The sequence below is a fragment of the Cydia pomonella genome, chromosome 1 (genome assembly GCF_033807575.1).
Source record: "Cydia pomonella isolate Wapato2018A chromosome 1, ilCydPomo1, whole genome shotgun sequence".
Lineage (NCBI taxonomy): Eukaryota > Metazoa > Arthropoda > Insecta > Lepidoptera > Tortricidae > Cydia > Cydia pomonella.
This window is the reverse complement of record NC_084703.1, coordinates 42,848,542-42,920,630: the sequence shown is the minus strand read 5'-3', so window position 1 is coordinate 42,920,630 and position 72,089 is coordinate 42,848,542. Positions and strand designations below refer to the sequence as shown.

Sequence of the window (72,089 nt, the reverse complement as noted above, 5' to 3'; positions counted from 1 at the left end):
TCAATATTGAAGATTTTCCTTCTAAACAAACCTAAATTTAATCAATTCTTTTTTTCAGCGCAAGAATTCAAATGTCCCGAGAAGAGCGGCTTCTACCCCGACCCGTACCAATGTGACCTCTATTACAAGTGCAGCAAAGGTCAGTACCGTGATTGAAAAGGTTAACTTGTGTCGGTATGTGAAAGTACTTGATGTTATTAATAGGTTATTCCAATGCGGTACAGTCGACCTCGGATACCGTGTACACTTTAAAATCCCCCATTTAAGGCCACCCCACATAGCGTCATGTGTCGTTTGAGCGTCGGTGTCTGGACTGTAACAGCGAAAATCGAAGTTCGTCAATTACGAGCATTTTTCTCTGTCTCTCTTATTACGTCTTAGAGAGAGTAAAAGAGAAAGATCCCCGCAATTTGCGAATTTCGGTTTTCGCGGTAGGCCCTCTGGTCATCGCTATGGAAAATGACGTCACTTCGCAGTTGCAGCCATAGAGTTGACTCGATGCCGACGCTCAGAAGTCGCTAGTGTGGGGTGGATCTTAGTGATTTATAGTTTAGAGATAAACCATTTTTAAACTGCTTGCCCTTCCACAAAGTACCTACTTCAGTAATCTTATAGACGCAAAAGTAACGACTTAGGCTGTATTTGTGTGGTGTATCTCTATAATACTTATGTATGCTTTGGTAATGAACAAGTTTTATTTTGTAATGTTACTCGATTCTTCGTCTTTGAACACGGTATTTATAATTATCGTTAAGTAAAAACTGTTGCTAAACAAAGTCATTCGATAATCGCTGTAATTCATAGTTACGTAGAACTTTTTTCTGCAAAATCATTATTTCACCAAATGCAAACATATTATAGGCGCACTTATGTCGATAGCGTCAAGATAAAGCATGAGCGCCTTACTTTTTGACATCGTGCGATAGTATGTAGGTAAGGGACGAGTACTATAATTCAATGAGCGAAGGAAAATATGCATATATTAATTTATTGGACACATATCATTAAAAAATATCCCTTCTGGAAAAATATAAATGTAGGCTATATTTGCTTTGAATATTATCAAAATCAGTAATTCTAACGAAGATTCTATTTTAATAAAAAATATCTTCAAATTATTTAAAAAAAAAGCAATATAAGATATCTTATGACACTAAACCGATTAGGAAAAATAATACAGGAATAAAGATGTTTTATCACTGTAAAACTATTTAACTGTACAGCGAATACAAAAAATCTAAACAAATTTCGGTTATAAGTGAAGTTAAAGTGACGTCACTTTGACGTCACAAAGTTTGTGACTCCCCCCTTCCCATATTTTCTTGACCCCTCCCTCTAAACGTGTGACGTAATTAGTGGATGACCCCTAGTCAGCTTTCTATATTCTAAGTCGTTTATCTCAATGCCTTCAGATCATCAGTCCATCTCGTGCGAAATGTATCCACACAGGTTTTCCCATTAGCTGTTCGCCAACTTTTTTTGCATGTAAAATATTCAATGTTCGTAGTGTCAAAACTTGCGGTCTCGCCATTTAGCTATGTGCTTACTACCACAAATAGAGTGTGAAAACTTAGTTTCTACACAGTGCAACGCAATCACTTCCCGACTACACGACTGTTTGACTCATAAACTAGTGTGTCTATGGACTCTAGGTCACGTACAAAGTATACTTGATCGGGGATCACGCGTATAATGGAAACAGTTGCATTGAACGAAATAACGTTATTAAAACGTTACGACAACGTTGAAGAAGCCAAATAGCCCTATGTCACTTGATTGTATGTAGAAATTGGAGCTACGTAAATGGCTAAGGAATTTTTACAAGTGGTTTATTGAGCATAACGAATTGCACTTGGCATTGGAATTATTTGAAATTGATATTAAGTATAATTCGTTTACGCAATTTTTGCGCGTAACTGTACTTTTTAACATTGGGACTTGGGTGTTTATTAATATATATATATAATTAATTAATTATAAATCTCAAAATTAGGTAATAGTATTTCAATAGCACACTAGATGTCGCTTATCCTTCTTAGAGCCTTTGCTGGAACGCGCTTACAAGATTTTTCCCGTGACATACAAGAAGGCTTGGCACCGTTAAAGGGGCAGGTACTGTAAAAGGGGACGCCTATAAGCATTACTGTTGCGGGATATTTTTGTAGTGCCCTTATTAATGCCAGTAAGCATGCACTTTCATATACACCGTGGGCTCGAGTAACCCGATAGGTTTTTAAGGCGTATTCTTGACCGCAATTTGAAACTAAAATGTCATACAAACTGTTCCGAAATTCGTCTTGTTTTAGAGATAATGACAATTTTTGTAAAAAAATGTTTGTTTAATAACGTTGTTGTGTTTGTGAAAAACGCCATTTTAGCTGCGACGCGACCACTACGTAACTTGGTTTAGACATACCTACCGACAGACATTAAAGTTTTAAAGGAAACTCGCAATTTTTTTCTGTAAAAAAAGTCTTTACTTATTCGTTGTAATGTTTTGTTACCCCAAGATCTTAAAATAACGTGTCGTGTGCAAAACACACACACACACACACAATATTTTTATGCAGAATTTGACCTAAAGTGAAAAATAAAAATGTATTAATATAGTTCAAGAGCAATAGGCGAGAAGTTCGCTAAATGTCAGTGGAAGTAGAACCATATGCTGATTTAAAAAGACCTATCATTTGTCCCAACTAAGGTAACCGTAAGCGATCGACGAGTTTCTTACATTGTTAAATGTCGTTGGTGTTCAATCGGATAACAAATCTCTTCAGTCAAGACAAGGCCTAACATTCCTTACCCATTCTGACCTTCTTTACACAGGCAAGTCGGAGGCGAAGCTGTGTCCCGATGGCCTGGTGTTCATGGACGAGAACCCCAACAAGGAGCGATGCGACATCCCTTCCAACGTGGACTGTGGGGACAGGAAAGAGCTGCGTAAGTATTTGTACAAATTCACTAAGTATAAACTTTTAACTCTTTCAAGTCTTCCCACTCGACCTCTTAACGTAGTGATTATATGCTCTTTGCTCTTAACGGCAACTGCTGGCGACATCTATTGGGGAGAGGAAAAAATATTAAAATCGGTTTTAGAGTGATTACAACGGGCAACAAGAACAATCGCTGTTCAGTTGAAAATGAGTATAAAACGATAACACCTGAGCAGCGGCCTGTGGGTATATGCAGCCTATCGGTCGTGTAAAAATGGTTTTTCAAAGACGAATCCAGCAACATCCCACAACATAGGGTTGAAGTAAAGGGGATTTATATCTTCACAAATTACAAATATATAATTTCAGACATCAACTACATTATTTCATTTAAGTATGTTATATTAATGTTATTCTTTTAAATTTCAGAGGAGCCCCAGCCTACTAAGGACTGTCCCCGCCAGAATGGTTACTTCAAACATCCTGATCCACAGGTATTTATCCCAAAACATTGCAAATGAGAAGGTTAAAGGAAACACATGTGTGGTTTTATATAAATTGTAGCGGCACTAGCGACATCTTGTGGCGAATAGCAAAAGCTAATCTAAAAACGCGTGTAAAATTTTGATTTTTTGCAACTAATTAAAATATAATAGTCCCATTTCACTTCGACTGGCATTCACGGCCAACTCTTTTATAAGATTTTTAGAGCTACAGAGTGGAAAAATGCAGTAATAAAGATTGTTTCTTCTGTCATTGTCAAGCCCCGCTATTGTGAGGCATACTTTAAAAACGTGCATCTTCAGTCATAACTATCTCAGACAGTTCACACAGATCGTTATAATGATGCGGGAGTCAAAGCGCTTATATTGAAGTGTGATCCCATGATCAGGGACGTCTAAAGGAAAATATACTTACTTAAAAAACCCTAAGCATTGATCACAATGTTGACCATTCGTCTTTAGTTGTGAACTTATGAATGTTGAGTACTTATTTACTTAAATCTGTTAAATTTTTCATTCCCTCAGGCCTGCGACAAGTTTGTCTACTGCTCAGACGGCGTCCCCAACGAGCACCCCTGCCCACCCGGCTTGATCTTCGACGAGGAGAGCTCCAACTGCGACTGGAAGGAGGCCGTCAACCGCCAGTGCGACCACCCCACTAAGGGTACGTATTCTAGACAATGATCCACTGCCAGCGACGAGTACTTACATCTGATGCTAAAATTACATTTTCAATGTGCACCCGTACCCGCCTGGGCTGATCTTTGACCAAGAGAAAACTGTGACTGGAGCAAGTCCGTAAATATAACCAATGCGATCACCGGGTACGTTATTCTAGATCTTACATTCTATATTATAACTAAGTTACTTCAAAAGGTTATGCACAGGGAATACATTTAAATCCTCATTATTTTTGAAATCATTAGATATGAGACAGCCTTGTCCTCCTCATAAGGCACCATGGATGCATGATAATTTAATATCCCTAGACTCAAGTGATGCTCGATCGTATAAAGACCGAAGTGCACTTCAGTCATCCAACAGTTTTTAATCAAATTTTGTATGTGTTCGCAGATGTCCTAGATGACGGCTTCACCTGCCCCGACGGCGACGTGATGGGCCCCAACGGCCGCGCGCTCCCGCACCCCACCTTCCCCCATCCCGAAGACTGCCAGAAATTCTACATCTGCCGGAACGGAGTCCAGCCGCAGAAGGGCAGCTGCCCCCTCGGCAAGGTGTACAACGAGGACACGTTCATGTGTGATGAGCCTGAGAAGGTCCAAGGATGGTGAGTATCAAATAGTTTCATCTTTGCCGAACACACTCTCATCTCATGTTTCGTTGTTCGTCGTGTAGATCACCGATGTATTACAGACCAAAAATACGTTGATAAACATTTAACACTGGGATATTGTAGGTAATTTTAACAAAAGATTCCGTTTGGGTATTAAAGCTAAAGGAAAACATTTTGTATATAAACATCTTGTTTGTCTTAAATGATTGTAGTTTTAATTAAATTAATAAATAATTAATTTAATTTTTGTATATAAGAAAAATATTCCAATAAAATATTTTTCCACATTTTTTGGGCCAGTCTGTAGTGATTGTAGTTAAGTATATAGTGCAACAGGAAGGTGGTAAAATCGCTCATTCGCCCATCTCAATGTGTATAGTCTGGCGAGTTAACTGACGAATTCTGTTAAGCTTCGGAGTTTAGGTTACTTCAGACCCTTTGCATACATTTATTACTTAACAGTAAATATTAAAATGTTATTAATTTTGTTCCAGCGAAAACTTTTACGAAGGAGCCCAGCTTGACAAGAACAAAGTACTCAAGAAAGCGTAAAGTCCCGTAGTTATTATTAGTTTAAGAATTGTACTTTAAATAAATTTAAATTTATAATTTGTGTATTTTTTTTTCTTGAAAAATGTTCATACCTTATAACCAGTAAACGGACATGTTGTGGCAATCGAAACATAGAGGAAAACGGAGTTAAAATTATCATTTTATATGATATTTATAACTCTCGAAAAAATAAGTGGTACTTTTAACCAAAAAGTTTGGAAATATAGAAAAGCGATACAGAGGCAAGTAAACGAAAAATCGATTTTGATTTTCACGTTTGGCCCTCTGAGTTGAAATCACGGACACCAGTATTGTAAGTATTGCAAGGTTTCGAAATTATTGCTCTTTCATTCACTTGAACTCCCTTCTTGACATTTATACGTACTTTAACCGGCTACCGGTTTTAAAGCTTTTGTGTAAATAAAACGGAAGATATATGTACATTTGTATAGGTAGGTACTTTTTTGAGGACAAAGCTATGTTTGTAGTTAGTAGGTAACTATGCCAGAGATGGGAGACTACTGCAAGGTTAAGTTTGTATCTTAATCATAGCTACTTCTCGTATTCGTAAAATTCATAAAGTGCTATTCGTATTTGTATTAGTATAAGTATTATTCGTTGCATCACTAAAGTTGACTGTGCCTACTGAAATTTCATCTTCAATTACGAGACTACTAGCGCCATCTAGTATCAACAGGAGTACGACCGATGGTCCCGATAGGACGATTGAAGTTCGTTCGAAGATACTATCCCAAGTATTTTAAATACTTAATAAATAAAGTCCCGTTCATATTTCTAATAGCATTAACAATGATGCAGGCAGTTTGTGTATTTAAACGTGAATAACTTATTTACTTACTCGTTTGGTGTAGCGACCCAAAGTGTGTCTTGGCCTCCAACACGACTGCTCGCCACTGATCCTGGTCCTATACAGTTTCTCGCCAGTCTTCAACCTGGAGCTCGCACAGATCCGTGACCACTATATCCGCCTTAGCAATATCCTGAAATATTTATCAGGGCACCTTTTATATAATCTGCTTTTTACTGATTCCCCATACAAACCTCAACTCCTTCCCCCCCTCACGCCCTTTTTCACCTCCTTTTTATCCTTACGGGGTGATTTTGGGGTGGAAAACAATTCTGAATTCTTCCCTATAACAAAATCTGTGGATGATGTTCCGCTCCCATACAAGTTAGGCCCAACACTCGCTAAGCATGGATGGTATATTTTTAGATTCCAAACATGAAATGAAAGTCCCGACAGTTATTAGAAATTCACGGACACTTCACAGAATATTATAAAAGAAGAATTTCTCTACGATTTTGAGGTTAGAAGTTCTGCCTTAATACCAAGTTTTATTAGGCTACCTATTATACTTTAGATTTTAAAGATACCTTAATTTTCACTGCCATATGAAATCTGTGTCATAGAAAAGATCGATTACGTCCTGAAGTCTTAAAGGCTGAAATTTGGCATGTAGAGTTGTGTCTGTATGCTAACAAATGTGGTCACTAGAAATCTGAAACTTTCACTCTGCAACTCCTTAAAATGGGGGTACCTAAAAATATCTACAAACCTGAAAACATTGGTTCCTGAAGTCAACCATCAAAAGTATATGATATTATAGATAGGGTAACCTTAAATATAGGGAAGATCGCTTACAACTGGAAATTGGATACGGGAGTATCTTTCTGCGCGATAAAAATGAAAACATATAAAATTAGAACATTCCGTACCCCTAGTGTAAATAAATTCGATTTTGAAACGTGACGTACGCGTTTGCGTTTAGTCTCATTTTGTATTGGATTTAGAAAGAGCGCGCCAAGCGGGACGTTTTGGAAACTCAAAATCCTATACAAAATGAGACTTAACGCAAACGCGTTCGTCATGTTATGATGTCGATAAAATTTACACTAGGGGTACAGTTCCATAATAAGAGATAAGTGTGACAGGTACACAACAACAAGCGAAAAGTAACATCTGACGGATATGTTATTTTCAATTAAATTACTTATACAATGGCTGTGAATTCGAACATTCATTTATTGTATTTGAAAATTTATCATGTGGTCTTTTAGTCCAAGATTTTTTTGGTAAGCATAAAGCCAATATTGATTTTGATTCAAACACTTTACAATTTCTATCACGTGGCGGACAGTAGCTAAGATAGGTTAAAACCTGTAAAAGCAGCTCATCAGCACCGGTAAATAGTTACTTAACTGTACCCGCTCGTAGTGAAATTAAACATTACATAGATAAGTATTACGGAGGATATTTGTATTAGTAAGAAATTATGCGAAGGAATATAAGTTGCAAGTGCTATAGTTAAATTAGTTCAGGGTAAAATACCGATTAAAATATTCCACCCCCCTTTTCACCCCCTTAGCAACTAAATTTTAAGTATTTGATTGTTTTTGTTTGTGTATACTATCTTACATCCAAATTACAGCTTCCTAGAACTTCAGGAAGTATGCTAAGAGTTTTGATGATAATCAATGAGTGAGTGATTTAGTCAGTGACGAAATCGGGTTTTTTTTTAGATATGAATAAAATATAAAGTATAAGAGCCATGAAATAGAAATTTTTTATGCTTAATATTTCTGGTATTGCCATCATATCCCGAGAATTTTATTAATGTGGTATAATCCAAACCCAAGTTATGAGGGTTCAAAAAACGACGAAGCGCTTCGAGAAAAGGTAGTTACTAACGTGGATATACATAGTTGTTTGTTGCAAAGATATCGCGATCTGAATTTACACATTAAGGTGACCTATTATATTGCTTTAAATCAGTGATAAATAAATAGATGAAGAGTTTTAACCTCCATACAACGCCGTGTACTTTTGATGTAGATGGCGTTAAGTATTTATTATTACTGCATTTTCTTAAACTACCATTAGCTATCACTAGATGGCGGTTTCTTTGTTATGCTTTTCTTTGTAGTTCCTTTTTACTGATATGAAACGGTTAGCTAGATCCAATTTTTGGAATTGTAGCTATAGAGGATTCTTAATTTACATATTACGGATTTTAGGGATGTTTTCCTTAATATTTCTCGCATACAATAAGAACCTCACGATCACTTGTCTACACCAGAACAGAAAATAAATACTAAATAACATCTTATTCAGCACACGACCTAATTATCATTCACGAAAACCTTCTAACAATCAAAACTTTATCACACACCATTCGGCCTAAAACCGGTAAGCTTGAAACCACTTAGTCCAGTTTAAAAGTGGTTTCGATCGGGGCCCGGTCACTCCTGCCAGTTGCGCAAGCGCCGAGGTAAGAATACGAGAAACGAGAACGGGTCTGACAGACGAATACGTCAGTCGATTGTCAATTTTTTAAGCCTCGGAGCTACGAAAGTTATTTACTGATTTCAAGGAGGATACAGTAGGCGCTCGGTAATCCGGTACCTGATTTTTTTCGCCTATGTTGTTGGAATTCCCGGATTATTGTAGGTAAATATTGTAAGATATATGTATGGAACATAAACGCATTATATAGAAAAATTAAATCTACATACCTATTACATGCAACCGTTTTGTATGTAATGAGGCATTTTTTGTTCACGCAGGGGTAAATATATTTATGTATCTCACCCCCGGGCCAGGGAAGCCCTTAGGGGCCCATAGTCAGAGAGAAGAGAGCAGAATACCCACTAACATCCCCTGCGGCGATTTTCCGCACTGCCGTTTATGGGGGTCGCCATGGGGTCGCAAACGTTCTACCACGACGCCCCCCGGCTGCTCTGGTTTGAGCCAGAGCTCGCGCGTCAAGGAGGCAAGGATTAGAATACGCTACAATCCCTCCCCTCATCTCAGTCATGGATGTTTTCTATGTATTTAAGTATTTGTATATTATATATATCGTTGTCTGAGTATCCACAGCACAAGCCTTCTTGGCACAATGTGGGACTGAGTCAATTTGTGTAAGAATGTCCCTATAATATGTATTTCTTTATTTGTCCGTCAATGAGAAAATGATATTAATTTGTTGCACGTTGGAGAAAACGTAATTTACTTGTCAGGGTACATAGCCAAAGTGCCAATCGTTTAAGCTCCGTAACGAACGAAACGCAACTGTCATTGTAGCGGAGTGACGTTTGTGAACGCACTCCTTAAATATGTTATCTGGACTTTTGACAGAAGCGCCGTGTGAGTCTGTTCACTTTTAGGTTATATTCCTTTATAAATAACAAATTCATCCTTTTTTTATTAACTTGGTTGTGGTTTATTTATATAAATTAGGTTAAATATACATTTGCTCTGATATAAAGCTAGGGTAAGGCCTTTTTGGCCCTTAGGCCAATGGACGGGAATGAGAAGGAAAAGCCCCCTGACGAAGCCGATGGTAACTCTAATGTTGGCATGGACATTGACAATAATACTAGAAAAAGAAACCTGCAAACATTAGGCTTATCACCGGTAGGTAGCCCACAAGAACCAGCTCCTAAAAAAATTACAATCCACGTTCACAAAGAGATCTCGGACCAGGTAGCGACAGTATGTGAGAATGTCGTCATCCCCCACGTAGATAAACAACCCGATGAGAATGCTGCGAACCCACTTTTGTATAAACACCCTGATCTTAGCACAGAAGCCCGCGGATACAATGCTGACGACGATGGCCCATTTGTGGTTCACATCTCAAAGGAATCCTCTGCTGACTCCAAGTCATCACTAAAAGCTATCTACGTAGGTATGCTCTTAACACAGGCAAATGTCACAAATATTAAGAAGGACGGGATAAAATCTGTAGGTCGTAATAGAGTTTCAGTAACTTTTGATAAAGCTGCTGATGCCAACTCCATTCTAAAAAACCCTATGCTAGACAAATACAAACTATCGGCAAACATACCAACATACAACATATCTCGTATGGGGCTAGTTCGAGGAGTTCCAACAGATTGGTCCATGACAGATTTTGTAAAAGGTACGAATTTAGAAGAAGGTAAAGGTAGGATTCTGAAAGCGCGCCGTCTACAGAGAAAGGTGACCAAAGAAGATGGCTCCCCATCCTGGGTACCAACCCAGACAGTGGTAGTCACTTTTGAAGGCCAATCTTTGCCATCTAGAATATTTGCTTATTATACCTCTCTAGTGGTGGAGGTATACCAACTGCCAACAATTCAATGCCGGAAATGCCTCAGATTTGGACACATTCAGACCCAATGTCGCTCAGATGCCCGCTGCTACAAGTGTGCCCAGAAGCATCCGGGTGATGGTTGTAATGTAGCTCCCGAACACATCTCTTGTATTTTCTGCACTGCCCGACACTATGCCACTGATAGAAACTGCCCAGAACATCACCGCCAAAAGTCCATAAAATTGATAATGTCTGAAAGAAATATTTCATATGCTGAAGCAGCCGCACAAGTGCCAGTTGTAAATCGTAGGCCCTATGCGGATGTTGCAAATATAATGTTCGGCCCCACAAGGGAATCACCCCCCCCATCACAATCTCCCTTTGACCCAACTGATTTACCTTCTACCCCTCCTAGAACCTCTCACCGCAAGACAGTCTTTTTGTCACCTAGGCCAAGGCCTTCCCTGTCCCCAGGTTACGACAGACAGGCCCATAATAATATTGTCCGACCCCCTCCATCTGAAATTCCCAACGGACAGGCCCTTAATAATCCTTACACTAGAGTAACTCCGAATGAGGACCTCATGGAGCTCCTCCTTAAACTCTTAACTAATATCATCGCCAAATGGAGTGATTGCTTACCGAACGACGTTGCACCTTTAATGTTGACCCTTGTCGAGAAATTGTCTTTCCCTAACGGCCCCCCAGGTCACCTTTCTACAATGGAATAGCCGCAGTCTAATCCCAAAAAAAACAGAACTCACCCAGCTGATCAATGACCATGCTGTGTCTGTCGCGGCCATCTCGGAGACGTGGCTGAGACCCGGATCTCGGTTTCGGCTCCCGGGCTTCTCATGCCTCCGGGAGGACCGCGTTGACGGACGTGCAGGATGTGCTTTATTGATTAAGCAATCTTACCCCTTTTCCCAAATTCCTCTCCCTCCTCATGGAAATGAAATTAATGTCGTAGCCGCTAAGGTTATGGGCATTAATTTCATTTCAATATATATTCCTCATCCTGACCTTGACCTTATTCCTGAAATATCTTCTATCCTAACCTCTGTCCCACCTCCCCTTATAGTTTTAGGTGATTTTAATTCACATAACATTTCTTGGGGATCATACCATTCGGACAGGTTTTCATCACTCTTGTTGGAAATCTTCGATGAGATTGACGTTTGCGTTATAAACGATGGAACGCCCACACATCGAGTCTATCCAGGACAAAACCCACAATCCGTTCCTGACTTATCAGCTTGCTCCCCCAATTTGGCCTCATTATTATCTTGGACCGTACTTCGTCAGTCCTTTGGCAGCGATCACTTCCCCATTATTATTTCCAAGCCCTCCTCCGTTCTTCCATCTCCGGCTCCTGAACCGCTTCTGAAATACAGATTGCAATCAGCTGACTGGTCGAAATTTTCTCTTTATGTCGAAACAAAAATTAAAGAATGGGACACGAACTTAAATGACCATAGGGAAAACTACTCAAAATTCAAAAATTTACTTTTAGAAGCAGCTGATAAGTATTTCCCCCGGAAAAAACACAAAAAGGATAAAATCTCTTCGCCACCATGGTGGAACGCCGACTGCACAGCTGCCGTAAAAGAAAGAGATGAAGCAGAACAAAGATTTAATGAATCAGGTGCTATGGAGGACTTTATCAATTTTAGGAAAACCTCGGCCCGCACAAAACGCCTATTGTCCAAAACCAAGAAAAAGGGATGGAAGGGGTTCTGTGAGAGCCTGTCCCCTAGAACACCTCCATCAATTATTTGGAAAAACATAAAGCGGTTTAGAGGCTCCTTTAATCCAGATATCTTGTGTTCTGTTGACAAATCGGCTTGGCTCTTGGACTTTGCTGACAGACTGGCACCCCCAACTGCCCCAGAATTATCCTGTGTAGTATTACCACCACTCCCTCGTCCGTCAACCACCCTTGACGAACCATTCTCGTTTGCGGAGCTCAAAATAGCTTTGGATGGACTACGCAACACTTCACCGGGGGAAGATGGTATTCCTTATTGTTTTATAGCAAACCTTAGCTTCTTCTCACAAGAATATTTCCTTGGCATTTTGAATCGCGTGTTTGACACAGGAGAGGTCCCAGAAGATTGGAAAACCCAAATTGTCATCCCAATCTTGAAACCGGCTAAAAATCCAGAAGAGGCCAGCTCGTACCGACCAATTGCGCTCTCCGCTACAATGGGCAAGATTCTTGAGCATTTAATAAAGAATAGGCTAGAATGGTACGTTGAGAGCAGGGGACTGTTAGCAAACACTCAATTCGGATTCCGTAAAGGTAGGAGCACAATGGACAGCTTAAACATACTAACCACGGATATCAGACTATCACTGTCTAAAAATGAGGAGCTACTAGGATGTTTTCTTGATATTTCGGCAGCCTATGACAATGTCCTTCTTCCGGTGCTCAGAGCAAAAATGCTACATCTGAGCATTGCCGTGAAGATTGTACAAATTGTCTCCAAACTATTCATAGGAAGATCCATCAAAATCCGTGATGGTAACTCATATCTTCCTCCTCGTACATTGTGGCAGGGCCTCCCTCAAGGATCCGTTTTGAGTCCAATACTTTATAGCATTTATACATATGACCTAGAGCAGTCCGTGTTACCCTTTTGTAATATTCTACAGTATGCAGACGATCTAGTCCTCTATGCTTCTGCAAAATCCATTGATACAGCGGCTACCAGGTTGAACATGGGCCTTAGTTACCTCAAGGATTGGCTTGAGGAGCATGGTTTGTCTTTGTCACCTTCCAAGAGCTGTGCCGTGACTTTCAGTCGCAGAAGGAACATGCCCATCGCAGATGTTCATTTTGGTGAGGAAAACATTCCCAATGCAGAATCAACCAAATTCCTGGGTGTTGTCTTGGACTGGAAAATGTGTGGAAAACAGCATCTGAAATACATACAAGACAAGTGTGAAAAAGGAATCAACATTTTGCGAGCACTATCAGGAGTTTGGTGGGGATCTCATCCATATTGTCAAAAGCTACTTTATAATGCTATTATTCGCAGCCACATGGACTATGGATCCTTCATATTAGAACCATGTAATAAGGAAGCCTTAGAAAGGTTGGATTTAATACAGGCTAAATGCTTAAGAATCGTACTTGGTGCCATGAGGTCTTCTCCAAAAAACGCAATGCAAGTAGAATGTGTGGAGCCTCCACTGGCACTGCGCAGGCAATATCTTGCCAACAGGTTCCTCATAAGAGCTATCTCCAATTCCAATCACTTGCTGATTCCACGCTTGCAGGCTCTTGCTTCACTGGTCACTGAAAACCCATATTGGATGCATAAGGAGTTTCCAAAAAATATTATTACTTATTCTAAATTAAATCGTATAAACCCTATATTATATAAATCAGGAACAAACCCCATATTTGAAACAAAATTTGAAACTTTAATTTACTCTCCTAGGATTATTCTAGACCTAGGAATATTTAAAAATGATCCGGGAGCTAATAGCAAATTTAAAAAACTTTTAGAAAAGTGGGCAGGCTACTTACCAGTGTTTACTGACGCATCAAAAAGTGATCCCACAAAGTGTGTTGGAGCCGCAGTGGTGATTCCAAAATATAACATTGTCTTGATGTTTAAGTGCCCTCCAGAATCATCAATTTTTACAGGCGAGGCTGTTGCCATCTTAGAAGCTGTAACGTATGCTGACTCTCACAATATAACAAAAATGATAATATTTACAGATAGCAGGAGTTGTCTGCAAGCCATTATGGGCAATCAGTTTAAAATGAAGACAAAATTTCCCTTAATACTTCAGATCAAAACCTTATTAAGAAAATGTGACTTAAAGGGGTTAAAAATAGTACTCGGGTGGATCCCAGGCCATTGTGGTATTGCTGGAAATGAGTCTGCAGACTTATGGGCAAGGCAAGCTATTGAGATGGGATCACCAGGTCACAATAAGATATACAGCTCTGACCTTCTGAGCCATGCACAGACTGATCTGTTTAACACGTGGCAAAATCTCTGGGATTCTTCCAGATTGGAGGTAGGAAAGCATTATGGCCACATTCAACCCAACATCCCCCGTAAACCATGGTTTTTTAAATTCCGAGCTTATCCGAAATGGGCCACGTCTACAATCTGTCGTTTACGCTTAGGGCCAGTTTGTACGCCAGTATTTCTTGCTAAGATACGGGTCCGGGATACCTCACTGTGCGAATGCGGGTTCGATGAAGGCACCGTAGATCACATTTTCTTTTCTTGTCCGAGATTCAATTACTCTTTGTATGATGTGCTACCTGAAAATATTCCACGACCTATAAATTTCTACTCACTTCTCACTCTAATGGACCCGCCTCTAACTTCTATTCTTATTAAGTATATACAGGAGCATGATATAAAACTTTAATTTTTACTCTTACTATATTTCTATCTATCTATATATTTTAATTTCTATGTTTTTTCCTCCATTTCATCCGCTATGTTGCTTGCCTTAACAATCTGTCATCCGCTTTCCGCTCTTTTTACTAATGTTGGTATTATGTGAAATGTGTCATGTCATGTGTTTGTTTGTGTTGTCCATAATATTTGTTTGTTTTAGGTTCCCAGTCTATCCTTCCACAAAAATCAAAATTAAACCGAACATTCTCTGCTCGCATAAGTCAAAGTCCACACCTCGACATTGGCAGAATCCACCTTGCTAAATTAGCGAGGAGTAAAAGCCATTTATGGAAAAAAAAAAAAAAAAAAAAAAAAAAAAATATGTTATCTATGACTGTCACTTTGACAGCTGGCTCTCGGACACACCCCTTGGTTATATGGACGGATATGCTGTATATCAATTTAATTATAATTAATATTAAGAAGCTACTTACAACTAAAATAAATACAACAAGAAGTGTATCAAGTGTTTTATTGAAGATACTACATGGCGCAGCCGCAACGAAGACGAACTTGCGAAGATTAAAGTAGATTAATAAGGTACACGTTTTACCGGTTTCCCATTTACTGGTACATCGGACATCATGGGAGAAAAAGATAAGGTTATAGAAGAAGATCTTATACAATTAAAAGTGGACAACATGTATGTATGTATGTATGTATGTATATACTTTATTGTACATAGAAATAAAAACACGAAAAACACAGTTACAGAGTAAATTAAATACAACAAAGGCGAACTTATCCCTGTATGGGATCTCTTCCAGTTAACCTTTGAGGAAATGAGTAAAACAGAAGTAACGGTGAATGAATGACAAACACAAACAAAAGTGTACAATCACTGAAATTAATGAAATGCACGTTTTGAATACACATTGATACAAATATACATAGATAGAAAAATAACCATAAAATAATGCATACATATATATATAAATAAAAATAAATAAATATTCAGTATATAATATAAATAAATATGAATTCGAACCAGAAAAATAAAGGAAATTAAAAAAGTAGAAGTACTCCAAAGAACTAGGAAGTCGTAACCAAAGTATCGGAAAGCCACAATTTTTTAAGCTTCTCCTTGAGTGGTGCTACAGATTGGGATTGCCTCACGGACACCGGAATCTCGTTCCATAACTTGACGGCATGGACAGTAAAGGATTTCTTGTATGTGCGCGTCGTATTGGAAGGAATCGTGAGTAAAAGATTGGTGCTTGATCGAAGGCGATGACCACTACCAGCAGCTAAATAACTAAACCTTTCGGAAAGGTAAGGTGGCGAAGCAGGATTAAATAGAACATTGAAAAGCAATGATAGGACATGCACATCTCGTCGACGACGAATCGGAAGCCAGCCAAGCTGCGATCGAAACTGGGATACATGATCAAACTTACGTAGACCGAAAATGTATCGAATACAAATATTTTGCAATCGCTCGAGTTTGTCCAGTAACTCCTCACTAAGGTCCAAGAAAGCAGTATCAGCGTAATCTAACAACGGGAGTAAAAGTGAACATGCGAGAGTTATTTTGGTTTGAAGAGGAAGGAAATTTTGAAGACGCCTTAGTGAGTGGAGAGACGCAAAAAGTTTATTGCTAATGTCAGAAACATGAGCTGACCAGGACAAGGTTTGATCAATGATGATACCCAAGTTCTTAACTGTAGAAGAAAAAGGTATAATTGTTCCATCAAAACGCACTTTGGGTACCACCATCTCTGACAATTTGGACACAAAATAAGGACCACCAATGACAATTGCTTGCGATTTTTTTGTATTAACTTTCAAACCAAACTTATTCGCCCAGCAACGAATTGACTCAAGGTCGCCATTTATTCTACCAACTAAAGATGAAAAATCATCAATGCTAGCCGCTGCGTAAATCTGTAAATCATCCGCGTAAAGGTGGAAGTTACAATTTAAGGACTCAGTAATGCCATTAATGAAGATCGAGAAAAGGAGAGGAGAGAGTATCCCTCCTTGGGGGACACCAGCAGAAAGGTCACACCACTCCGAGACCTTGTCGTCAACCTTGACACGCTGGCGCCTCCCAAAGAGATAGTTACGGAACCAAGACAAAGCTGCAGGAGAAACATTTAACGTACGAAGGATATGAAGGAGAATATCAAAATCCACCGCATTAAAGGCACTACTGAAGTCTAAAAGTACCAGGACCGTGAGCTTTTTATTCTCAATATTAAAACGAATGTCATCAGTGACCTTCACCAAAGCCGTGACAGTGCTATGCCCGGGGCGGAAACCTGACTGAAACCGATTCAACAAATTATGCTTGTGGAGATGTGAAAGGAGGCGACGATTAACAAAATGTTCGATGATTTTAGACAAAACTGGGAGAATGGAGATGGGTCGATATTGAGAAAAGGATGTGGGATTAGATGTTTTAGGAAGAGGGATAACATGAGCAAGTTTCCACATAGCAGGGAATGTACCAGAGGAAAAGGAGAAATTTATAATTTCGGATAAGATAGGGGCAATTATATCCGCCACGAGCATAAGCATATCCAGGCTAAGGTGATCCTCACCGACAGCCTTCGTTTTAATATTTTTTAAGATTGTAACAACCTCTTGTGGAGAAATATTGTCAAGAGTAAAAGTAGAGTCACAGTCACAGCGAAGGTTATTGGCAAGAGAAGATAATGTTGCATGCTTGACGGAAGGATCTAATGTCACCGGGGATGTGCTAAAATGCCGATTGATTGAGTCCAGGTCAAGAGTGCCTGAGGAACACTGAGGAACTTTGCCCACTCCAAGTGATCTCAAGAACTTCCATAATTTGAAAGGGGGGCATTCATCAATGGATTTATGAATATAACGGCGCCTAGCGTCCCTGCAAGATTTGTTGCAGCGGTTTCGCAACCTGATGTAGCTGAGATGGTTTTCCTCTGAAGGAGCTGCCCTATACTTGAGCCGGGCTCTGTTCCTCCTGGCCATGAGTGACTTGATATCTGGTGTAAGCCATGGTGCTGGAAAATGCCTCACCCGCATCGGCTTCAGCGGAGCGTGTTTATCAAAAATTGCAAGCAATGTGTCACTAAAGGCCCCCAACTTTAAGTCGATGTCCGCCAGACAATTGATTCTAGACCAATCGGCATTGCCTATGTCATCATGTGTGCGGTAGAGTATAAAGTGCCACCGAGTTTAAATCTTGACAACATCGAAAATTGTTGGTCTCAATGGCAAAGATTCAAATTATCGTTCAGGAACTTTGTGCTAGCAGCGGGCTTTGACAAGTTGTCGGAGGCCAGGAAAGCAGCTATTTTAATAAATTGCATAGGACAACAAGCTCAGGAGCTGTATTTCAACGTGTTAAAAAAAAGAAGATAAGGACAAGTTGGAAGACGTAATTACAATCTTCGATGATTACTTTAGGCCAAAGCAGAATGAAGTCATTAACACATACAATTTGAATAAACGGAACCAAGAAGAGGGCGAATCTTTCGACGCGTACTATACGGCAATAAGAAAATTAGCAGAGAACTGCAACTTTGAAGACAAGAAGGACAGGATGCTAAGGGACAAGATTGTCATCGGAGTACGGGACCAAAGGGTACAACAGAAGCTGTTGGAGGTTAAGGACCTCACACTGGACAAGGCGGTGGATATCTGTCGGTCTACAGAGCTGTCTAGGGAGTTTGTCAAGACTCTCAACAACCCGGAGGTGAATGCGGTCAAGTCTAGCAGGCCTGTGTTCCACGAGCAACAACACAATAAAGCTAAGTATTTTAATAATAACAATAGCACTTGGTCTCAATCAGCAAATGCTAAACATAATAGTAACACTAACTATAACAGATTTTTCTATAAATGTAGAAAGTGCAATACTGAACATGGGCCACGGCAGTGCCCAGCTTTTGGCAAAATTTGCTCTAAATGTAACAGACTAAATCACTTTAGTGTTGGTTGTACCTATAATAAACGAAAGGTTCATTATGTAACTCAGGATGGAGGCGATGTTGCCTGCAATGATGTTCAGAATTTGTGACTAGTATATAAAGTATACTCAATCAATCTTGACGATAATATTGAGTGGTCAGAATCTTTTAGAGTAGAAAATAAGAGAGTTTCCTTTAAATGTGACACAGGGGCCCAAATTAATGTGATGAGCTTAAACACGCTTAAGAAAATTGTCAATGATGATACTAATATTAAAATGTCTGAGACAAGAGCTTTACTTGAGGTTTACGGAGGTGGCAAGTTAGTACCATTAGGCAAAGTCACACTGAAATTATATTCTAAAAATGAAGAAAATTATTTTGAAACTAAATTTATAATTATTAACAAAAACGTACGCCCCATTTTGGGTTTACCCTCCATGGTCCAACTTGAATTAATAAATATTGAGGCGATTAATAGTAAAAAAGTAAATGATTTAAGTGTCAGTGCTAAAACTAATATTAATAATAAAAAACATGTAATTAATAAACATATCGAACTTTTCCAGGGTGTTGGAGAGTTTAAAAAAGAGCTGCAGCTACGCATTCGACCGGGAGTGGAGCCTGTGGTGAGACCCCCGCGCAGAGTGCCTAAAGCGCTCCTATCACGTCTTGCGGAGAAGCTGGAGGCGCTGGTGAGGCACAAAGTCATTGCTAAGGTGGATCATCCGAAAAGTTTTGTTAGTAATTTAGTTGTAATCGAGAAAAAGAACGGCTCACTCAGAATTTGTCTTGACCCAAAAGACTTAAATCAAGTACTTATAAGAGATCACCATCTAATACCAACTTTGGAGGATATTGTTTCAAGATTAAGTAATAAAAAATATTTTCTGTATTAGACTTATCGGATGGATTTTACAACATTAAATTAACAGAGAGTTCGAGTGATTTATGTACATTTAACAGTCCATTTGGTTGTTACAAGTTTCTAAGGTGCCCTTTTGGCATTTCAGTAGCCCCGGAAGTCTTCCAAAGATACAGCGAGACTGCATTTGGTGACATTCCTGGTGTTATTGTTTATTGCGATGACCTCTTAATATGTGCGGACACAGAGCAGGAACATGATGCAATATTAGACAAGGTATTTAGCAGAGCTAGAGAACATAATGTTCGTTTTAACAAGGAGAAATTCCAGTATAAACTGAAACAAGTCAAATATTTTGGCCATATTTTCTCAGACAAAGGCATGCAAATTGATCCGGATAGAGTCACTGCCATAATTAATATGAAAAGTCCTAATAATAAAAAAGAATTACAAGTATTTCTTGGCATGGTTAATTACTTAAGAAAATTCATATCACACTTGGCTGATATTGCATCCCCGCTACAGTTGTTATTAAAAAAAGATGTGGAATGGATCTGGACGGAGGTTCATGAAAATGTATATGCTAACATTAAAAGTAAAATTAGTAAAGCCCCAGTATTACAAAATTTTGATGATAAGCTCCCAATTACTATCCGATGTGATTCATCAAAAGATGGCCTTGGATGCTGCTTATTGCAGCAAGGCAAACCTGTTTGCTTTGCTTCAAGAAGCTTGACACCAGCCGAACGTAATTTTTCACAAATAGAAAAGGAATTACTGAGCGTGGTATGGAGCACACATAAGTATCATTACTTTATCTATGGTCGTAAAGTCACAGTCTTAAATGATCACAAACCTCTTGAAAGCTTATTAAAAAAACATATTCATGAAGTCCCTTCACCCAGACTGCAAAGGTTAAAACTTAAACTCTTAAAATATGACTTGGATTTCAAATATTTGCAAGGAAAATTAATGTTTATAGCGGATCTTTTATCACGCTCGTATTTGACTTCCAATGACGACACAGATGAATCTTACATGTATGAGGTTATTCATAGTGTCGGCCTAGCACAAAATTTAGAATGTACTGAAGAACAAAAAACAATGTTAATTAATGAAAGCTCTGCTGATAGTGAATTAGATATGTTAAGAAACTTTATAAAAAATGGTTGGCCTACTAATAATAAAAATATCCCTAATGGGTTGCATGACTATCATAAATTAAGAGGTGAACTTTCAGCAGATAACAGTTTAGTATTCTTTAATGACAGATTAATTGTTCCAAAGAATTTAAGATTATCATTTAGTAAAACATTACATGATGGCCACATTGGTATGACAAAAATGAAACAACTTGCTAGGAAATTGTATTACTGGCCACATATCGATTCACACATTGAGGAGTTTGTGAAACGATGTTTCCCTTGTCAGACACATCAGAATAATAATATAAAGGAGCCTTTACTCCCACATAAAATACCTTCATTGCCTTTTGCAAAGATAGCCACAGACATTATGGATTATAAAACCAAAAGTTACCTCGTAGTTTATGATTATTACTCTAAATGGCTGGACATTAAATACATACGTAGTAAAAGCGCGAAGAACATTATTGAGGCCTTAACAGACATATTTTCCAACTTTGGTTTTCCTAAGGAAATAGTTTCCGATCATGTACCTTTTGACTCCAAAGAATGTAGAGACTTCGCTCGTGATAATGGATTTGTTTTCACGTATGCCAGCCCCAGGTATCCCCAATCGAATGGTATGGCGGAAAAAGGGGTACAAATAGCAAAAAAGATTTTAACTAAGTGTCATGAAGATTACACGGATTATAGATTAGCACTACTTAATTACCGGGCCTCACCTGTATCTGGTACAAACTTGTCCCCATCGGAGCTAATGTTAAATAGAAATTTAAAGACAAAGTTAATAGTAAATACCCAATATTTACAGCCAAAAATGAATACTGATGTACAGCAAGAGTTTGACAGGATTAGGATTAGGAATATTAAAAATTATAATAAAACAAGTAGGTTTAAAAGCCCATTTGTAGTTGGCCAATCCATTTGGTTTAAGAAAGATCCTAATAAGAATGTTTGGCTTGAAGGAAAAATTGTATCCTGTAATGGTAATAGAGCATATAGTGTAGCGGATAAGAACAATGTAATCTATCACCGAACCTCATTTCATATTAGACCGCCTTAGCTGGGCTGGGTGCCTCACCGGACTAACAGTTGGGACCACCATCGGTCGAATGTGGAGTTTGTGCATTCATTCTATGAATACTTTATGATAATTTTGTATTATGTGGAGATGCATTCCTTTAAAAAGGGGATGAAGAGAGTTTAGTAATGTAAGTAAAATAAGTGCAAATATAAAATGTGGATCTCAGTGCCTTGGGCCTTGTTATAAATATTTAGTTTAGGAAATTGTACTTCTGTGTTAAGCTAAGATGATCTTGTAGTTCTGTATAACTTTTAACTTTCTTTGAAAAAGGGGATGATGTAGCGGAGTGACGTTTGTGAACGCACTCCTTAAATATGTTATCTATGACTGTCACTTTGACAGCTGGCTCTCGGACACACCCCTTGGTTATATGGACGGATATGCTGTATATCAATTTAATTATAATTAATATTAAGAAGCTACTTACAACTAAAATAAATACAACAAGAAGTGTATCAAGTGTTTTATTGAAGATACTACAGTCATTATCGTACTAATATGGAAGAGGAAGATGATTATGCTACGCTAAGTAGTGTTAACGATTGGCATGCTGGCTAAGCACCCAGGGGGCCTAGCCAAGTGACAATCGCTTATAGAAAACGCGAATCAAAACAAGTTTTGTTGTTTTGAGTTTTGAAATTGCATCTCTAAAGATGCAATCGAAAGATAGCAAACGAAACTCCTCGATGGAAAAACACGCAGCAGTTAAAGCAGTTGTAAGAAACTCTTGAAACACAAGGTGCTTCCACCAGAGCGCTTTCTCCATCAACTTCCGTGTTTCTCAAACGCATCTAGCGCATGCTCTGAAGTTGCATGGGTCGCCATGAGAATCGATTTCGTGCACGCTTGATGCGAGACAAATCAGAAGACGGAAACGACAAATGATGTTTGGTTTGTTAACATAGAGGAGTGTATATTCATTTTGCCTTGGTGGGTAAATTTGCCCATTGCGGACAAAATACGTAAATATGCATTATGGAAATAAGGAATCTTGTACTAATATTAGTTTATTTTTCCAATACTTATTCGGTTAGGTGATAGATGTTTGAAGGGTAGGGCAAAGTTGGACAGTTTTACAGTTTTTTGGACGTCGTTTAGCAAAAAGGATCCCTCCCCTAAAATTTGATAATTAAATGAAAGACTATACGTTTCGTTTTGACAAACTTCCAATTCTATTGACAGTTTTTTGTGGATGTCCATTTATAAAAGCAACGAAAAATAGCAACCTTCGTCCTATTTGAGAGCAGTCAACTGTTAGATTAATGTAGCCCATACCCACCAGGGCGGCGCCACAGTTATGCACAGAGCGAATACCAGATCCAGTTGTCGTAGCTCTGTGGTAATTGGACATAGTATAGTATGAATACAATGTAACGAGTATACTGGTTCGGGAAGAGGTTTTTGTGAGGCCGATTAGGCATGTTCTGTAATGTTTTCTTTGAACCGAGTGTAGTGACGGCGATTAAGTGGGCCATACGGTCACGTCTGAAAATATCGAGACGGACAAAGTGCCGAAAATATGTATACAGTACCCTAATATGTGGGCCATAAGGTCGTGTATACATATTTTTGGCACTTCGATCGTGTCGATGTTTTCAGACGTGACTGTACATAGTTGTAACGCAAATAATTACAACAGGAGAATAATTAGGAGGATTACTATAACTAGCTTAAGTCTAAAATAGGCCCTTGAGGCATTGTACAAGGGATGCTGGCGGCATTTCCTCGTTGTATCGCAATACTGATACGTTGTGCGAAGAAGCCGCCAGCTCTTCGGTCACCAGTTACGTCAACCAGACGCTTCGCGATTTCTGCAAAAAAACTTGTGAGCGCTGGGACTCCATGGACCTAGAGTTTCAACGCCACATGGTACAAAATGGTACTCTCTAGCGGGGCTCTTATATTTATTACGTTTCAAAATTTCGGCGCTTTCCGCCGCTGCGCCCGTTTTTAGGGTTCCGTAGCCAAATGGCAAAAAACGGAACCCTTATAGATTCGTCATGTCCGTCTGTCTGTCCGATTCTGTCACAGCCACTTTTTTCCGAAACTATAAGAGCTATACTGTTCAAAATTAGTAAGTGGATGTATTCTATGAACCGCATTAAGATGTTCACACAAAAATAGAAAAAAAGCAATAAATTTTGAGGGTTTCCCATACTTAGAACTGAAACTCAAAAAATCTTTTTTCATCAAACCCATACGTGTGGGGTATCTATGGATAGGTCTTCAAAAATGATATTTAGGTTTCTAATATCATTTTTTTCTAAACTGAATAGTTTGCGCGAGAGACACTTCCAAAGTGAAAAAATGTGTGTCCCCCCCCTGTAACTTCTAAAATAACAGAATGAAAAATCTAAAAAAAATATATGATATACATTACCATGCAAACTTCCACCGAAAATTGGTTTGAACGAGATCTAGTGAGTAGTTTTTTTTTAATACGTCATAAAATTTAAAAAAATTTTTTTTTCATCAAACCCATACGTGTGGGGTATCTATGGATAGGTCTTCAAAAATGATATTTAGGTTCCTAATATCATTTTTTTCTAAACTGAATAGTTTGCGCGAGAGACACTTCCAAAGTTGAACAAGATCTAGCAAGTAGATTTTTTTTATACGTCTCAAATGGTACGGAACCCTTCATGCGCGAGTCCGACTCGCACTTGGCCGCTTTTTACATTAGTCCGTTGGAGGTGGGACGGTGCCAGTGTGTCTATTCAGGAGCATCTTATAACATCAAGTAAAATAATTAATATTAATTTAAAAAATGTTGAAAGATGAAGTGGCGTACTATGGTATTCTGGCCTGTTTCATGAGGCTAAAATCGGTTCCTTTCGTGCTGTACCTATATATAGTCCTCCATGTCGTATCCGGCAACGGCGACCTTTACAATTTCCTCTGATGAGCACGTATATGGCTCGCGAAACCGAACTTAGTTTTAAATGTCCCGTCGCAATGTGCACAAAAGCAAATAAAGGAATGAAGGCATTGACATTATAACATTTCCCTTTTCTCACAAGGTTCCGTGGTTTAAATACCTTTAAACACACAGCGAAATGCTTTCTGTGCCCGCTCGCTATAAATGTCCGAACACATGCCAAGTCCGGTTACAAAGGACCAAAAACCGGTACAAGTCCGGTCAAATCTATATATATTGGCATTGACAACCCTTTTATCTACACCGATTTGCAGTTACAAAGAATGTGAATGTCCAACTTGAATGTAAGCTATCCGCTGCCCTGCTGTATAAGTAAATCACACAAATATATCAAATTAACTGGTATTTAACGTCATAATACTTTGCGGTACATATAGCGCCCTGAGGCGTAAAGAACTAAGTAGTCATTATATCTATCACGTGTCGTTCTTACAGAGTTGAAAGGGCATTGCATTCAGTCTATTTAAATTTAATAAATGAATAATAATAAATAAATAAATATTTGGGGACAATCTTACACAGATCGACCTAGCCCCAAACTAAGCAAAGCTTGTACTATGGGTACTAGGCAACGATATACATACGTATATAGATAAATACATACTTATATACATAGAAAACACCGATTACTCAGGAACAAATATCTGTATTCATCCCACAAACAAATGCCCTTACCGGGATTCGATCCCAGAACCATCAGCTTCACTACGTCAATCATAAATTTCGGCCCTAAGATTGTTTATTTTTATCCAACTGCAGTTAAAATCACTTTTTGTCTTTTTGTTTCGTCTATAATTACAGATGGCAGGTAAGTGCTTTATAAAATGTATATTACTATGGTATTCTATATTAATTAAACTTACTTTTATTTTCCTGGTACCCACTATTCATTCATATTTAACATTTATAATATTATCAGTAAATTATTAGACGAGACCCTTCATGTGTTCAATTTCAAGTAGGTATAGTTTTATATTTGCCTGCTTGATAATGAGGTTGGCGCGTGCATGACAAGATGCATATGATTGAATAAATATTGGAATATGAATATTACCTATTCATTAAGCAACAACAGCAATATAGTGTTTGTGTGGAATTCCTTGATTAGATGAGGATCGAACCACATGAGGAATGGCGCTTGTATTGCGTCGGCGAACATCATTCATTTTATCAAAGAAATCACAGACACAGTGGCGACGTCAACGCAGCTACAATATTCAAAAATTCAACAATTCAGAAATTAAAGAATTAAAATATCCATAAATTCAAAAAATCTTGAATTCAAAAATTATAAAATTCGAAACACACACAGTGTCGACGTCAACGCCGCTGCAGTAAAGTCGCAACAGTAATGCAGCTGCAGTTTACTGTTTTAGTTACCGCTGCTTCCTGCCTGTAAATAAATAGATTAGATCAATCGCTTACGACTTGGTACATCACGAGTATAGCGTAGTTTTATATGAAGGTTCCCAAGGATTTAATTCTTTCATAAACTCCAGTCTTTATAAATTGTGTGTCACGAGGAATCTGAAAGATTTTAACCACGCATTTTAAAGCCAAAAGAAGGTTATAATGTGATATGAGTTTAGGTCAATTAGGCAAAAAAAAAAATTAACATTTTTTTTAATGTTTTTGTATGAACATAAAAATCAAGTATTTTAAGCAAACCTGTCACTTAAAATAAATTTCACATTTTTTTCGTAGAACCTTGTTCTTATGCGTTATTAGTGAACCTGTCATTTAAAATATTTTTTACTTTTTTCGTATAAGTACCGTATTTCGTATAACCTTGTTTTTGTAAATGTCATCTATCAATAAGGATATTTAGACTACGCCCCCATAGTAACCACATCGACATCAAAACGGCGTTTAGCACCAAGTAACATTAAAAATATGTTTTTTTTTTCAAATGGCATTAACCAGGGGAATTCCAGAAAAGTTTTAAGGTCATTTTCATCTTTAAATGTAATCAGGAATATCTACTAAATTTTTTCGAGAACCTCGTCAAACACCGTGTATTAAAGCTGTCAGCCAAAAATTATCAATGTTTAATATGATACAATATGATAATTAACCTACTTTTAAGGTAGATTGACAAACGCAGAAGTAGTATGGAAATCCTAAAACGTAATGTCTCTGAAAAAGTTTTTTGTCAGGACAGTCTCAATGAAGGAAAGCCGAAAGCTCCAGAAGCGTAAGATGAGGAGACTGATTTTATTTATATATTTCCTACTGCGTAAAATAAGTACCTAAAAAAATAAAATTAAAATGCCAGCTGTAAGTAATTTGTTTAATACGTTGAAAATTAGTTTAACCATATTTGTGGTTCGCTTGTCACTATGCCCGTCACTTTCGCACTTACATACTTATTAGAATGTGACAGGCATGGTGACAAATGATAAAAAGCCGACCATATTAGCCCTACTGGAGCCCGATTCTGATTAAACAGGATTAAATAGGTTAGATTACAGTGTTGAACATTGTTTTGACACGAACTTGAAGATAGCTCATGCTGATTGGTGTAAGAGAAATAAAGTAAAAGTCGTGCCTGAGAAGCGCACCAATCACGAAGACGATCGTTAAGAAAAAGTCGTGCCTGAGAAGCGCACGAATCACGAAGACGATCGTTAAGGTCGTATAAAACAAAATCAAAACCATAGCCTTGTTGTTAAGTCGGAATGGGATCCAGAAGAATTAGGCCATGACATGTAAAAACAGCGAAATGCTATTACCGATCTTCGAACATAATACTTTTTAACTTAAATGCCTAATAACACAAAATGTGACTGTTCTAATTATTTGTATGCTTGATTCACCTGCATTTTTGCTGCAAGAGAGAGCATCCTGAATCAAAAACATTTAGTTTTTATTTAAACCAAAAAAGTATGTTGCACAACTAGTTCTATTTATATTTTACATTATGACTTACATATGAGTAAGAGAAGAGCATAAAATAGTAGAATATAATGGAATACAATTTGTTTTATTCGTAAACACACAACCAGCCAATAAACATACATATACATAAGAGAACATAGTGAGGATAAAGTGTCACGAAATGGCCTCATCTCAGCATGTTGTTGGCGACTTCCAAATAAATAATTTATATATTGATAATCAAATAGCAAATTCAGATTAAAGAAAAAAAATTGTCGGTTAAATTCTTTACGACCGACAAAGAAGCCAATTAAAACTCACATAAAAATGACATCTAGGTAAATGATATCTGTCGCGCGAACATTTTGCTCGTACTTGTACCGATTTACATGTAATGTCATCAGAATATCTAGACATGATTTTGATGTCACAAGTTCGGATTGGTCTCATAGTGATAACGTCGCAATAATTCCTCGTCCGAGCAACTAAATTTTATATAATCTTTAGTTTATGTACTAATAAGTAACAATTAATGTATTAAGTATGGCTATTGTAATGTAACCAAAGGGTTAATCCTTTCGCGCACTGGAAGGGAGTCGTATGCGCACTCGCGACACACGGCCAGTGGTGCCGCTCTGACTAGCAAGCGCGGACGTGCAACATGAGGACCAGTGCCGGAATTACCTGTCTACTCGCCTGCGTTGCTTTTGGTAAGACTTTTGTTTCTTATGTCACAGTTGATGATATTTTTTTTTGCATATCTTAAAACTTCTCGGAAAATATGTCATCGATAACCTAGCAGAGCAGTGTGTAGTTGGCGCCTTTGACAAAAATACGTGTGCTTTTGCTTTCCGGTAGTGCAAAACTTAAGTAGGCTTGCATACACTTTATCGCACGTACAAAACTATTAGCTTAACACTCTTGTACAGTCAAGATCAAAAGTAGCGGATGAAACAACGCGCCAAAAGTATCTGATATTCTGAATAACTTTTCCAAATATAGATTTATTTTTAAAATTCGCGCTCAAAAGTATATGTTTTACAGTCTTTGTTGTTCTATATTAAAGACATCACTTTTTGTTAAGCTGTTACAGTATAGTCGATACTTATGAAACGTTATTTGATCCGCTACTTTTGATGCTGACTGTACATACTTGTGCGTACTTACAACGATACGGTGTATGTAAACCCTTTGAATGGAAACTTTAGCTCTTTTTCCAATATCCCTTTGATTCAGCGAAATGATTACTGAGTACCGTGCAGTGTAGGTACTTACGGCCTGATTCAGAGAATGATAAAGACACGTTTAAGATCTTGGAAAGATGTTGACATTGGTTGCCCGAATCGAGCTGCTTCTGTCAATTATACGACATAACAACGATGTCTAAATGAGAACTTGTCTATACCAGAACTTTCCCCTTCAACCAGAACTTATCGTTATCGTATTTCATTCTTCGAATCGGGCCGTTAGTTTCTAAGAAAAGTACACAAATTAGTTTTAAACGTTGCATTAATTTATGCTATACATTGGTATTTAATAAAAATAAAAACAGAGGAAATATGATTAAGCGTTTTAAACTCATTAACTTAGATAATTACTCAAATGGAACAAACTACTTTCTTTTCGCGATCACAATTATTTTTGGCTTGACTTTCGATGTACCTACTCAATGACCACGCCATGACCAATTCATAATGATTACCTAGAAATCCGTAACAGAGAATCAATTATGATAATCTGCTTAAATTTCAAGAAATACCTACATTTGTAACTGGTTTGTTAATATGTGGCAATGTATTGTTCCTGTTTTTAATTTTTCGCGTGTTATGGACAGGATATGTAACATAGCTAAACTAGACATTCCTGTTTGCTCTTGCTTAAGGGCAAACAAGAATCTAATCTAATCTAACATATAGGATAGCTAAATAGCTTATGGAATAGTTATATACCTAAGAAGTATGGTCAGACATGCGTAGTCCTCAGACTTACATACTACGACCCTTTTTAAAATTAAAAGTTTAACAGACTTATTAGTATACAGACCTAATCGAATGATAATATTGATAATAGGGTACTTACTTGTCAATTAGAAGTGCCCTATACTAAAACTGTTTAAGCTATCAATATTCCTTTTATTAAACAGTCGTTTGACCTAAAAGTTGGCGCCACACATTGAATAGGGATGACGACTTATTAAAAAAAATATTAAAATAAACATTAATAAGATTATTTATAGTTTACTGATAAAATTCTGTGAAATTTCGTTTAAATAAATAAAAATCAGTTTAAAGAAACATACGCAGAAGTTATCTTTAAACTAAATTTCTATTTTATAAATCGTATAGAACTATAAAGAGTGAGTAACTTGACCGTGACGTCATTTGCTAATGTTTCATATAAATTCAGGGCTAAATTGTTTTGACAGTTCGAAAAAAGAAACTGATTTGACATTAGTCAATTAGCCTATTACAACTCGGAAAAGAAATAGTAATTTAGTGAAGGATTTTTTTAACTTTTTATTTTATTTTAAAGGAAACGTGAGGCCAGGCTGTTTAGTTTGTATATTTGTTTATGCCCATGGATAACTGTCCCGGTTTACTCCGACAAATTTTATTGTTTTTACAATCAGAATACACCTTAGGGTATTTTATAATGGATTTCTGATACATTCGCGATACTCCTTAAACAGTATTTATGGTTTTGGTAAATTACATATACCTCACATATCTACTTTTTTCTTAATCGATATACATATGTACGTAGGTATACTTTCATCCAATCCATAGTTGTTGAGGCAAAAGCTCCATAGAACAGTTGCGTCACACAACCAGTTACCACAGGCTTTCTGCATTCTATAGTAAACACAAATCTTAATCATAGTTTCATAGTATAGCACAGAAACAGAGTTACTACGCAATAAGTTACTTACTCATTTTAAATACACCTGGTAAAATAATCGCAGCGCCCTATGCTTGGTTACAATTAATCTAGTTACGATCCATCTTAGGCGCATTACAAATCATTTATCTACCGAATATTACACTTAAATATATTGTTAGTAACGACGACACAAACAGATACAGATACACATCATGTACTAAAAAAAACTTACTTCTTTGCGTCGGGCGTTAAAACACATTCATCACTTGCATGGGGAAACCAGCAGATAATTGAAAGAATCGCTGCTGTTAGTCCAAAATGCAATGATAAGAGACGCGAGATGTTTCCTGACCTGTCAACAATCATAGAAAATCCGCACCAGCTTTCGTGAAACGACCTGTATAAGCGGTACTACAGTGCTGTTAGCAACATTCCTTAAATCTGGACATGGGACATACCTAAACATTATGCAATGTTTACTTTATCCGAAGCGTACGTTTCTTAAACCTACATGATGTTGGCGACTACTACTCTAGAGTTTAGTTTCGTAATCATACTATGTAATCTCCCAAGCAAGAGCCACGACCCTGTTATTATAATTTTGCCTGCGCGAATGTCTTCGTCTAATATTATGTCAATATTGTATCTTGACTACTCTTACCTAAAAAAAATCGTACAAATATTACAAGAAGCCTAATTTTTTCCGAGAAAGTGACAGACGATGACATGGCTACTTTTGTGAAAAGTGGCCATGTCATGATTTTTGTTATTCGTTAACTACTTCGTTCTACTTATACGGTGTTTTAAAAGTTTGTCCCTATCATTAAGAATGTAGCTTATAGTAGCAACGTCACCTTTTGTTGTTTTCCAGTCAAACTGGGTCTTAAAAAAAGGTATAATATACTGCCCATAGAAAAAACTGTCCGTCTGTTCCGATCGATACATGTGAAGATGATACCTATATTTACGAGAACTTAGAACTTCGCCAAAAACTATATAGAGGAGATTCTTAAACATATATTTAATTTTCGACGCGGTTGAATAAAAAAAGTGGATATTCAAGATGGCTGCCATTTTTAGGGTTCTCGGGGGTCACTCGGGAAAAACTCCCCATACATAAAATTTTATTATGATCGAGACAAAAGTAAACACATTTTGTTTTATTCATTTTGATGCTTACTATTTCTTTTTTTGCGCAAAATAACTACTTAAATATTTTAAAATAAAACTAATGCTGTGACAAATGCTATTGTTGTGACAAGTCAGTTAGTGTTGCCAGTATATTTCACCTTTAGTCCAATTAAATTAATTTCTACAATTTTATGTACCAATTATACCTTTCGGATCTTCAGATATTTAATTTTCATCATGATGATGTTTAATTTTGAGCTAAAAACAAAGAAATTCAAGATGGCGGCCATTTTTTATAAAATTTTGACTACGAATTCATATTAAAGTACCTTTTGGATCTTTAAATCAAGAAAATCCTCTAAAAATTTGTAATATTTAAGCCGCCATCTTCGTTTGTTCCAATTTTGAGCTGTTTTTGGGCCTTCAAGGCTCTTCTAGGTCTATAACCCCTTGATCAGTGCTACTCATATTAGAACTTAAAAATTATATTGCCCTGAACAACACGTTTACCTAATTTAATACAAATTAGAACAAACTAAAGTTATTGCGTAAGAAACTGTCCTCTAATAGTTCAGCCAAAAAACATCGAAATTCCGGGACGTACGTACCCCCGAGTAGTAAGTTCCGAGTTGAATGTAAGAACTTCGCTTGGCTTCGCTTCGCTCGCTCTTTCGATAAAGATTTTCGGACACATGTTGGTACTAATTTAAATACTTCACATTTACTCATTACTTTCATAAAATGTTTTACAAAATATCCCAAAAGCAGAGCCATAATTGAACCAAACCTAACTATAAGGTATAAAATAGTATTTATGTATACGACTAACGGCCCGATTCGAAGAATGAAATACGATAACGATAAGTTCTGGCTTAGACAAGTTCTCATTTAGATATCGTTTGTAAGTCGTATAATTGACAGAAGCAGCTCGATTCGGGCAACCAATGTCACTTTGACGTTAGAAATATCGTAGATAGATCTTTAAAAGATATTTCCATGATCGAATTTAAACTGTGGTGAGACATACTATAATAACATAACATTAACTGTTAGTGCTCGAGAAAGGAGACCTAAGCTCTCCGAAACATGTCGCGCGAGTGACTAAAAATATCCGTAGAATTATTTAATATTTCCAAGATGTTAAACGTGTCTTAATCGTTCTTCGAATCGGGCCGTAAGTTTATTTTAATATTGCACATTTTTCCTCTTGTATATACTAGTAGCCTATATATCTAATTGTAGCGAATAGAGTTAATAGTTTCCTCCGGCCGGTTGCCCAACGGATTGGAAAGGTGGCTCAAGGCCCACACCTGTGCGAACGACATTAAAAAAAATTCGGGCGTGCCTGCGTATGCTGTTCAATTTACTATACCTAAATGTTATTTTTATATGGTTCTTTAATTATAGATACGAGGCTATTTAGATCTACGATAGTTGTAAGCTTACTGTTATAGCGGCAAAACCTGCATTCTCTTCGTACATGTTCTTGAAGAAATAAATATGTAAAAAAACCCAAGTAGGTATGTATGTCGGTAAGCATGGCTTGGGATATATTTTTGGATACTGTTCTTTAGAATATAGGTACATTTTTGGTTTGAATAAGTAAAATGTTTCGCTTCAAGTCATCTTGCACTATTTAGGTAAAATATATATGTAGGTGTAGGCAACCAAAGTAATTAATACAGTTTTTGATATGAAACCGTCTTTTATAAATCTTTAGTTATTATACCGGAAGGTCTCAACACATGATATAGTTACGCGTTATGGCGCATTAGCTTTCTGTTTATCAAGGACATTTTGTTATACATCATATTAACTTTTTCGGTGTGGTTACTCTACTTAAAGAAGGAAATATATCAATGAACGCCGCCACGTCAATGAAGTAACAGTGTCATCAACGCCACATCATAAATTGCACGTATACGAACCTGACCAAAACCACGACTTGATATCAAGTCGTGGCGTGTGGCGTGTGGGACACGAAATCTACTGACTTTATATCAACGTTGTGACGACCGGTCTGGCCTAGTGGGTAGTGACCCTGCCTACGAAGCTGATGGTCCCGGGTTCAAATCCTGGTAAGGGCATGTATTCGTGTGATGAGCATGGATATTTGTTCCTGAGTCATGGGTGTTTTCTATGTATTTAAGTATTTATAAATATTTATATATTATATATATCGTTGTCTAAGTACCCTCAACACAAGCCTTATTGAGCTTACTGTGGGACTTAGTCAATTTGTGTAATAATGTCCTATAATATTTATTTATTTATTTATCAAGTCAATGGCGGTTGAAAGGTTAAAGAAGGAAATATAGCTGTGATTATCATAGCGTGTATCACATCTACAGGGGGATGTAGTGGTTACTTTAAATCTAAATCTTATCTTTAATTTGTTGGTGTCGTCACAATCGCTCTTGTATCTTCGCTTTAGGAATGAATTAGTTCCAAGTAACAACATAATAAGGAAACGATGCATATCCTTCGAGAACCGGACGGACGTGGATACTTCAAATGATTCTCGATTAGAAATCGTGTACTCGTAATAGGTAAAACGAACTTGTTTACAGAGATATTTAACCTTACCAGAAAACTATTCAATGTTTACTATTTAATAATTTTGAAGGCTACCCTATGCAATTTATGTAATAAAATATATAGTAAACACCCCTATGATGAGACTGGCACCAGTAATTCGATGGTGTAGGCAAATATAGGTTTTTAAATGTTGGCAACATTTTCCAATAAACAAAAGTCAAAGAGCTGCTCTAGTTTAATTTTTCATTGATATTTGTTAGTTTGAAAATTAATACATCCCATGACTGGAGCAAAAAACCATAGTTTTAATTTGTTAATAATATTGAAACCAATTGCAGTTTATTAAATACGCAAAGGATGAATGAATGTCCATTCGTTTACCGCAAATAGCGGTAGAAATTTTACAGGTGTAGGTGAAATATTTATTTAAACTTTATTGTAAAAAATATATACATTCTCTACCAGTCAACCATAGGGCCAAACAGAGACACTTACAATAATATACTTAAATAAAAAATACTCCAAAATTTCTCTTAAATGTCCCATGATTGGTGCTATAAAATATGTTTTTTACCTCTTAACAAATAGAAAGTTGGTATTCTCGTATATTGTTATACAATTCAATATATTCTTACCTGTCCTAAATGACTAATTAATCCTGTTTACGACATACCGTCGCCATCAGATATATCGGAGCGGTCGAGGTGCTCACAAATATCTGAACATAGCCTCTATTATTAACTCTGACTTATTAGTTGCTTCTATATATCTGAAGGCGACTGTACAAGTAAATTAACTAAATCTGAAAGATAACTAAACATACATAATCTACACAACGAAAATTGGTATATTTAAAAATTATTGATATTGCTGTATTGTATTATAATTAAGACAAATACTTTAGTAAGTTGATATACCTACTTACTTTTGAAAGCAAATTCAAAAGCTTAGTCTTCAGGTTAAATTTAAATTTATATTTTTTTATAGTTTTATTCAATTGTCAACGTGCGATCAATTGAATTCATGTCACGGCCGCGGGCAAACAAAAATGCAACTAACAAAAATTGTGACGCAGCTCACGTACGGCTTTGTATAGGCACTAGGTGTGTCAGCTCTGCCCGGACTGAAAAAGCTTCTTTAAGTTTTAAATTCTTTACCATAAAAATATCGTGCATAATAAGAGGACTGTGCTCAGCAGTAGGGCGTATAAGTCTGAATTCTTTTTGTATACTTTATGTAAAATTTGAAACATTAATAATTTGGTGTTATTTTTATTAGTATTATGACGGATCTCATCAAGTACCTACGTTGTTTCAAAAAACTTTTACTGGACTTATGTTAATTCCCATTTAGTTTTTTTAAGATATACCTAAGAGGCAAACGAACAAACTAGTCCTTGATGGTAAGCGATTACCGTTGCCCTTAGACATCCTCAATACCAGAGAGGCTGTGAGTGCGCCCGCCTATAAGATAGAAGTACGCTATTTTCTTGAAGGTTTGAAGGTCGAATCGGTTCGGAAATAACGCAGGCGACAGTTCATTCCACAGTTTAGCAGTGCGAGGCAGGAAGATTTAGAGAAACGCACAGTTGAGGATTGCCAATCATCTAAGTGATGAGGATGGAAATGTTAGTTATAAAAATTTGTAAAAAACTTGAAAGTTTAAATCAGTATTCTTCGTTAAGGGATGGTTACACCCATCCCAACTAGGAATCCTTTTAACACAGCGTTTCTTTAAAACTAGCGGTTTCATATATTATGTACTTTTTCGTAAATTTTGTGTTAGTTATTCAGAATCATGAGCTCTTTCGATCCTAATGGTATAAAAAAATCTCATCGTTTTTTCCTATTGTGTTACTATTTCTCCATATACTTTATATGGTGGTAACAATAAGGAAAGTTTGGAAAATGTATAAGGATGAAAAGGGCATGCGATCCTGACTAGAAATAACACAGAAGTGGCAAAAAAATTATATAAAAATGGCGAAAAAAAACGCTCCGTAAAAAATCCGCGAAAATAATAAGCGTTTTGGTAAGAAAACCGATGTATGGTGTGAACGTTCTATGATTACCTACTTATTTCTCTACGCTCACACTAATTTACTACTACTTAGTTGTGTTTATGTATCCCAGACACTAAAAAGGTAATTCGATTGGCAAAATTGCCGCAATCATTCTGCTTTTGGTGTGGAATTGGGTACTTGACACATGTTGAATATTATAACAAAATTTAGCTAAATGGATAGAAATTGAGCCATCCATTATAAAAAAGTGGAATTTAAAAAGACATATTGAGATTAAAATAAAAAATACAAGGGTCAAAAGTCTCAGAAAAATATTTAAAAAGAAAAAATCAAATGGTACATTACTTACATTTTATTCAAAAATTAATTGTATGACAACTAAACAATACAAACATAAACGCAATATTTCAGGGTCATAATAGCAGTTTTATCGATCTTACATACATTTAGGACAGACTAATGTAATGTGATAATTTTGTTAGAGGCGTATCAATCGTCGAGTGCGAGCGTCAGACTTCAACTCTCATTTCTGACCTTTGCATTGCTTAAATGCCAAGAGTCCTATATAGACATTTGATCCTCAGGAAAATCAAGATCGATTGACATTATTTACAAAAAACTGTCAAATAACCAATAACGGTATCACCAATTGGTATCACAAATGGCAATCGAACGGTCATTCTCGTATCTGGGGTATAAAATAAATACTTTTTATGTACTAGCGAGAACAATTAATGACGGCAAATGAGATGAAATTGACATCAATTCGTAATTATAAACACTATCGGTAGCCGAGTACTTGACATGTATCAATAATTCGTACAGTCGCCATTCTCTTCTAATTTTCGGGGGCCCTTGCTGATCACTTCGACCCATAGGGATTTTTTGTGTAGTTGCCCCCTTAGGAAAGATCCGTCAGCTACTCAAGAGCTTTCATGACCATCTTTTTGTGCTGGATGATGGAGCTTATGTGTAGCCTTTTGAATTCCTTTGGTTCCAGATAGCCTGCTCCAAAGTCCTTCATTCTTTGCATGGAGAGGACGTGACATTCACACATTAGGTGTGTTACTGTCTCTTCCTCTTCGCCACACACTCGACAATCGGTGTTGTCGGAGTGCCCCATCCTGGCCAAAACTCCTTTGGCCCCGTAATGGCCCGTAAACACCCCTGTTATAGTTTGGAGTTATCTCCTGCTAAGTTTCCATAGCTTTTTGCGCCAACCGGAGTCGCCATGAGACATATAGATATCTGTGAGCACCTCGGCCGGTCCGATATATCTGATGGCGACTGTGCGTTCGAAAAGGCCTATGATTACGCTTCGACTGAAAAATGACATGCGTGCATTTGTTTGTCCCGCTTGGAGCGAAACGTTTGCATAACGGCTCAGGAATGGACAGTAATTAAACAGCTATTGAGGTGTATTACGCCAGCACGTAAGCCAGTAAGAAGGTCAAGTCGCTGTAACTTGTAAACCTGCTTAAATAGCCTATTTCTTACATATTAATCGCATTGGCAGAATAGCTTTTATAAATGGCTATCCTCTGTTTAAATTTTATTTATTTCTGAGAAACAAAAATGTAGAACACAAAGGTGTGCAAGGAACGAAGGATTATCAACAGCATGTTAGATTTGACCATATAAGCAAAGAGAAATAAGTAGGCATAGAGTGCTCACTACATACATCAGTTTTCTTACCAAAACGCTTATTATTTTCGCAGTCAACATCCAGCGTCAAGTAGCGAATTTATCAGTACTGCTACGTGACACTAGATGTCACGGGTGGTGCGACTGACGAAAAGTGTATTGCTCAACAATTTACTACTAATACAAGCAGAAGGAGATGAAAATAGACTTTGGTTAATCAGGTTATATTAGTTTAAAATGTTGAGCATTAGACTTTCGTTCGTTGCGACATCTATTGTCAAGCAGTAGTATGATTTGATAGACGTTTATGAATCATACCGATAATAATCATTAGAGTTTGAGATAACTATAGCAAAGACTGATTCATGTAGTAACCTTTTGGTTTGACAACTACATTTATAAAACGAAAACGATTTAAATATAATTTTAAAATTTTTTCCATCTAGGTTAATTTATATTAATGATTTTTGAGCTTTTTATTCTGAAGTTAAAATTATTCTACATTTCTGACGCCAAAATAAATTACAAAAATTGCTACTGCTTATTGTATTGCGTTAGAGAACTTTCTTTAGAAAACTCAAATACCTATCATCATTTAGATGTAAATATTTCAGCGGATTCTTACACCGTACTTCTTACCGTGGCCAGGAATGTTTGTGGGCCACCCCACCGTAGTTTAGTCAATTCTATGGCTGCTGCTCGACGCCACGTTGGCGCAACTGCGCAGCGACGCTATTTTCCATAGCGCTAACTAGACGCCGACACTCAAAAGACGTGTGGAGTGGCCCTATATATCATAAAATAAAAACCATTAATTGGCCTTATGAGCTTCCCGGCAAGTTTAACAAGCTGTGTGAGACAATCAAAGCTATAATTACAATTAAAGTAGCTATTATACTAGCGAGGTTATAAATGCAGCGTTTACTTTCAATTAAAACACATTGTATGATGGAAGTTGGTACTTTACTGTGTAGGTAATTTGACGAAAAAAGTTAATACAAAAACGTTGCATTATATTTTTTGTTAATAGTTAAAACCACCACCGATCAAATGAAACTTAACTATGTTGGTACTGTTTTATTGCATATTTTTCCCATTCTTTATAATATAGGAGACCCCGCTTATTACGGTAATAGGATCATATTTAAAACTATTTCCTACGTTTTGCGACGCCATTTTACACACGTCCCTGGTAACTTATTGTCATATATTTTGTCATGGTTAATAAATACGCTTTCCCACTTAAGATGCGTATCTACTTGACGTGGTCCTTTCAAGGGGCCTACCGTGAAAACCGAAATTCGCAAATTATGGGGATCTTTCTCTTTTACTCTCATACAGACACAGAGAAAAATGCGCACAATTGACGACGTTCGGTTTTCGCGGTTATAGCCCAGAAACTTCTTAAGCAGCTTTTACTGTGTTTTTTTAAACTCTTTTCATTTTAAGGGTGCATTCCTGAGCTTAAATTGAGTTACTTTCTTAAAGACACCGCTGTTCTAATTTCGGAGATAATCAAAATTTTATTCTTGTCCAAAAGGCCTATATGAACGTGTGCACTTACGATTAGATAGTGTTTAGTGTGACTTTATGCATTTGCTACTAAACGTACAAACGTTACGAGTACAAACTCGTAGTATTTCGGATGATCGATGCTCGAAATGATATTGATATGTCAAAGTTTTCAATTGTTTGGTTAAGTTAAATACATGCCCATGTTACAACACCGCTATATGCAGCATTTAATTACTTTGTACAAAAATGAAGTAAAAATAATAATAATTGAAAATTAACTAAGCTATTCAGTTTCCAGTCCTTAAATCTACCTAGCCATATCCCGAAGTTGACGGAGTAAAAAAAAACACCGTATATATTTATACATGTAGTGTATGTAGCACATAACTCGAAAGCTCATAAACGCCTATAGCGTTGAAATGTCCCGTTCGTTTCCTCATTGTGACGACGTGTTCGAGTCTATTGTCTCGATGCTTTCCATCTCGATTGTTACGTAATGCACAGCACGGTTCGACGCCGCCCAAGGCAAATGATACAACACAGTAGCAACAATAGTAGTAATACCATATCTTGAAATTAATATGTTCGTTTTTTAATATCTTTCCCTATCTCTCTCTCTGTTTTCTTATTTGGGCTCTTTCGTTGCCCAGCGTTTGTCTGGCGGTGAAAAAGGACAACGCCACCAGTATCCTTGGCTCCATTTCAGGGGTAGGAGACTTGGTGAGGATTTTGATATTTAGTTCGTAGTTTAGTTTAGTTTTGAATAATTTACTTGTGTGTGTAAGAAAAAAAATGTTTTTAATTGTGCAATAAATAATAGTATATATTAAATATAAAATATTTGGAAAAAAATAACAAGTGAACGAGACGGGTGTAGTTTTCCATTTGCCGTTTGTGCAATTTTAATGCGCAAAAGGTACGCCCGAAATGAATAATGTTTTTGCCCGTTAAATATAAAAATACGTATGGCTCTTAAACTAACTCGTCCATCTATTGATAACTTTCTAGCCTTTTCAACACATACACACACAGTTTAATTATGCATATTAGTTATACCTAAAACAGAAAACATCTCAAAATGTCACGTTACTACCTAGCGAAAGTATGTCATGTTCACCCCTTGTTAATTGTTGTAAGGTTTAATTAGTTACGTTATTGAGATCAAGTCGGTCTCCGCAAGTTGCTAAGAAGAAAATGCTGTTTTAGGCATATGATATTAAGATAATATGGGGTTAGAATATTCTAACCCCATATTATCTTAAATGCCGTAAAACCAAGAACAAAACAGATGCGCTGTGCCTGTGTTGTTTGTTGAATAGTAGTCGTGACGTTCACCCCGTTATCTGATTCGTTGAGGAAGATCGCTTTTCACACTTCTGATATAATACGCGATATATTACAGTGCTCTATGTGCTTAGTAAATGCACCGTAACACGCAATTATTGTTAAGCAAAATGACCTAATAGAATAACGATGTTTAGACGTCATCTTATTTATAAATGCGGGAGAGAATTATGCGACGCTTTTTGACTTTTGCTATTAGCCGAATTTATCATGAAACTAATATCTACTGAAAATAACAATCGTCATTTTTAATTTTTTTGAATTCCTTTCTCAGATTATTCTTTGAATTCTGAATAAATGCAAGCTAATGTGGAAAATATACCTCGCCATTTATTAAAGTCAGTATTGCTACGATATAAAAGTATGCAAAGATCATTATGAGTAATGAAATAAATAGTTTTTTTATTTAATTAGAGTTGACAAATAACTTGCATAAAGACAATCTAGCCGTGTCTCCACGGGTTTCTACGTTATTCAGCAACCAACTCGATAATGAAATTGAGAAATGGCGGAAGGCTGAGAAACGTGTACTCCGCCTTCTTACGCAACGTATTCAAATTAATTAAATAATCCTGCGCGTCTCAGTATCTATGTATGAGCAAAGAGAATCGATTGTAATAGAGAGGTAAAGGCTAAGAAAAAAATGTACCTCTTAGTTTGACATTCAAAACAGATGGCGTTGTACAAAGCCATATGTTTTGCGGTCGTTGAATTGTCAAACGTCAACTTTTGATAATCAGAGTTACCGCAAAATGTATGGAGCTGTGCTATTCGAAGTACGAATTCGTCTTATATTTTACGCATCTTAATCAATGTATATTTGGTATGAGTAACCAGCGAGACGGAGGTATGCATCGCGAGCCAACGCACATAAAAGCATGCAGGCGATGTTCTGTTCGCGCACCGGAGCGGCGGCATCGGCATGCGTACTAAGATTATGACACAAATTTCATAAGTTATTGACCGATAAAGATTTTTATCTTTACAATACACCACAATAAAAAACAAAACATTAACAGCAACAGAAGTATAGGCAGACCACCAAAAAGCGATCTCTTCCATTCCTTTCTTTGTTAGTGAAATTGATTTCTAAATTCTAACAGTATCACGAAGGATACTGTATCGTAAGATTCATAAGGATAAATATTACGTTTAACGTACACGAAAGCTATTACGTAGGCTAGTATTGTTTCTTTGAAATAGGTTCATTAAAGCATAGCACAAATTCGAATATGGCAAAGTAGTTTCTCACTATACCAATTTTTTTTTTTTTTAAATAATGTATTAAGAGGGAAGAATAGGTTTTTGAATAACGAAATAACGGTACATTTTTCTATGAAATTTTATTTCGGGAGAAAACGGTTTCCACTAACTAAATCTTAGCAAATCACTTTGATTTTGATGTCGATCGCTTCTGCATAATATATAAAAGGTTTATAGGCTTTTTTGTTTTGCAATTTCGAAAAAAAAGGAAAACCTATAAACCTAGTATTTCATTGTGTCTAAAACATACGATCATGTACGCACGTACGTAGCACGTGATCGTCATACAAAAAGAAACGCATTTTCCATTCTCCATAATTTTTTTAGTATGTTTTTGTATTGTTAACCCTCAAAATCACAACAAAATCATTTGATTATAATTATGATATTACCTACACTATAGTTATATAGTAAAACTTGGTTAAGTTGGACTGGATAAATGTGAAATATCTATAGCTAAAACTTACCCTCGCACGCTTGCATTTAGTACTGGATTACCTCTGGTAGTGGGATAAAACAATATTTAATTAAATAATCACACCTCTATAATTGAAACAACCTCTACTCTCACCTCTATTAAAGGAACCCTCTGTAGGTAAATGAGACAGATATGTATTTATTTATACCTGGCTTACTGGGTAAGTGGAGTATCTCTTTAAATGAGGTACATTTACGGGTCCCTCGAGGTCCTAGTTATTCAGGTTTCACTCTATCTGTTTCTAAATGTAATGTAACTTAACTTATCTTAACTTTGAAATAAAAACATGGGACTTGGTTTTGTTCAACAAGATTTTAATTAACATACTATTCGTGTCATCCACGATGACGCGCAGATTTGTCAAATATAACTTTTAATAACATAACAATACGAGTTAAGGCACACGTCTTCGTGTATGACACGATCTATAGTAATTAAGTTGATAGGAAATGTCAGTCGCTGATAATAATCCAAAGGTCAAATAAACCTGAATTTAGATTTTATATATCAAATCGATTAAATAGTGACCTCAATCATTTAAAATAAAACTCTGTTGCTGAAACCAATAACTAGTTATGACTTAAGATCTGTTTTTTATATAATTACCATACAGAATGGCCTGGTTTCGTTCCCTTAAGTGTATTTTCGCAGTTGGATTAGGTATAAGTAATGCGTAGGAATTCTATAGCTCTTAAAAACTTTGGTAAGGCTTTTGTATTTTTACAGATAATGAGATACAATACAATACAATACAAATACTCTTTATTGCACACCTCAATACAGAAACAATACAAATAATACAGCACATTAAGAAGAGGTAAACAACAGGCGGTCCTATCGCTGAAACGCGATATTAAAATGACGAAATCCTCTATTATCAAGACGTTTAGTATAGCACCTTGGCCGCTCCGACATATCTGACGGCGACAGGACAAGGCATGATAACAGTCTAGCTGTGAGCACTTTCCGCAACCTTGCTACACTTACGGCACCCCCTCACTTAGGCGATAACCTGCCGTTACGCTGAGCTAAAATGCTGCACAGATCATAATTTTATGTGCGAACACATAAATTAGTACATTAAATCAAATCAAACAAATATCAAACATTTATTCAGCAAATAGGCCACAGGGGCACTTATACATGTCCATTTTTACAAACAATAAATAATAAAAAAAAAACACAAATACAAATATCGAATCTATGAAATAATAAATACTTTATTAGAGATGTATACTGTCTCTAAATGTCAAATTACACAAAAAAAAACTATGATAAAAAAATAAAACCATAAAATACTAAAATTCTTTAGAAAGTTTTAAAATTTTATTACATGTATCTGCCTGATTTTGTTAAATTGATTGACGGTCTTAAAATACAAATAGGTAGCGTATTTTATGAAAACATTGAATCTCGAACTGGACTTTTGAGCCCTAAGTTGCAGAATAAATCTTTCATAACAGTAATAAGCACTAAGTATATAAAAGCGTTTTTATTAAACGGGTAGTTTGATGGATTTCGGTGAATACTTCAAAAAATCTATCGGCACAAGAATAGTTCCCAGGCTCAAGAACAGTGACATAACAATGCGTCCAACTTTCGACATTTTTAGCAGATATTGATGATTGAATTATGTGAATTTGTTTTTATAACATACCTACATTTATTTGTAAGAAATACTTATTGGATTGTCTAAGATAAAAACGAGGTTGTAATGACAGGGACTATAACTATTCCTCTATACCTATAAATATTCAAATTCACCGTCAGATATATCAGCTGCACTCTAATGCCTTTCATAGGGCCAAGAAATGTATGCGCATTGAGTTTAAGCGATGCCTAAACGAGCCGTTGTGTATTTGTGATGTGATAAAAGCATAACTATCTGTAGATTATAGCATTGACGATATTTCATTTGTCAACCGTTTAGGGGTCGCCATTAGCACAAACTACGTTTCTTCGTAATTTGTAACAAAAAAATTGGAAAACTTGTCAAAAATGGTTTAATAAATAGTATATACAAAAGTAATTCTATTATATAGATATATAGGTTTGTGCTACTGCTGCCTCTGATGGCAGAACATAGCAGTATTACTCCCAATTACAATTTTAATTAAGTACCTAATTAATTACATAGACAAAGAGCTTTTATTGGCAATCAAAAGCTGTCTCAACAATAGCGGTGACATTCTTATCAGATGAAGGCTTCAAAGTACAATATTACATGGTTAATGTAGTTGGCCACGCGGCATTTTAGCGGGCGGGCGGAGCGAAAGTAACGAGTGGGCAACCTTGGCGCGCCGGCACGTTGCCGCTGACCGCCTCCGATTTTATATATTGTTATTTTTTAAGGACGTGGAATTTTCAGCACACCTATGTGGACGAATACTTGAAATATTACCATTTTTTGTTAATACAACTAGAGGTTTATAGGTATATTACAACTTAGAATAACCTTTTGTTATCGTCGGAATAAGAAGAAATAGATGGGACATTTAGCTATTTCACCTCCACTGTTTATTTAACGCTAACTGTACAAAGACTGGTTAGACTAGAAGCCTACAGCATTTTTTTTAAATATTTTATTCGTATACACAAACGTGGCAATTATACCTACATATAACTAAGAGAAGACGAACGAAGAAGAGATTGCCACAAAAATAGCCTCATCTCAGCATGATGCTGGTGACTTCCAGCGCGGATCTTCCGTTTCATGAAAGCTTATTACTTGTACAAATAAATAAATATAAAACGCATATTTGGGTACAATGTTACACAGATAAAGCGGAGGCCTCTTTGTTATAAGAAGTTAAATAAACCGCCTCTCGTTTATTTCTAGAGCTTGAAGTCACCAAGCACTGTGCTTGTAGTAAAAGCTTACATGGAATAGGTATAACATAGTTCGCTAGGGTGTCTGTTTGTCATCTGTGTCACACAAATCTAAAAAACTATGTTCGCCCAATCGTTATCCACCCTGGTTTTCTCGTCCATTAATTAAACTATTGTCCGAAAAAAGAAGATATCATAAAAAATGGAAGCAATATGGCCAGCAGTCTGATTATGATTATTTTTCCTCTCTCAGAAGCCGCTCTAAACATTTAGAGAAAGTATGTTATGAAACTTACATTCAAGACGTGGAAAATAAAATAAAATTGAACCCCAAATATTTTTGGTCTTACGTAAAGTCAAAACAGGGCTCTTCAGATTATCCACATAAGTTTGTCTACGGAGACCGAGATGTTACCGATAGTTTAGAAATTTGTAACCTATTTAATAAATACTTTAACTCCGTCTTTGTAAACACTAGTAATTCCGATACCATACTTACTAATGATAATCCTAACTCACCCTTAAATATTAATTCAGTAAAAATCAATTCTGATATTGTGTTTCAGCAGCTTAAATCAATTGATGTAAATAAAGGGGCGGGGGCGGATGGAATACATCCTCTTTTTATTAATAAATGCGCAAAGGAACTGACAATACCAGTGACGTATATTTTTACAAAATCATTAACATCGGGTATTTTTCCTGACCGCTGGAAACAAGCTCTGATAACCCCTATACCCAAAAATAATAAAAAAGATGATGTATCCCAATACCGACCAATCTCAAAGCTATGTATATTTGGCAAAATATTAGAAAAAATTGTAGTTAATGATCTATCTTTTGCCGTTCGCAACTTTTTGTCTCCAAATCAACACGGTTTTTTCAAAGGTCGTTGTGTTGAGTCCAATTTAGTCTCCTTTACTGATTATTTACTAACCGCACTAAATAACAAATGCCAAGTCGATGTCGTGTATACGGACTTCTCCAAGGCTTTTGATAAAATTAGTCACAGAACCTTATTGGAGAAGCTCTGGAGTGCCGGAATACATGGCGACTTGTTCCGATGGATTAAGTCATACATCACAAACCGCTCACAAGCTGTTTCGATCAAAGGTTTCATGTCAGATTTTCTTTACATTCCTTCAGGTGTCCCTCAAGGGTCACATCTTGGTCCATTGCTATTCACACTTTATATAAATGATATTGGTGATGTAGTTAGCCGCAGTCATCACCTGTTATATGCCGATGATGCTAAAATTTTTAAGATTATTGACACAGTCAATGATTGTTGCGAGCTTCAAGCCGATATTAATTCTCTATCTGAATATTGTGAGATTAATCAACTATTTCTTAATCCTGATAAGTGCAATATTATCACATTTACACGTAACAAAAATCCAATAACACATAATTATAAATTATATAATCACCATATAAACAGGGTTGACAAGGTCCGTGACCTCGGGGTTATAATAGATAATAAACTTACTTTTAATAATCACATAGATATCATTGTTCAAAGGGCTTACAAACAACTTGGTTTTATATTAAGGGTTTGTAAGCCTTTCCAACATGAAATTACATACATGATATTATACTACAGTTTAGTCAGATCAATCTTAGATTTCTCGTGTATCATTTGGAACCCTTTCTTTAGGTGTCATATCAATAGAATAGAACGTGTACAAAGGAAATTTCTCAAATCTATCGACTTCCGTATGGGACGGAGTCGAAATTCATATAAAAATAGTCTTTCTCACTATGGATTGCTGACACTTGAAGATCGCCGAGCACAGTTTGATATAATGTTTCTTTACAAAATCATTAACAACTTTATTGACTCCCCCTCACTTCTTGGTAGGTTATTATTTAAAATACCTCAACGCACTGCACGCCACAAGAAATTATTTGCTATCCCTTTCGCTCGTACAAAATATTGCTCAAATTCTTACTTCAACCGTTGTCTCAATTATTACAATATAAATGTATCCCACATTGATCTTTTTTCGTATAAAACCTGTGAAAGTTTTAAAAAACAAATTATTACTCACTTAAGATCGAAATTATAAACATTAACAAACTGTTTCTTTAAGTAGGTAACATTAATAAAAGTAGTTATACTTACACCTTTGTAATAACCTCTGCATATTAGTACTTATAACATTGTAGGTATTAACTTATGTATATAATATTCTTGTGTACCCCGTGTGGATGTATGTACGAGTACCAACGAACCTGCCCGTGCATACATATACATGGATGAATGAATACAGATTCACTCAAGTTATTGCTAACTTTATTGTTACTAACTGATAATTTTGTTTTCCGCTTACTGCTCCTAGACTAGCTACTTATTATTATTAAGGTAGGGCACTCAAGGTCTATTAACACATTACTTATGTTTACATTATTTTTTGTACAAGACTGTTTGTTGCCTAAATAAATTAAAAAAAAAAAAAAAACAAATTGTAATGATATGACAGCGTAACCAAGATCAGAGGGGGCAGCTCTTTGAAAAGGTTTTAGTAAATAAACATTCTTGTGCCAATCCTCGTCGTGACTTGCTTAGCCCGATCAAACCCTAGCTACAATGAAGCAATAGGGGTTATTACCCTGCCGACCCGGTGTCGACACCTGGTCACGCTCCACGCGACCGATTACACACGCCTATGTGCTATTATATTGAAAGCAGCCTCGGGTTGAGTGCGTAATAACCCCCTGAATATTGCCAACTTCGGTTGGCCTAATTAATTATGTGCGAATGGTGTAACAGATTGGGATTCATCTCACTTAGGTCTGGTTTATCCAATCACAATAGACGAGCTGATAAATTTGACAAAAACACCCTACAATATAATTTTATCGTACGTAATTATGTACTACCACGGATGGTTTGGTGCGCAACCAGCCATTCCTTTTGAACGTTTATTTCTAGATTTTTATCATTAAATTGATTGTATAATGGCTAAAACAAGCCATTTTCGCACTAACACATTTGCCAGAACGGGACAGATTTGTAACTGATGTCAGTTTTGTGGTCAATCCAGCGATTTTACAACTTAAATTTCATTTTATTTACAGTCAACGCTGGCATCCTGCTTGAACATGCGCCTGAATGCCCGGAACATTATGGAGTGCAGGTAACTAATATTTTCCACTATTAAAAAAATTAAGGCTATACGACTACCAGTATAGAAGAGGGGAATCAATAAAAATATTTATCTAATAATTTATATTATAGAAACTACACACTCACTACTCACACACGCTTACTCGAGCCATAGGTACCAATATCTTGGGGTTATTTTAAAACTCTTGTAAGGTCAACGTCTCAGTGCTCGTCAAACTAATGCCCAATTGACCAATAGATACCCTGCTGCCACCTATAAATTAATGACATGTACTGGGATAGTGACGAGTACTCGGATGCCTATCTTAGGTTTTTTGATTTACTTACCTTAGATTTGGAACTAGGGGAAATATTTAACTTCAAATCTGACTATTAGTTTTAATATGCAATTAATAACTTTATAAAATATTACATGGTAATATGAAATAAAATATTACGCACTCCATTCTTGTTCCTTTTGACTTTAACAAAGAATGTTGAACGCATTGCGAACGCACGTAACTGTTGAAAGAAAGTGTGATTCATAACCTCGTTAGGCGACAGTGATAATTTTATTAATTGCCCAGCGAATTTCCCTACGCAATAATTATGTGCATTGAAAGCGAATTACCATTTCAAGTTAGCCAAGCGACATATACCTATTAATGAAATTAACTCTTGCGGGCCTTTTTGTGCGAAGCTCTTTCTGGTGATTGTGTTTTGACTATTATAATCCCCTTCATAGGGGACCGTCTAGCAACGTTTCTTAGGGGATGGCCCTAATTAATGGAAAGCCCTGATTCCACACTACCGCCAATTTTGGCAAGCAAACACAGATCATTCAACATAATTTAATCTACTTAAAATGTTCTGCTACTGCAATTTCTTTTATATAAAGAAGTACCTGAGCCTGATCTTAATCCATTAATATGTGCAAAGTTCTTCAACATAAATTCAAAAGTATTTCTTCTTTGGTTCTAGGCGTACGCCCACCCCGAACTATGTGACCAATTCTTCCTCTGCACCAACGGGACCCTGACGGTCGAGACTTGCGAGAATGGACTACTGTTTGATGGCAAGGGCGCTGTACACAACCACTGCAACTACCACTGGGCGGTCGATTGCGGACACAGGAAAGCTGACTGTAAGTTTGACAATGTCTGTAAGATTCTACTCTCAATTTCAAGCAGCATCTTTGATTTCAAGGTCGCTTTCCATAACTACTACCACTCCCAGTACATAAATGATGGATTGGGAGCACAAGATGAATGTCAGTTTGACTAAGTGGTACTGATTCTATTTGGTACTCTAACGGTGACAATCGACACCTGCGGCGAGAAGTTCCTATTCTACGTCAACAACGGACTCGAGGATTGCCTGCTTGGTCCTTGAATACTCATGAGAATTTGCTCTCCAACCATCAACAGAGCCCATGTCTAGGAGCAGACGCGTCGTATATTTGGCGCTCTGGGCAAAACTGACCGCTAAGTTTGGCTTGCGCCGCTCCTCATTGCCCGCCGTCCTGATTGCTCCTTTTGGGCATAGGGTAGAACATTGTCTTCAATTTATCTCGGTAACTATGCCAATATAAATAGCAGACAGTTTTGTATGCACATTAAATCTAAATGTCGTTCTGCAGTGGTCCCCTACTCTTCTCCCGGCTGCGAGTTCCAGTTCGGCATCTACCCGGACAGCGAAGAGTGCTCCACCAGCTACGTCAAGTGCGCCTTCGGTATCCCTGAGCAGGAGCCTTGCACCCCTGGCCTGGTCTACGATCACCGAACCCATGGATGCAACTGGCCTGATCTGTTGCAGCCGTTCTGTAATCCAGAAGGTGAGCATGAAAGTTTGAAAGCACTACAATAGCCACAATGCCATAAGCACACATGACTATCTTAACAAGCTAGTCTGGCCTTTGAAATTGAACTGGGCCTCTTAGAAGGCCTAAGAGGCCCTGTTCCCCCTTTTGCTAGCTTAAGACATTTGCGACCATGCAATTTTAATAACTCCGCGCGACACGCGGCCATTGTGAATGTTACACACATACTAGGGTCTCGCAGATAAATGTCGCACGAATTACTAAAATTACGTTAGGTAATAATACATTACTATAGAGGCCGGGAAACGTAGGGTTGCAGGCCAAGTAGATATAGAAGATATAACGCGGCCGGCAACCCCGTTTCTCGCCGAGATTTGTATAGTGCTTTTCTCAAACTTGCAATTAAAATAAAAAATTGTATTCAATTTGTTTTGTGGCAAACTACTCGGTGCCTTACGCGCGTAAGTTCGCGCGCCTGCGCGATGCGCCACCTCCGTTGCTTAGGAACGAATATGCACAACAGAGTCACAATTTGACGTTAAAAAACAAAAGAAGGTTGCTTTATAGTCCTAGGTGTGTAAGGCAGTATGAAATTCCTTTACATATCATCTTCACTCATCGCACCTGACTCATGACAGTTTAAATTCGATTAATTTGCGTCCAATTTGCTACGGCTGTTTTGTAATCTTGATAATTGTAGGATATGAAAGTTTCTCCTAGCCGTAGGATGAAGTAATTTATAGTGGCATGTTTAAGCACAAATAGTACAACTTTTTCAGGTTCACTCTAGTTTAGCAGTACATCCGTCCGAATGTACTGCAGTAAAAGCACAATAGTGGCACTATGCTTTTTAAACGATGTTCATCGTACATTACTAACAACACCTTTCTTCGAGTTACTCATTCCAGTGATGAGCTAAGCTTAACCAAAGTATTTACGCGTTCCTGTTCTAATATCATACAGTTCATAAAGGAACACAATAATTAAAAATGTTATTTACTTATTATTATATTTATTATGTATGTTATTTTCACAGCGGTCATCGGCTTCAAGTGCCCCACAAAAGTGCCCGCCAACACGCAATCCGCCAAGTTCTGGCCCTTCCCCCGTTTCCCCGTGCCCGGCGACTGCCACCGCCTGATCACTTGCGTAGAGGGCCAGCCCCGCCTCATCTCCTGTGAAGAGGGCAAGGTGTTCGATGACCAGAACCTCACCTGTGAAGACCCCGAGCTTGTACCTCACTGCGGACACGCGTGATTGCGTCATGATTGTGTTGCGAAACGAAAATTGTTACTTTTGTGTTCTTTTTGCCGAGCGAACTATTTGTCGAAAAAATTAAGGTCAAAATGTGACTAAATATATTGTGCTCTAAGGTACCTACACTATTTATAAATTTAAAGGTAAAATTTAATTTATTTCGCTGTGACGAACAATACATTAAAAACAAAAATAAATTAAAAAAACTATTTACTTTTCTATGAAGGTGCGTATCCACTATTTCATGAATTCTTTATGCAACAGTGCCAACAGTCCAACGTGACATATCTCGTGCGTAATTTTCGTTTTGCAATGTAGTTATTTCTAGCAATTAATTTTAATACACCGTCCACTTATGAGTAATTATAAAACCGATGTGAAAACGTCTTTTACAAAAGCAATCAATTGACTTTTTCAGTGAAACCTATATGTTTCCATATAAAAAAATGGTATAAGTTACCTATGTAAAGCTTCCTATAACTTGTATGTTACCTGTAACAAAGTTGCCAAATGCAGATAATTCGTGATATTAGTTACCGTAGATATATATGTTTTTATACGTCAAAGATAATATGTATTTATCATGTACACTTCTGTAAATAGATCAGCAAAAAGATGGATATGTAAATAGGGAAATAAAATATCTAAATACACATGAGACTTTAATTTTGTGACCGCAATATCTTAATCTCTTAGCGCCTATTTCTTATACTAAATGTTTACAAGGGAAATAATAGTTAAAGTTATATTAATAGTTAAGTAGCAAGGAGACCAAGGAGAGTTGAAACCATATTTAGATACTTTATCGGTCATAACTCTGTTGTATTAGAAACTAGATTTAGGAAATCTGATAGCTATTTTCATAGCCATTTACCACCCAGAACAGAAATACCATAGTGTACTTAAATAGAACTATTGAAAAACATTTCTGCATCAATCCAGTCTGTTTCAAATCTCCTAATACCGAGGTAACTTGAAACACGTACTAAGGTAGCTTGACACACATCTATAATTTATAAATTCAAGCAATAAATAGCAAACTATTAGTGTCAGTAAAAGTTTTGCCGGTAACCGCAGCTCAATTTAGAATTTTAGTTTTCAACTTCGTCGTTTAGCTGGTTCTTCTTCCTCGCGTTGTCCAGGCATTTTGACACGACTCATGGGAGCCTGGGGTCCGCTTGATAACTAATCCCCATAATTTGCGTAGGTACTAGTTTTTACGAAAGCGACTGCCATCTGACCTTCCAACCCAGAAGCTAAACTAGGCTTTATTGAGATTAAAATGTGTGTGTATTCAATATTTTTGTCGAGTAAACTAGTTGTTAGTGACTGAAGCAATATGAACGTATTTTTCAATAAACTTTCAATTGGTAACCAAAATGCTAAAATAAAATTGAAAAATATGATTTCAAAAGTCTGGTATGAACGGACTCTGACAAATTCAAACAAAAACTTGACGAGGTAAGTTGCTACAAGGTGTTTCAACATACCACCCTTGTATTTTTCAGATATTTACACTTCTTTGCCCTTTTAGTTTACAAAACGGACTTTACTTAATAACGTTAATTAGCCCAAAGATACGATTAAATTAAATCAGAATGCACCAAACTTTCTCGAATAGGTATCAAATAAATGTCAAATCTGCTAAATAAATGGCCTTAAAGAGTTTCGAAATTCTTTTGAATATACTTTAGCTCTAAAACCACAACTGCTCATCTGAGGCCTAAATTGCACCTGCACTTTTGATCAACATATTTCGGGCAACCGGCAAATTCGGATTCAGCGGGGTCAAATTAGGTTAAAAAACCCGGTTGCTAATTAGTAATATGATTTGCCAGCCGCATCAAGAAGGAGAACGATTTTGATTTTTTTAGTTAGCGGGCCGTATCCGGTTCTATTATTAAGCGCCAAGCCTTTTGTAATGATTGATAAAAGTTTCCTAGACAAATAAATTTAAAATAAATTCGCGCATGATTTATTGTCAAAAATCTATCAAGCTATTTTGATTGTAGGGCCTTCGTAGGTAAAACCACATAGATCCAAGCTAACAAAACATCCATTTTACAAGAAACATCCTGTTTCAGGAAAATGTTACCGATTTGTCGGAAGTAGGACAAAAAAGCGACTGTTATCCTCAGTCAATGTCTAATTGTGGTCGGTCCAATCGTCGAAAAATTGTAGACTATAATTGAAGTTGATATTTCAGTCAAGGCCGTAACTTTTCCTGCTTCCTTCAGAATGACTTATCTTATCAAGGTCTAAAATAATTTGCTTTTTTTGGAATGGCGAAACGGATACATTATTTACTTCGGTTACAGAATACATAATAAGTAGTACTCCTTCGGTATACGCCGTAAAAAAACGTAAGTGAAGTCTGTTTATTGTGGAAGTATAAATAATGAACAGATTTCAACATTTTGACATGATGTACAGTCAGCGTCAAATACTTCGTAGCAGTCAAAGTTACCAAATAGTTCGGTACACCATACTAAATATATGGTGTACCGAACTATTTGGCTACTTTGACTGCTACGAAGTATTTGACGCTGACTGTACTTATGAAACTTTAGCTTTCAATCTTTATTAGTTAATCTTATTATCGCCAAGATTTAAAGCTTTTTCAATTTGTACGCAGACGATCTTCAGTTGTACGCGCAGGTGGACGTGGTTATACTCATATCTTAGCAAGGATATCCCATTATAAATGCTGACTTGGATTACATTGCCGAGTGGTCTGCTAGCTTTGGCCTTTGTGGATTTACACCATAGTTAAATGCCAAGCCATAATTTTAGGCAGCCAGCGGCAACTGTCTAGGTTGAGTTCAGTTTTTGTTGCTTCGATACTTTTTCGGGATACTGTAATTCCGGTGAGCAGTCGGGTTAAGAATTTTGGATTAATTTTAGATTCTAACCTTTCCTGCGGCGGCACCATGGTTCCGTTTTTATCACTTGTCACTATGCCCGTGACTTTCGCGCTTACATACAAGTATGTAAGTGCGAAAGTGACGCATCATTCATAATTTCATCATCATTATTAGCCTCCAGTCACCCACTACTGAGCATAGGCCTCTCTTCGTGTACGCCACTTATCCCCGTCCTGGGCTAGTCGCATCCTGAAGTGTCCCGCGATTTTTCGAATATATCCACCCAACGAGCCGGCGCACGTCAGGGGCATGACAGGTGATAAAAATGCGACCATGATACTGATTGCTGTCCGGACAGTACATTGTTGTACATATTTTGTGCAATAAAGTTTAAATAAATGAACCGTTGAGAGGACGGAAAAACGGAAGCGAAAAATCGGCCAAGAGCATGTCGGGCCATGTAAGAATAGGCTTAGTAAGTATCATTTACATTACAAGCATAAAGGACCTTCACAGCGCTTTCTGCGTGTTTTTTTTTATTAAGAAGAGAAGACTTTTTGGAATAACTCAAAAACGTCTGGACCAATCATGTTTGCTATAGTTTTCATTTTAAGTATTTATTAAGCTTTTGTTTTACGATATTTTTCATATTTATTGGTCCTATTGAGCTTACTAGCTCTAACCATCACAGAGCAAACCCACGGACAGACAGAGACACAGACGGGCAGACATATCGAAACTATAAGGGTTCCTAGTTGACTACGAAACTCTAAAAAATGTACCTACTCACTGCCTTGCAATTTCATCATTATAATATTAACTGATCTTAGATCCAAACAAATCAAATTATTATAAATTAGAAACTGAAATAAATGTCATACACTAACCCACTGCGACCTCTGGGCTCTGGAGGGATGCTTATTTTTTAGTAAATTACCTTCTTTTTGGGATTATGATCTTAGATAAAATGAATTGTTGCACCCCAAAACATGTCTTTTGAGGGGCCGTTGTCATTGTCGTGGGCAAAAAACACTAATTGGCCCATTTGACCAATAAGGGCAAGCGGTATGTCACCAGATAGGTTATTGATATTTGTAAAACTTTTACTATGGCAGGTAGTTTTATTTTTTTTATTTTTTTATTTTATTGGGAGTCCCAAATTTTTGTGTGAAAAAGTTATCGCTGCAAAAATTAGTGTGAGTTGAAACTTGTTAACATACTTATATAGTGTTTTTTTTCGATACCTACTAAGTTTCTGTGTCGCAGATCATAAGGTTTTGTTATTGTCGATAATTTTAGTTTTTTATTCGTTTTCTTATGTTTTTTGTAATTTTTTTTAAACAGACTTTTGACAAATCTTGCCATACAAAAAATGGAGTATATAAGAACTTTTCCGATGATATGTTGCTTATTCTTATCGGTTCATGGGCCAATGTCCAAATCTGTCCATCCTCCTTTGACTCACGTGAATCCAAAAAACAGCCTTGATTGTAGGCCATCCGCTCTCAGTATAGTAATTAAAAAACTCGCATATACTTAAAACTTAACCCGTTTATTGGTCTAATAAATCATTCCTCATCGAGCACCTTGCCCTTGCCGGGGCGCATGGGCTTGCGGCGGCTCGGCTGCGAGCTCGAGGGCTTGGGCTTCAGTGTTGGCGGGTTCTCCAGGGCGTCCAGCTCGGCGTCGGTCAGTTGACCTTTGTACCAGTCAGCGCTGCAAGGAAGGGTAACAGTTAAGTCAATATCCTCCAATTTGGTGTGGCCACTTTCTAAGTTCGTACTAAAAGTGGCTAAAGAGTAGGTATAAACACTGGAGAAAGCTATAAAAAAATGTTTAGCATGATATAAATATAATAAATAAGAATAATAATAATTCAGCCTATATACGTCCCACTGCTGGGCACAGGCTTCTTCTTATGTTCAAAATTGTTTGGGCTATAGTCGCCACTCTGGCATAATACGGGTTGGGGTCTTCACATACATCTTTGAATTTCTTCGCGTATGTAAGAAGCTTTCCTCACCATGTTTTCTTTCACCGAATAGTTAGTGATGTGAATGTTATTCTGTAAATAAGTTCCGAAAATCTCATTGGTACGAGCCAGGATTTGAACCCACGACTTCCGTATTGAAAGTCGGACGTCATATCAACTAGACTACCACCGCTTTTATAAATATGATACAAAATTATAAATATTTGTGTATAATCTTAGACAGATCGACCTAGCCCCAAAGTAAGCAAAGCTTGTACTATGGGCACTAGCCGATAACATGCATAGTTAGTACTCAAATACATATTTTCCTACTCCTCTACTGTTATCTGTCATTTATGCATTCATTAACACGAATATAAGAACATACATAAAAGATTTCAAGAAAAGTCTATATTGTCTATTCCTCATAAAAGCTCTTGTGCTTTTATAAGCTATAATGTTACTGCGATTAATGGCTACCAACCTAACAAAACCAAAACGAATACAGTTTTAAACTAAGTGCATTGCTGCCAACGTACATAATATTCATTCTGTTGCATAGTAAAAATAATTACTTCATAAGTCAGAAACACGCATGTGACACCCGTAATATAGCAACACCCATAGACTACGAAGACCGCTTAGCGTTGCTTGTTAGTATCCGTAGGCTACGGTGGCCAAAATTGAGAAAAAACTGTCCAAAAAATTAATTTAGCAAGTAGCAAGTACCAGGGCCTCATGAGTTACGAGGAGGTGTCGCCGACTGGCCGGCCGCGGCCCGGGGCGGGCCGGGCGCGTAACAAGGTATGCTTGCGCGTCTTGGCTATATACGTTTGCTGTAATTTTTTTACCTAAATTAAGATTTATTTTTGTTGACTCGTAGGAAAAATATTGTATGCAACGTTGTATAAGTAGGTCAAAAAATTCTCGTGGCGTATTCCTTTACAATGTTCGCCTACGCCTTCGGCTCCGGCTCACATTGTAACTCACGCCACTCGCCTTTTTTGACCCTTCTTATACAACTGTTGCATAAAATACTATAATGACATCCATAACTTGCAACAAATATTCGTGATAAACACACACACAAATGCCACCACAAACCAGTATTCGAATCTGGGACCTACTGCTTCGTATGCAGAGTCATTACCGACTGCCCCGACTGGGTTAGAAGGTCGTTATAAATAATAAAAGAGTTCGACCCTAAACAGCTCACCCGTGTTTTTAAACTTCTAGCAACAGCGTGTTACATTACTTGTTAAAAGATATAAATTAGGTCATTAAATAAAAAAAGAAGCTCTTGAAAAAAAAAGCAAGTTGACGATATCATGTTCAAAACAATTTTCTAGGAAAGTTTTTATCACTACACCTTATAAAACAAAGTCCCCCACCGCGTCTGTTTGTGTCACGTAAGTATGTATGTTCGCGATAAACTCAAAAACTACTGGACGGGTTTTAATGCGGTTTTCACCTACCGATAGAGAGAATCTTGGGGAAGTTTAGGGTGCATAATTTATTAACCCGTGCGAAGCTAACTGCTAACCTACGAAACATTTTTTCTTTTGGCTCATTCGAATTTTTTGTTGACAACTGGCAATTGTCGGAGACAGCGTAATGCGGATATGTGAGGCCGAAAGTTTTATTCACAGCAGTTCCGAACAGTCGACTGAACAAGACATAAAATCATATACTCACCACTCAGGGACCTTCCTCGCCCACTCGCACTTCTTGTTGACATCGTCGAAGGCCTGCCCAAGCTTGCAGCCGGACCGGCGGGGCGTGTTGCCGTTGATGCACACGTAGAAGAACTGGCAGTCGTCAGGGTCGGCGTAGCGCGGGTGCGTGAGGCCGAAGGTCTCATTTACGGGCGGACAGTCGAATTGGAACACATCTGCGTAAGGTAAGATGGTGTTAGGAAGATATATGTGCTAAAAGCAAGCTAGAAATACTAACTGTAAATGAGACTCATATGGAAATCTATGTAATTAATAAAACTACATACATTTATGAATAAAGTTTCAGAGCATTTTGATTAGACTGGTGCAAACAGAGATTGCCTTCTCAGAAAATATATCTGTGGACGAAAGAATACGTGGAGTGGGGCTAAGATGGTTGACTCTTTATCACTTGTCACCATGCCTGTCACGTTCTAATAATAAGTATGTCAGTGCGAAAGTGACGGACGTAGTGACAGGTGATAAAAATGGAACCATGATGCCACCGCAGGGAAGTACTGCAATTATTTTGTTGTTTTCTAAGTTACCTCTTTGTCAGCATGGTTAATTTGTATATATACATATACAAAATTGCAGTTCTAGCACTAATGACCACGGAGTAAATCCGCGGACGGACAGACACACGAACATGGCAAAACTAAGGGTTACTGGTTGACCACGGAAAACTTAATACGATATGTTAAATTAGTAAATCTCTATTACCAGAGGCACCGCATCCCTTCTTCTTAGCCTCATCAGGCCAGGTGCAGATGCCGGTCTTCTCATTGTAGACCAGGCCGTCGGGGCACGTGATCATATTGAACTTGCCGTCCACGCAGTAGTAGAACTTGCCGCATTCCTTCGGGTCCTCGTGGGAGAAATAGCCGTTGAGGCGCGGGCAGTGCAGCGTGGGTTTGGGCTCCTCTGTTGAGATTAAATAAATAAATATTATAGAACGGAATTACACAAATTGATTAAGTCCCACAGTAAGCTCAATAAGGCTTGTATTGTGGGTACTTAGAAAATGATATAAATACATAATATATAAATACTTAAATACAATAGGAAACACCCATTACTCAGGAACAAATATTCATGCTCATCACACAAATAAATGCCCTTACCAGGATTTGAACCCGGAATCATCGGTTTCATAGGCATGTTCACAACCTACTAGGCCAGACAGGTTGTCAGAGTAGGTCAGTATTTGTAAACAACTATCTGTAAACCTGTTTGATATGAGTTTCATTGGTAAGTGGCCTAATGGGATATCTTTAACCAAACTTGAAGAATCTTGAGGGATTTGCAGTAATTGAGTTAATACTATAAAATGTTTGTTTGTATGTAAATAAGACATGGCTGAGCTCTAAATAGGTAAGAAATATTTTAATATCTTTCTGAGTGTTTATGTATTTTTCTTATTTATCTTCCCCAGTCTTGTAACCATAGGTGGAGTTTACATGGTGTCATTTCGGCTCAATCATCAGACTGGTTTATCAGTTCTCCATTATATTGCTTTAAAACTCGACTGTGCACAAAAAAACAATTTGAATTGGTCAGATACTTCTCCTCGTACTACCTCGTACCTGAAGATTTGTTTAAAGGCGAAAAAGCAACATGAATGAAATTAAATAAAGCTGCGTAGCATTCACCGTGTAAAAATCATAGGTGGTTAAGCCTAACTCAGAAATGTCAAACGATTCTCAACCGACTATTAATTAAAAGTGAATATATTAATAGCGGGCATGTATGTACAATGGAGCGGCTCCCCTTGAGATGTGAAAGTTGTTCCGGCCAGCCGACCCCCGCACGTCGTGATGCCACAATCTATATGCTGTGATGCGACCCGGCGTTGGGCAAAACCACATAACACGTGTTATAGAATATACATTATTTTTTCCGCTATACACCTTGGGCTTAAAATAACATTGCTAATTTCAACCAAGTATAATTGGCAGTTAAGTTAATTTAACATGGCTCTAATTTTCAGATGTACGCATCGTAATATTTTAGAAAAAAAAAATACAGTTTTGTTCAGTACAAGCGTTGAACTTGAGGAATCTATGGATACTGTATTTTAAGGACATTGTAATCTTCATAGTTAAAAATACAGCTTAAATGTTCCGTAATACCGGCACTATAAATTAAAAACAAACGACGTAATGTCAAATTAAAGCCCTTTAAAACCAACATTTGCACAAAAAATCGGAATCTATATTTAGCTTCTCCGAAGTTACACATACCAACAGAAAGTAAAAAAAAAAACAGGCGTGCAAATGCAAAACAGTTCATTAAACTTATTTTATTTATGTTGGATCAAAGCTTGAGTTCAACCAAGAGTCAATGCACTTGACTTACAGCATAAACTATATTTAGGTAAGTAATTATTTAGGCGCTTAAGGACAAACGTAAGAAACTAAAAATCACTGCTTTATATCGATTGAAGACCATACCATAGGAAGGCTATGAAATTAAATAAGTAACTCTTTCGTTATGCGCTCGTGAAGTAAGTATGTCTTTTAAGTTTTCACAAACAATTTTATCAGCCACCCTCACAAGGTTGACGTTAAAAAATCGTTTTGCAATGATTATTTATATAAATAACTTACGTAGTTTAGGCCTCTGAGAGCAGTCCAAGTTGAAAGGCAGATCGCATTTCTCATCATCAGGGTTGTAGTCGTTGAAGACCATGCCGTCAGGGCACAGCTTTTCGATGATCTCACCCTGTCTGGAAAGTAATAAGAGAGAATTGAGCCAAATTGTAATGCCAAGTACTCTTTGTATGCACTCTTTTGGTTTGATGAGTTTTATCTAGAGATTATGTTAGTCATACTTATTTGACTTCGAGCAACACCGGCTTCTGACACGTCAGAAGGGAGGAGCCTAAGCGATATCTTACCGAACAAATCATTCTGCTATTTTTTGCGGGGGGAAACGTGCACACAGTCGCACTTCTCACTTACTACATACAAAATTCAATCTGTAATGACGACACTAATTACATAGAGACAAATCTTGCAGACCTCGATCTCTTTTTGTGTACGGACGACTCACAACATGCACCGCCATAGGCACAGTTTATGCTCCGGCAGAGGGGAAATAGTATGAATGCCGTCTCCCTTCCCGGTGTTGCTCGAAGTTATTTGACGCAAGTTAGTTGAGCTCTCTAAAATTGGAGGAGCTTTTTAACAGGACCCAAGTTTTTTTTATAGCTAAACTTTTGCATAGATTATGTCATATTGTGAAGTTTTAGCTTGTTACTTTTTGAATAATGATATCGGAAAATGTAATTCTAAATCTAAACTTATTATTTAACTTGTTCAATAAACATGTTTCGAAGTGTCGACCTTTTAAGGATGGTTAAAAATAAATTTTACAAATAAACAGCAAAGCAAAAGGTGACTGCATTCCAACACGCTTTAAATGAATGCGTATGCGCATATGCTAATAAACTGTTTTTGGTTTCGTAAATCTCAAGAGTTATTTAGTAAATGTTTATATAATATACCCTACTCGGGAAATAACATCCTTTGTCTCAAGCAGTTGCTGTGATGGGTTTGTATGGGGTGCAGCGTTGCTTACCTATATCACGAAGCTAATTTTTCAACGGCTTTGACGTGACAAAGTGCGGCAGTGTCTTTGTGCAGAATTAGCTTGGTCTGACCCTAGGCTACTGAAGAGGAATCGGCGTTGGTATCTAACCACAGATTATGTAATACTATATTTTAGATGCTTATCGGAGTTAAAATGAAGTGATGAAACGCTCTTAGAGTCAGACCAACATAGATTTTTTTATTTTATGTAATAGGACATCTTTACACAAATTGACTAAGTAAGCTCAAAAAGGCTTGTGTTGAGGGTACTAAGACAACGATATATATAATATATAAATAGTTATAAATACTTAAATACATAGAAAACACCCATGACTCAGGAACAAATATCGGTGCTCATCACACTAATAAATGCCCTTACCAGGATTTGAACCCGAGACCATCGGCTTCATAGGCATAGTCTCTACCCACTAGGCTAGACCGGTCATCAGACATCAGACATAACTCTGCAACGATGTTTATAAGCACAGACTTGCAAGTGTTATTCAAACGTCATAATTTCATGGAAGTCCGTGCTATAAAAATCGCTTTAGAGCCATGACATAAATCTAAGCGCGGGCCTTAAGGGCACTAAGAATGGTGCTGGTGCAGCGGTGTTACTCTCAAATTCAAGCCAATCGTGCAGTCTAAAGCAACTAGGGGAGTGGCGACTAATCGCGCGCGTTATGCAAACTCATCAGCCAATCACGTTCTGGCGTTAGGCTGCACGATTGGCTCAAATTCGTGTGCGTGAAACTGCTGTACCGTTGCTCGCTGGTCCGTCCTTAGATATATGTCAAAGCTTTAGAGTTATCTTGGTCTGACTCTACAGGTGGATCGATTTGATCAAGAGAAGATGACCGCAGGGGCGCAAGATAAACAGTAGATTTATCGCGGCATATAATGTTACCAGTTACAACTGTCACAAGTGTTGTCTTACCTGCATTCATAGTATTTGTCGCACTGCTCGGCGTCGGCGAAGAAACCGTCGTCTGGGCAGGAGTTGGTTATCTCCGCGTCGCGGTCTGCCTCGGCCTGCGCGCGCGCCGGTGCGTTCGCTGGCTTGCGGTTCTGTTTCTTTGGTAGAGCGGATGACGCTAGTACTGTACAAAATGTTAAGCATTATTATAGATTATAAACATAATGCATAAAACGCACTAATGTTAATGGCGGATGCTAATGAGTTATGATGCTTTTCGGCCGTTGGACCAATCGTAAAGGTTTAAAAAACAATCGTTAAATATGGTTCAAGAAGGGAATTTTGTTAAAATTTCGTACGAATACGTATCTTTACATAAATAAAATAAGATGTTTTTGTGCAAAAATTCATTTTTGGTACACGTCTTTATCGCTGACTGTTCTTTTCTATCCAGAGGCAACTACTACTCATCGAGACAATTCTAATAACCCTAAACACAATCAGTTTCCATTGTTTTATCACATAGTTCCCATGGCCACCTCCTGTCTCCATCATCAGATCAGCTCCATGTCTTAATAACATTGCATTGTCATCCGATTTACGTATGTATTCAAAATTACAGCTCAATCGGAAATCAGGAAGTGGGTCAAAAGCTTTCAAAATTTGATCCACACTAACAAAACTAACATACTAACAGGGCAAGTTAAATAAAAAGATGTATACCTTATTGTTACATTTTAAATATACTTTCTATAATAATTAATTACTACCACCAGTAAAGTATAAGTTAAGCAGCTTAATTAAGCGATATTTATTATGTATTTGATTATAGTCATGTGAACTCATGTGTGTTATTTAAATTGCATATAACATTTATTTCTTGAATTAATGTTAAAAGCGGCTTGCATTGAAACCGCGGACTTCCTGCTCGGCGACAATGAGACAGCTAAAGGTCGGCCATTTTCTAATAAGCCTTTCTCTTGAAATGAAGGCAATCGGTGCAGAACGATGTCGCTTTTTTACTTGACGGTTGGGTTGACAGTTTTGAAGGTCATTGTTATGATGTCTATGGGTCACTTGCGCCATCCAGGGTTAGCCACTAACTCGGGGTTAACCGGTTAAACCTGGAGTTACCAGAACAGTTTAACCCTGGGTTAACGGTTAACTCCAAGTTAGTAGCTAACCCAGGATAAGTGCAGATGGCTTTAAGTGGTTAATCTATTTTATAGTACATATGGTACTACTTTTTCGCACTAGTGCGTAAATTATCATATTACGTTACTGTGTCGAACATTTAAAGGGCCATATGTACTGTAAAACGTTGTACGATACATGTGCGAATAGGTAATTCGCAACTCGTGTCGATTTAAAACACTTCCTTTGGTCGTGTTTTAATTTATCACCACTCGTTTTGAATTTCCTATCTTTCGCATTTGTATCGTAATGTACTATTACAGTATATACGGTGCTACTTTACCGCACTAGTGCGGTAATTGCTAATTAGTCTATGTGCCTATATCGAAAATTAAAAGGGCTGTATGTACACTATGTACTGTAAAACTTTGTACGATGCGCTGGCGAATACTTGTCCTACTATTTGCATTTGTATTGTAATGTACTAAATGAAATATATTTAGCAAATTTCATAAATAGTGTTTTGTAGCGCTTAAATATGGATAACTGTTTAAAAAATTGTCGCAAATTGAACGCATTTAAACTTTATAAATGTTTAAGTAGATAATTTTGCAAGTTATATACCAAACGTAATTAAGATATGCGTCACGTGACTGTTGCGTAAAAAACGCTACCACGTTCCAAAAAGTAAAAGCTTCGCTTCCATTGGTGACAAACAATATGCAGTATCAATATCATGTGATAACCGTGGATGACTATCCATCACGCACCAGCTGATATCTTCAGAGCGACAAAGTGCTTGGAATGCAACCATATAACTCCGCCAGATGTTATCGAAGCCAGGTTTCGAGTGGGTGCTAATAGGTATTAAATCTATTGCCAATCATAAGAGCGTTGTAGGCAACAATGAGGGTGAGGCAACATATTTGCGCTGATTTCTCTCTTACCTAACCTCCCAGAACTAAGTCGACAGACACTACGCACGTCGAAAGTATATTTAAAACTGTGCCTGTTAAGAGGGAGTTTGAGATATACAAAAACTTCAGTTTTGAAGGCGTTTGTCGATTGTTTCCTCCCCCTTACTTTAAACGTTGTAGTATTATGTATAGTACCACTAATAGGTACTATTTATTTAAATAATAGGAAGAAATCAATCAATAAAATAAAATGTCATCTCCTTTATTAATACGAGTATTATTGAATATGTATATATGTAGGTATATTTGGGTACGTATAAATTATCATAGTTACCTCGACTTCTGTCTATTCTCATACCACTTTTTGCAATCCTGCACCAAACTAACTGTCTCTGTTTAGCCCAATGGTTGACTGGTAGAGAATGCCTTAAAGCGTCAAGTCCGCCATTAGTAGTCTTTTTTTGTAAATTTGTGCAATAAACATTAAATAAATAAATAAATAATTGAATATAAGTTTTCGTAAAAGTAGATGTGAAAAAAAAAAACTTGAGTCACGCATTCTGTATTCAATGTATGTTTGGTGAAATCGAATCGAATAATTCGAGTATCACGCGATACATCAAATTATCTACGTTACTTATTAGTTAGATTCATGTTTGTTCTCGGCGTGTTGTCCGTAGGCTTACTTCTACAAGTTTTATTTAACTTGCCCTGTTAGTATGTTATTTTGTTAGAGTCAAATCTTGGAAGCTAAATTTGATCCACTTTCCGATTTCCGATTAAGCTGAAAATTTGCATATATATGTAAGTCGGGTGACAATGCAATATTATGATACCATCGAGCTGATCTGATGTTGGAGACAGGAGGTGGCCGTAGGAACTCTGTGATGAAACAACGCAACCTAATTGTGTTTAGGGTGTTTAGAATTGTCTCGATGAGTATTATTAGTTGCCCGTGATAAGAAAAGTACAATCAGCGACAAAAGCTTTTACCAAAAATATTTTTGTTTTGCCAAAACCTTTTTATAGCAAAAAAGCAGACTATTTAATTGCCTGGTGGTAACCAATTACCGTCGCCCATGGAAACCTGCAACACTAAAAGAATTGCAAGTATGATGCCGGCTTTAAAGATGGGAGTACTTTTTTATTGAAGGTTTAAAGGTCGCATCGGGCCGGGAATACCGCGGGCGACAGTTCATTCCGCAGTTTAGCTGTGCGAGGCAGGAAGTTTCGGGAGAAACGCACCGTTGAGGACTGCCAGCCATCTAGGTGGTGAAGATGGAAATATTGTCGCGTAGAGTGATAGCGGAAAAAAGCAATAAGGATTACATCCAAACATTTCGTTCCTCGGAGCACTCTTTATTGTATATCCGACTGTCTGCGGTGTTGAGATTTTTTTTTTAAATTTCTTTGTGATGATCCCGGCAAACTATTCGCCAGGAGCAGAAAGCTTCTTTCAGTCATTGTTGATTTAGTCAGAGTACTGATAACAAACCCTGGCTCGTCAAATGAGTTGTTCGGCACTATCGCTTTAACGACTATATATATTTTGATGAAGGAAAACGACGTGAGAAAACCAAACTGTTTAATCCCAATAAAGGCTAGTTACCCCTTTAGTTATAAGGTCAGATGGCAGTTGCTTTTGTTATAAACTAATGCCTACTCCAATTCATGGAATGAGTTGTCAAACGGATCCCAGGCTCCCATAAGTCGTGGCAAAAGGTCGGGACATCGCTAGGAAGTTGATGATGTCTACAAGGTAACTAAGTACTTTTATCATTTATCTTTTGTCTTTATCTTTGAAGTGATAGTGTAGATTTGCATCCAGCGGTGGCATAATGGTTCTATTTTTATCACTTGTCACTATGGCCTTCACTTTCGCGCTTACATACTTGTTAGAACGTGACTGGCATGGTGACAAATGATAAAGAATCGACCATCTTAACCCTACAGTAGGGCTAAGATGGTCGGCTTTCTATCATTTGTCACCTTGCCTGTCACGTTCTAACGAGTGTGTAAGTGCGAAAGTGAAGCATGTCATGATAGGTGATAAAAATGCCACCATGGTACCGCTGCAGCACATGCTATGGTGTTTAGAAACCCAAGTTGAACATGAAAACATACAGCTGTGGTATTTTATACCATACTAGCTTTTGCTTGCAACTTCGTCTGCGCGGTATGATGTCGATGATGAAAAATGTTTTTTGTTAATAATACAGGGTACAATTGTAAAGGTTGGAGTCTTTTAGGTAGTATAAAATACCTGTGACAGATGACGCCGCTCTTCCATAACCATTTATAATATTATAGATCGTGTCATACACGAAGACGCGTGCCTTGACTTACGAGTCATGTTATTAAAGGTTAGATTTGACAAATTTGCGCGTCATCGTGGATGACACGAACTATAGTAGGGAATGAGAGAGTACTTCCATTTCGTTCAACTTTAACTATTTCTCTACTTTGGCCCACTGCTGATCACACTGGGCCTTTTGACCTAATTTTACTGCATTTTTACTCCAAGAACATGGTATTATAAATACTTGCACAATACTTAACGATTCGTGACTGTTATTACTTCGGCAATGGTTCTCAACTTACTTTAATGTTAAAATTTTAAAGGTGATATAATTTTCGTTAAGATTATAAAATATCGTATTATAACCACCAAGCTGTAGTGACTTACGGCTTTCGTCGTCTAAAGGCCACACGTATATTAAATACAAAACTAGTTTTATAAATATGTAGGTATTTAATGGCCTCTAATTAGTATTCGTAGCCGAATGCCGTGGCCATTCTAGGAATTGCATATCTAGAATACAAGGTCAATATCTTTACGAACGGGCGTCGTGCATTTTAAGCAAAGTAAAGGTCGCTTAAGTAAATAGGTCATAGTTGTATTGGAAAAATGGATTGACACATTTGTTACGCAACAGTAGCGGATGGCACAACGCGCCAAAAGAATCTGCTACCCTGAAATGCTTTGCCAACTGGAGATAAAAGCTTTCAAGAGTATCTGTAGTAGTCTATAGTAATTGTTCTACATAACTATAAAGTCTACAAAGACATATCATCATCATCTTGTTAAGCTGTTAGAAAAGTATCCGCTAGTTTAGGAGCATTTTGGTGACGACTGCAAAGTCGCTACAGACGTAACCTGTTCTAGCTCATTTTTAACAGGTGAACTCATTAAACGTAGACAATTTTTTGACAGATTTACCACGTGTCCAAGCCCATTAAAGTATATTAGAACAGATAAATAATTAATATAATTGATTGAATTTCTATTAAGGCGAGTCGCGGAAATCGCGTGCCTTTATGACAATTATGACCATCACTGTATTGATGGAAATGATTCTAAACCCATTTGACTATTACCATATTCCCATAAAAATACTGGTGTTCTAACAATAGCGCAATTTAATAAGGCAGGCAGTGCTTAGAGGTAAATTAAATGAGGTTAAAATACCTATGCACAATAGTATAATAACACACACATACATATTTATTCGTATTCCCCATCTTATAAAAAACGGCCACTAACAGCTACAAAAATACGCATAAAAACAAAAGCATAAGCAGGCATCAATTCGCATCGCAAACGTAACATAAAACTCACCAACTAGGCACCCGAGGAAGACTAGCCCTATACTCGATTTGAACGCCATCTTTTGATATTAAAATACACTATTATGTAATAAAATGACACTTTTTATATGAGTGTGTTGAACAGACGCCGGCACCGCACTCCCGCGCACTGAACATAACAGTTTTTGTCTTCGATTCTTAGCAAGTGAGCGTCTCGGCGAAAGGCTGGCTTGTGTTGCTGTCCCTTACCCTCTTAGCAGCTCCGGTATGAGGCGACACTCTTCACTCAAATGAAGTCGGAACACTTAAGATCCTGTTATTGTCGGACGTGTTCAGCAAGGAAATTAGGATGGAAAGAATGCGCTAATTGTACTTAATTGATTTGTAATGACATTGCGAGGTCTAAATATTTCTAATCATGATGATAATCAAAATTATACACCCTGTGGTCTATGTATGTTTAATTAAACATTAATTTACGACTATTATTATTAGTAAATAGCTGTAGGCAAGACACAGAGGCTCTATACCTTTTTTGTGTAAACCAACCCTTAGTAAAGCAAAAAGTTCCGAAGCGCCTAGTAACTTTTCCGTTGGGCAAACTGCTTTCCGCACCCTCTTGCCCACACGTAGGGTTTGCAATCCAGATCGGAAATGTATCAGATTATCCCAATCTGGATTCGGATCCACGGATCATCCATTATTTCAATCATGCCGTATCCGCAAACCCTACCCACAAGCTAACCTGTCTGTTTGACCATAGAAGGGAAACCTAGCCCTGGCTTTGCCCTAATAAGATCTGTGTTCTATCAGACTATGCATCTGAAGTATCAGTTCTCTAATACTTTAATAATAAATAAATATTATACTCGTAGGACATTATTACACAAATTGACTAAGCCCTGCAGTACGCTCAAGAAGGCTTGTATTGCGGGTACTCAGATGTATATAATATCAATATAAATACTAAAGTGCATAGAAAACACCCAAGACTCTGGAACAAATTATCCGTACTCATCACACAAATAAATGCCCTTACCGGGATTTGAACCCAGAACCATCGGTTACTTAAGCAGGGTTACCCAGTAGGCCAGAACGGTCGACGAATCTGTCGTCGTCATCGATATAACCGCAAACTTAAACTAGACGTTTGGTAGAGTCTGTGCGGAAAAAAGAGTCGTGGAATGTATAGGGCCTAATACTTTATACGACTCTTCTCTTTCGGAACAGACTCTATCATCATTTGAAAAGGTATTCTAGGGTGGCAGATACTTTTGCTTTGTGTCCGACTGAAACGTGTTTTTTTTTTTGCCGAAACGTTTAGCTTTGGTTCTAGTTTCGGCCGATACCGAAACTTTTGTAAACTTCTTAAAATCGTTTAAAAAATGTCATAAAATCGCTTATATACACATATTAAGATTGTGTCGACCGTCCAGTGGCGCCCTCATTATGGGAATTGTGTTTGCCAATAAATCAATTAATTTCTGTATACATAAATCAGTATATTAATATTGTTGTCCTACTTGTTCCCCAATTTTTGGTATTTGTCACATAGTTTAGTTTCATTGGACGCAGCACCATTTCGTAAGATTCGGCCCGGCCGAAGGGCTCAGGCATTTTTTGGCCGAAACCTAAACTACGGCCGAAACTGGCCGAAACCGAAACCGAATCTTCGGTCGGCCACCCCGTTTGGTGGGATGTTTCATCTGCTACTTTCAATGCTTATTGTATTGTATTCACCGATATGCACTAGACATGAAAAAGATTTCTCCAAAACATGAGTTATTAACATACATGAATTCAGAGAATCGTGAAAATACTAGCAAATATGGGGTGTAATTAAGCAACTTGTTATGTGGGTTGGTGTTAATTAGTAGGCTATTTACAGGAATTATTACGTTTTTATTGCATTTTTAATGAGTTTGTTGCATGCAAAATGGGCTATTCCATTATTTAGAAACCAGTTATATTAGACTTTTATGTTTGAAATAAATACATTAATGTTTACTAATAAACGACTGCGTTTAGCTACTGCATTGGGAATATTTTTATATAATAATACTCGTAAGTTGCATTCGCAACAGATACTGATATAATATTGATCTATAATTTAACTAAAACTATAATTAGACTGTTAGTCTGTATTAGATGTCACTACTAAAACTTTCAGGCCAATTCGAACGAACAGAATGACAGAATGAATGTACATGTATTAACCCATAACTAAATAACATGATTCAAATATCATTCTGATGTCAGTGTACGTTCGAGTCAGTCCGTCTGAATGTCATTACTTGACCGCTATTCAGGTCGGTAGCAAGCCTTCCGTGGTGTCTGTACTATATCCGTAACAAAGATAATCAAGTATAGAAGCTTATTACGGAGTTATATATGTAAACTTTATAAATGGCCCTTAGACAAAGCTTATAATGAGCAAAGAGAATTTTTAAATAAAGGTGGATTCTCAAAGAAACTTTTGTAGCCACAGTAAATTTACTGTCATTTTTCGACACATGATTAAAACTTTTAGAACGCCATTTGACTTTAATCCTTATTCTTTCACTAATATGTATTAAATTTGTCAAATATCCAAAAGTGGTGCCATCTTACCGGGCATAGGCTAAAGATTGTGGCGCCATCGCTCGAAACGATGCCGCCATACCTTCGGCCGTTGATCTACTAGATGGCGCTACTTTTGGACGAACCAATAAGGTTCATATAAGTGTAATATTTATTAAAATCGAGCTATAGTAAAAACCCCTATGATACTCGTATGACTAGCACCAGTAATGGGATGGTAAAGACAAATCCTGTAAAATAAGTTTTTATCATCAGTTTTTAAACGCTGGCAACATTATACCACAAATAAATCGGCCAAGAGCATATCGGGCCATACTCAGAGTAGGGTAAGCTAAACTGGAGCTTAAAGTATAATAGATTATTAACCAAGGGATGAAATATGGATAGTACGTCTTTTTACTATGAAGAGGAAACTTTTTGCGATAACTCAAAAACAGCTAAACTGATGATCATATCCGCTATAGTTTTCATTTATTGTCTTTCTTAAGCTCTACTTCCACGATTTTTTTCATATTTTTTTTATGTATGGTTCAAACGTTAGAAGGGAGGGGGGGGGACACATTTTTTTTCTTTCGGAGCGATTATCTCTTAATATATTCACTTTATCAAAAAATGTAGGGTTGAAGCAAAAAAAAAATCACCCCCACTTTACGTGTAGGGGAGGTACAATAAAAAATTTTTAGTAAAAAATCGGCTTTATTGATTTATATATCCATGCCAAATTTCAGCTTTCTAGCACTAACGACCACGGAGCAAAACCTCGGACTAGGGAATGCAAAAACCGGAGGTTTTTCAAAACCGGTTTTTTCTTCGGTTTTACCAACAAAAAAACCGAAACCGGTTAAAACCGGTTTCGGTTCGAAGGACCAATAATTCTTAAATTCATCGCCATGGAATAAAGAAAAGATTGCTTCACGTGTAAAAACGAATGCAAGTATAGTATATACACGATTTTATCACGAAATTAAAGACAGAATATCTGACTATTTTATTGTATTGTATGGGAATTGTCAAATGACTTAATGTTATTTGTAACTAGGAGTAGGAACACACCAATTTAATTTAATTATTTTTTTGGTTTGTTGGTTAGACACCGATGGGATAGGTCATTTTTTCTTTAATATATGACAATAACTTATCTAAAGCATTTGACGTAATAAGTCACACAATGCTCCTGGATAAGTTAAAATGTTATGGCGTAGCGGGTGAGGCGCATCGCTTAATTGCTTCATTTTTGTCGGGCCGAAGACAACAGGTTAAACTGTCCTCAAATGGCAAACGATTCCAGTCTGACATTGGCCATATCAAGTTAGGCATTCCCCAAGGATCAGCCCTTGGAAACACTCTGTTTCTAGCCTACGTCAATG

General features: G+C 37.2%; 3 protein-coding genes across 3 annotated transcripts in view; 2 read left to right on the top strand and 1 right to left on the bottom strand.

Annotated features, from left to right (window-relative positions):
- Nucleotides 1–5,339, top strand: part of LOC133524134 (protein obstructor-E-like) — a 15,725-nt gene extending 10,386 nt beyond the window's left edge. Inside the window, exons 2-7 of the mRNA XM_061859993.1 lie at nt 59–139; nt 2,827–2,940; nt 3,363–3,427; nt 3,962–4,100; nt 4,511–4,724; nt 5,225–5,339. Of these exons, the coding sequence (XP_061715977.1) occupies nt 59–139; nt 2,827–2,940; nt 3,363–3,427; nt 3,962–4,100; nt 4,511–4,724; nt 5,225–5,282 (671 nt within the window). The 3' untranslated portion in view covers nt 5,283–5,339. The remainder of the gene's footprint in view (nt 1–58; nt 140–2,826; nt 2,941–3,362; nt 3,428–3,961; nt 4,101–4,510; nt 4,725–5,224) is intronic.
- Nucleotides 5,340–28,172: 22,833 nt separating this feature from the next.
- Nucleotides 28,173–52,093, top strand: LOC133524143 (protein obstructor-E). The gene is made up of 5 exons (XM_061860003.1): nt 28,173–28,320; nt 48,337–48,395; nt 49,346–49,508; nt 50,004–50,198; nt 51,220–52,093. Exons 1-5 carry the CDS (start codon nt 28,272–28,274, stop codon nt 51,438–51,440), a joined length of 687 nt encoding a protein of 228 aa, XP_061715987.1. The 5' UTR covers nt 28,173–28,271; the 3' UTR covers nt 51,441–52,093.
- Nucleotides 52,094–55,835: 3,742 nt separating this feature from the next.
- On the bottom strand, nt 55,836–68,334 carry LOC133524104 (protein obstructor-E). The gene is made up of 6 exons (XM_061859953.1): nt 68,174–68,334; nt 62,525–62,687; nt 60,601–60,719; nt 58,715–58,915; nt 57,972–58,167; nt 55,836–56,020 (listed from the first exon to the last, which is right to left on the bottom strand). The coding sequence occupies exons 1-6, from the start codon at nt 68,220–68,222 to the stop codon at nt 55,873–55,875; spliced, it is 876 nt and encodes a 291-aa protein (XP_061715937.1). The 5' UTR covers nt 68,223–68,334; the 3' UTR covers nt 55,836–55,872.
- Nucleotides 68,335–72,089: the final 3,755 nt, after the last annotated feature.

Coding starts and splice junctions, on each gene's coding strand:
- LOC133524143 (XM_061860003.1), top strand. CDS start 28,272: ATGAGGACCAGTGCCGGAATTACCTGTCTACTCGCCTGCGTTGCTTTT. Junction 28,321..48,336: donor ACTCGCCTGCGTTGCTTTTG/GTAAGACTTTTG, acceptor TTTTATTTACAG/TCAACGCTGGCATCCTGCTT. Junction 50,199..51,219: donor GCCGTTCTGTAATCCAGAAG/GTGAGCATGAAA, acceptor TTATTTTCACAG/CGGTCATCGGCTTCAAGTGC.
- LOC133524104 (XM_061859953.1), bottom strand. CDS start 68,222: ATGGCGTTCAAATCGAGTATAGGGCTAGTCTTCCTCGGGTGCCTAGTT. Junction 58,916..60,600: donor CTCTCAGAGGCCTAAACTAC/GTAAGTTATTTA, acceptor TAATCTCAACAG/AGGAGCCCAAACCCACGCTG. Junction 56,021..57,971: donor GCGAGGAAGGTCCCTGAGTG/GTGAGTATATGA, acceptor CCTTCCTTGCAG/CGCTGACTGGTACAAAGGTC.